The 67,335-nt window shown below is 47.1% G+C and overlaps 2 protein-coding genes across 3 annotated transcripts; both read right to left on the reverse strand.

Annotated features, from left to right (window-relative positions):
* Positions 1-6,939: 6,939 nt before the first annotated feature.
* On the reverse strand, positions 6,940-10,117 carry LOC115644530 (protein mono-ADP-ribosyltransferase TIPARP-like). Its single transcript, XM_030549041.1, has 5 exons — positions 9,822-10,117; positions 9,144-9,318; positions 8,491-8,678; positions 8,135-8,404; positions 6,940-7,384 (listed from the first exon to the last, which is right to left on the reverse strand). The coding sequence occupies exons 1-5, from the start codon at positions 10,115-10,117 to the stop codon at positions 6,940-6,942; spliced, it is 1,374 nt and encodes a 457-aa protein (XP_030404901.1).
* Positions 10,118-28,318: 18,201 nt separating this feature from the next.
* Positions 28,319-60,536, reverse strand: LOC115637225 (TRPM8 channel-associated factor 2-like). Of its 2 annotated transcripts, XM_030538266.1 has the most exons (8): positions 60,399-60,536; positions 49,337-49,970; positions 44,584-45,578; positions 43,212-43,306; positions 41,448-41,661; positions 40,187-40,426; positions 34,257-34,594; positions 28,319-32,600 (listed from the first exon to the last, which is right to left on the reverse strand). In XM_030538266.1, exons 2-8 carry the CDS (start codon positions 49,951-49,953, stop codon positions 32,346-32,348), a joined length of 2,754 nt encoding a protein of 917 aa, XP_030394126.1. In that variant the 5' UTR covers positions 49,954-49,970; positions 60,399-60,536; the 3' UTR covers positions 28,319-32,345. The 2 variants fall into 2 exon arrangements, with proteins under 2 accessions (XP_030394126.1, XP_030394135.1); XM_030538275.1 differs by lacking the exons at positions 41,448-41,661; positions 43,212-43,306.
* Positions 60,537-67,335: the final 6,799 nt, after the last annotated feature.

Here is a 67,335-nt window from a genome sequence, read left to right on the forward strand (position 1 = left end):
AGGCTCCAGTAACGTGAACTGTGTCTCTTCCCTGTATCACTTGCCCTGGGAAGGAGTTTCCCGGTCTCATCCTCATGCGCTGTTAATATCCTATTAGACTACGTGGGGATTTCTTAGCGAGTGGTTGGTGCGGCAGCCACTGAAGGCTCATTTCTTCCTTGAGACCATGTTGTATCTGGAATTGTTGGAAAGATTTGAACTACAGCAGCTAGAAATGCAAAGTTCTAAAAATATCACCCTTTCAGCCAGACCCTGCTGCTCCAGCACTTCTCAGATCTCAGGTCAAGTCTGCTCCTTTCATTTAGGGATTTCCTCAGATTTGGGTGCAAGGAAGCCACTGATTTCCACCCTGCTTTAGTTTGCTTTAAACATGGCAGCAATTCACTAACATTTCAATAGGTGCAGGGGCACAAAATGGCTGAAATCCCCTTCTCCTCCCACCCCCTTTCTTCACCCAAGGGACACTCACCAAGTTCCTTGGTCTGGTTTTCAGCATTGCTCCAAACCCACAGCTCTCAGCAGCATTGAAGGTTGGAACACAACATTCCCCTTCACCTCTTCCCTCTCAATGAGGTGGCCCTTCCCTTGATGCTCATTCTCTATGTGCTCCTCTGTAGGTTACTACAGTCTCTCTGGAGGGCTGTTTCTTAGTGGCCACTTACATGACTTGATGCTGAGTATATTTAAAATATGTAATAAATGTACTCTGTATTCAGACCTAGTGTTTCTCTTGTTGGTTAGCCAGACATCCAGTACAGGATGGAGGGAGTGTGTCCATGACTCATCCCCAGTTGGCACAAGGGTGCTCTAGATATAAACACTACAGACACAGGCAAAGCCCAGAGGGAAGAAACCAGGACAGAACATGGAGTTGCTTGATCTCTTCCAACTGATAAAGCCAAAGCCTGTTGAGTGCTGGAGCTCCATGGATGGAGTTCTGTAGACTGCAAGAATTGGTACAGAGAACTCAGGTGAGACATTCTAGGCTCTGGTTGTTGGGATGGGGTGATGGGAAAGGAGAAGCTAGGTCAGTGTAGAATTTTCTCCTGCTGTCTGTTGTGCTGGGCATTGCCATTGTCTAACGGTAAACAGAGAGACTAGCCACCGTCAGATCTAGCTGCACTGTTAAGGTATTTCTCATTTTGTTCAACTCCAACCCATTTACTCACCCACAATGGCCCCTGAATAACACCTCTCCTTTCCTGGCACTTAACCCTCCTGACACATCTCCTCTTTCTTCTATCCTACAGATGAAAACAATTCTGATGCATTCAGAAACACTCCAGTCCCTGGCCCACCCATGTGCAGTTGCTGGAAACACTGAGGGAGCTGCAGACCTCAGCAGGGAGCCAAATGTGGAACCTCATGCTAGGAAGAGGAATCGGCACCAGTATAACAAGTTGCAGCTGAGCATTTTGACCTTCTCCTTTGAGAGGCAGATGCACCAGCCTACGGTGTGATCATCATGCTGGCCCAGGCCCTGGCCCTCATTGAGAAGCAAGTAAAACCAGCCTTTCCTGGTGGGGAGTCTCCCTCCACTGTCTCAACCTCCCAAAGTCAAGACAAACTGATGCCATAAGAGTTCCTTTAAGGAAGATTAGGGAAGGGAAATGGGGACCAGAAGGGTCATTACCCAGGCTTGCAAATGTGGTAGGTGTCCAGTAACCATTCTCTCAACCCAGAAAGGTACTTTCCTTAAGGAGATTTCTGGCCAGTGGAGGTGTGGGGAACCTTTCCATCTTTCTCTTAGTCTTGTACTTTACTCTTCTGCATATTTGCCTCCTAGTCTAAGACACACCATGCAATATGACACTGTCCCTATGTGGAAGCAGAGGGAGTGTAGTTGGCAGAGGGGAGTAGCTCCCACTTCCATCAGCATCTCCTTCATCCCTTTCCTTCTGCCCCTCCAGGGGACTATGTGGTTCCACAATCAGCCAAAGCAGCACAGAAAGTGCTAATGGAGACAGAGCCTCTAGGGGGTGCTTCTGTATGGGGCAGCTGAGTCTGAGGGCTCTAGACATACAAACTCCCAAGCACAGGCTCACATGCCCACACCTGAAAGCACAGGTGCCTGATCACTTTACAGTACAGGGCTGTGAGAGTAACACATTTCTGATTGTCACTAGGGACTGGATGCCAGTGTCCATAAGTGTCTGATGGACAGAGTCTAGCCTCTGCCCATAACCCCTATGGAGGGAGATCTCTGGAGCAAGGGAGCTGGGCAGTAGACAGCGAATAGGGGCATCCGACTTTGTGTTAGCCTATTAGTGGATATTGACAGAGGAAAAATGGTGAAAGGGCACAAGGGGTGAGAGGGAGCATTTACTATAGCTGTCCCCAGGCAGTTGTTAGTGCTCCTAGAAAGCTGTGGCCCATCTATTCCATATTAACGCTGGGTTTTGAAATGAGCTGAATGACCCTGGGACAATGCCTGGCTTTCACTAAATACCCATTAGTTAGATATGGGCATGAGTGTCTGAGTTAGAGATCAGGCATTGCTTCAGCATCCAGCAGGGTGGTGCTGGGCTGCTGGACACTGCACTGATCCTCAGCAGGTCAGTTCCATGGTACTTTGTACATGAATAAACCCAATGTCTTGCCTAAATGCCTCCTCACAGGTATTTCCATTTTGTCCCTCTGCAGTTCCATCCTTCCCTTCCTATGGCCCTTCACCTCAGTGACACTAGAGCACAGTAGCTGCCATGTCCTGCCCCAGAAGTAGCTGCATTTCAGCAGGTGCCACATTCATCGCTGGGACCTCTTCCTTGTGGGATGAGGCTCAGATCTGCCCAGCTTCTGATTCAGTCTCTTCTTGTCTCACCAGGTTTGATGAAGTTCTAAATGCAAAGCATGATCTCCTCCAGTGCCACACCAGCCCTGCACTTCCAGGCATGATAAGGGATGCAACAGCCTCCCCAGAGAGCAGCAAGCCCCAGGAATACCTGGATGTTGGATTCAGCAATCAGCTTCCTACACTGACTATCCCCAGGGGCAGCTCCTACAATAACACTCAGAGGACTTTCAGTAACCTATGGGCAATTGCCAGAATGAGGTGCAGGGGAGCTGTCACTGCTACTGGATCACTACTGAGCTCTAAAACTGTTACTGTGGCTACTAAATCTCTTTACTTTTACCCTCTTGTTACTCTTTTTCTTCACAGCCTTGTTTAAGGGTCATAGGCTTCTCTCGAGGTTTGTGGTCACAGCCCGTCAGCGAAGTAGACACAGAAAAGACACAGACATTTAAAAAACTCCTGCCTTGGCCAGAGAAAAAATAACAGACCCAGGGCAGCTTCCCCGGGTTACTATATTTGAGAGGGGGTCTTATGCTGTCCCCCTATGGCATACGACTATAAACTCTCTGAGGCTGGGACTGTCTCTTTTTCTGTGCTTGTTCAGAGCACAGCACCATACGGCCTTAGGCATCCACCATAATCTAGCTGTTTAATAATCAACAAAGAGTTTGAGCTGCAACACGCACCAGCTGGCAGCCTGGTTCTATCAGAGATAGTGCTTTAGTGAAGTCGCTACTACACCAACGGGAGAGCATGAATTGTGCTGGGGGCTGAATGTTGTAGGGCCTATGTAGTGTAAGAAACTTATTAGAGTCCCAGAGGGAAGGAATTCCCTGTCTATGCCAGTGAGACCACTTGCACTGGGTGTCAAGCTGCCTGCAGTGGCTCAACAGCCTGAGTACCAACCTCAGGGAAGACTGTTAGGAAGCAGGGCACAAACCCCACACTGCTTGTGAATTTTATACTTAGATTTCCCCAACCAGTTATCAAGTGTAAGCTCCTCAAGCACTATAATGGCCTAATCATGGAGTCACAGACAGTCCCCTTGGGTACTCCGATCTATTTCGCCACCCTGGTGAGCGTACTTTTGTGATAGATCATCCCTTACACCAAGAATCACAGCAATATTCAGGTCACTCCCAGTCTCAAAGGACCAGCACTTTACTCCAGATCAATTGCACCTTAGATCTCACACCGAAGACAGCACTTGTAGCCAGTCCGATAATAAACCATCTCAAGATTCATTAAATAGGAACAGAAAATAGGAGAGTTATTTACAAGGTTAAAGAAGGTAAACATAGATACATAAATTAGTTCTAATCTTGAGTTTCAAAAGGTAATAGGGCCCTAGAGCCCATGCTTCAGCCCAAGCCTGGAAGTATACACAGCTTGAAACAGCCCCACAGCCCAAGCCCTATGAGCCCGAGTCAGGTAGCCTGGGCCAGCCATGGGTATCTAGGTGCTGTGTAGACAGACCCTTAGAATTAAAGACAGTGTACCTGGCTATCAAGTTAACACAAAGTGCTCCTGGCCCTGTATCATCTGCTCCCGCCCCTGTCTCCACTCCTGGCTATCCATTCTCTGTCTTTCATTTATAGTCTCTCTCCATGTTTTCTGCTTGCTATCAGCTGCATCAGATGAATCTACCCCCCTGAAACTGTCTTCCTTACTCCTCCTGGTTCATCTCCTTATCACGCACAGCTGCTCAGCCACTGTGCAAGTGGAAACCCTCAAGGGCACATCTGCAGAAGCTAAAGGAACAGTGGACAGAGGCACTATTGTGAGTGCGCTCACAGCCTTGATCCAGACAAGTTAGATGCATCACTTTCTCACTTTCCCTTGGCAGTCACACAGAACAGCAAAAGCCCTAATCATAGTGGCCTTGGGGTGGAGGGGCAAGATGGAACAAAGGGTGAAGGGGAGGAGTTCCAAGTGGTATCAATACAAGCACGTAGGGCCACTATTCTGAATACTGGCCCTGTTTTCCATGGGCGGGGGTGATAGCAGCTGATATCTCACTTCTGAGAGTAACTGAGGCTGAAAGGGAACAGCTCCTGCATGTGTGTGGCTACAGACTGGTTCCGCATGCTGCATGTTTGTATGCTTCTTTGGTGTCTGCAGAGGTAATTGCCGAATGGCAAGGCAAAGTTTCCTACCACGGGAGAAGAAATAAGGCTGACATCCTAAGGAACCTTCAGCAGAGGATTGGCAAGTACCTCCAGGAAAGTTTCCTGGAGATCTCTATGGAGAATTCCCAGGAAATCCCAATGTGCATCAACAAACTTTTCCTCAGTGCCCCCTCTGCCTAGCTGCATGAGGGAATGAGAAGCAGATGCAAACCGTGCTAGTGTTGGTTATTTCTATCCCTCTCCTATACTGGAACAAACAAACAGAAATAGAGCACTTCCTTGTGTCCCCCTGCAATATCAAAGTACAATGAGTACTTACACCTCCTGGAGGCATCTCAGAGCGACATAAGAAACACAGTGTCCATCATTCTAACTACATCACAGAAAGCTCCATGTCGCTCCTTGAGGAAGTTTTATGATGTCAGTGGAGCAGGAGAGTTAAATCAGCAGGAGAAGCGTTTCAGTGTGTACACCTCCACCATTTCGTTGATGAAAGCTGACTTTTGTCAACAAAACTGTGTAGTATCCTAAGTGTGTTAGCTTTTAGGTACCTGACTTGACACTTTAAGAGGATGCTGACTTTCCAAAAGTGCTTAGCCACTGCTCTGTGAAAATCAGGTCTTTTTTAAAAAAAGTGTCACCTGCAGAGCACCTCAGGTCAGTCCCTTTTGAAAATGTAGGCCTCAAATCCATATTTTGGCACTTAATCATGATGGGAGAATTTTTAGAGGTACCGAGTACCCACAACTTACCTTGAACTCCCAGTCACTAGGTCCTGCTTAGTGTGTGTGGTTGAGGGAGGAACACACTGGGCTGGACTAGATGACTTCTGGAGGTTCCTTCCAGCTATATATTTCTATGATTCTACATAGGGTAACTTCCTAGACTACATTAATTGTGATTGCTCGGGTATTAAATCAAATTAATTGGTCTAATTAACCAAGTGTTAGATAATGTAGATCACACTGACATTGTGCAGTAAACAACATTCTTAGCTCTTTAATTTTAAAGACAAGAAAAATAATGTAAAGTATAAGGCAAGTGATCTCAAATTATGAAGACAAGGAAACTCAGCAAAGAAAGTAACTCAGTAATTATGCTAATAATACAGTGTGAATTAAACAGTTATTGCTTACATGAATAAATGAGTAATCTGCAGGTTCTCAGGTATTGGGACATATTAACTCACTAACAACTGGCCAATTCATAGGTCCCGAAAACTGAGGATCACAGGAGGTTTCCTGCAGGGGCAGGTGACATGTTGTCATTGGGAGCAAGGCCTGAGCAGACAGAAACTTCCCCTGATCCTGGGGTTTCATGCAACAGACTAGACACAGCAGATGCTTACAGCCACTGTGCCTCCATGTCACACACTTAAATGTTAAATAATTACAAGCACAGGAGAGCGCTTTGACCCATGGTGAGGTTCGAACAATACTTCTAAATTAGTTTTACACCAGAAAACTTAGCAAACACGACAGCAAGCCACTGTGCAAGCAACTTTTGCCAAACCAATTACCCCCAGGCTGAAGGCCCCTTTGGAAGGTGGAAGAGAAGGCAAGCCATGAACAAAGTGGCAAGTTTCTGTGAATCACATACTGTAGTCCACAAAAGCAATGAAAGCTCATAGAGGGTGATGGCTCGTATAGTGTAACAGCAACTTCCAGGCCAGAGCTTGGAGCAGTGTCTGACAGCACCGCCTGCAGGGATGTTTGTATTTGGATAGACAGTGAAGGTGAAGTTGAACACAGGGTGGGTAAATCTGGTGGAGACTGAATAGGATGGGGTGGGACAGAGCTCTTTTGAAACTAGCTGGCCTTGTTTTCCACATACACTGGGAGGGTCACAGCTGCTGCTCAGAGTGGGTGCAGAGTGGGCTTTTACAGAGCAAGTTGCATAGGAAGAATGTAGGTGACAACAAAAAGTGATCCCCATCCCCAAAGGGGGAAGTGGAGCCTGATCAGAAAAGCTGCATCAGCAATCTTTCCTAATGAGCAGCTCCTCCCCCTTGCACTATCAGCCATCCACTGCCACGGGGTCAGAGAGCATCTTGTAGCTAATCAGGAAGTAGGGGTAGCACTGGCAGTTGTCAGAGATCACATAGACTTGGGTATTGCTTTTGCTGTTGACCCAGGAGTTGTAGAGCTGCCCACCAGGCACCATGGGCAGAGGGTGTCGGAAAAGTTTATGCCCAACAGCAGTCTTGCCCACCAGCACCTTGGCCAGGAACATGTAGCGTAGCCCGGCCTTGCTCGCCTGGCCGTGGCGGTGTGAATAGATGGCACTCTTGGAGAAATAGCAGCCCCTGCCGTAGATGGGGGCATGCAGCCTTGAGAAGCTGGGATCAAAGTTCTTCTTGCAGATGGGCTCCAGGAAGTCAGCAGCGCTCCCATAGAAGAGGTGCTTCTCCAGCTGCTGTTTCTCCTGCAGTGAACATGCATGGGACATGATGGCTTTCTGCCTGAATGAGACACAAAGGGGAAAAAGAGCAGGCTTAGATCCTGCCCAGAGGGGATGTTTGGGGAAACGTAGAGGCCTAATTCCCCCCAACCAGCTCTATCTCCATTTATTCAATAGATAAAGGCCAAAAGCTTGAATGGCAAAGAGTTAGGGGATCAGTCTTCTCCTCCTTCCCCCTCAGCCCTCAAGGATCCATTCAACAATGACACACTAGTGCATCCAATGTCACTTGAGCACATTAGGATCTGCCCACCACTGCACAAATATTCACATTCAAGTGAACTATCTGTGCACCAGTGCACATGCATGCACCCTGCAAACAAACATATGCAGCCTAGTGCACTAGGAGCCATGCACCCATTCCCAAGGATGCATCCAAATATGCAAACTCCGAATTGCCAGACAAGAAGCAATCACGCTCACACTGGTGTACTAAAATCCCCACCTGAGGAAAAAAGCCTAATATTCACACCCTAGCACACTAGCTCCTTCAGTCATACTCCTGTGAGTGCACACCTTAGTGCACTAGCTCCAGGGCTCATGCTCCTAGGCTTCCAGCACTATGGGTTCTGCACCCTAAAGCACTGACATTAGGTTTTACACTTCCTGCCTGGAGCATGGTGAGCTCCACAAGTGCAGGCGCTAGCTCCAGCATTCCCCCTCTGGCATTCCTGGGCACTAGCGCTGGGATTCTCACACACACACACATACACACACACGCACAATATCCCCACAACATTTCTCTTTATACCTGGTGTATTTTTCCCAGAGATCATCATTCCGGATTCGGTAAATCCCCAGCACCAGTGTCTTTTCCTCTGAGAGAGACTGATGGAAGAGAGCACAAACTCTGTGGTACGCAACTTCTGTTGGTAGCACCTCCATCTTCAGGAAAGCCTGGCCATCTGGTGGCTTCGGGACCCAGGCAGCAGGGTAGGAGCCACAGTAGCCATCCTTCGGATTCTCCCCGAGGACGTCAGAAGTGGAAGGAACTGTTCCCTGGGGTCTTCTCGGGAGCGTCCTAGGGAGATAGTGAGATTAGAATTAATCTCCTCTGAATGCTGCTTACATTCCTTTAGGACCATGGTTGCCAGGAGAGTCACTTACATCAGATGTGGCACCATACTGAGGAGGGGGCGGTAGGAAGGCCGGCGCTGGACCAGGCGGACGTATCCCTTATCCCGGTTCCGTTGCACACGGCGCTTCAGATCCACAATGAAGAAGTGGCCCTGGCATTCAAAGGTGTAGCTGTCTTTGTCTTGCTCATAGGCAGCAAGGAGACCTTGGGAGATGGACTGAGGGGGAAAGGAAGAGAAGGTATACAGTGAGAGTGTTCCAAAAAGGAAAGCCAAGGACCCCCACACACTGCTCCTTAGGCTGCCAGCTTCATCAATAATTCTTTAGATATCTGGGGAAGCCAGAGGCAAAGATCTGCCAGCATCCAGCCTCTCTTCATCTTGACTAACTATGACTTTTCCCTATAGCATTCTTTAGACTTTTCAGCCTGGTTTTCTCTCAGGCCATAGCTGAGAAATGTCTTTCTCTTCCTGCCGATGAAGGCTCCTTCCCCATCCTCAGTATCTCCCCTCCAGACACCTTCTCTCCTCTGTCTGTGCCCCTCAGTGTGTCTCCCTCTTTGTTATTGTTTTTGGTTTAACTACAGTATGTAATTCCTTTGTGTACCTCAGTGAGGCATTCCTGGGGAAAAGCACTGTATGATATACATGACACAGGTTGGACTGCCGTTCCCTTTTCCTCACCTCCTCATACTTCATCCAATTGCCATTGCTCTTCCAATAGGCCGCCCACTCTGTGGGGAAGTGGGGGTTCTCCTTTGGATCAGAGGTGTTGGAAAGTCGCCGCACTTTGTCATAGGGTCCGACGAAGCAAACCAGCTTCATGGAGTGCAGGAAAATGCTCCCGACAGCACCACCTCTGTGAGCAGGAAAAGGATACAGTAAACCATTATTCCTCCATTACCTCCTACCTGGAGTAGTTAGGAGCTTCCCCTGCACCCAGTGCTTCTGCCCAGTTCCCTACAGCACCTCCTGCTGAGAAAGACCAAGAAGCAGTAGGGTGGGAGCTCCTGGCAGCCAGCACTCTGGCCTACACCATAGCTCTCAATTTGGGATCCACACCTCTAGCGCAAATTATCCCTTCTGTAACCTTAGTTCATTGAGTCTCTTTCTGATGTAAAATAATTTTCAACAAGGAAAGTGAGGGCAGTCCCACACGTGTGGAACATAAAGGACTTGGGGAGTGGAATGAATGAAAGTGGGGATATGTGCGAGGTATTCCCTATGCTGATGCTGCATCCCAGATTGGGGCAGGGACTTGAGACTCCATGAGCTCCCTATACCCAGCACTGAACCCACTGTTTTCTACAGCTCCTCCTGCTGGTAGATTCCAGGACTGGAGTTTGGCTTTCCATCACTTACTTGTCCACAAACTTAATCTGCTCTTTTCCAGTGTCGCAGTAAAGTTTCTCTAGGTGCCGCTGAGCTGACTCACTAACACTCTGCCAGGCTTTGCTGTCCCTCCACCTAATCTGCCAATGGTAGGGATAGCAGGTGTGGTGGAGGGGGCAGCTGTCCCCCTGGGTGCAGCCCCCCAGCAGGAAGCAGTCGCAGATCTTAATTTCATCTCTTGGATGAATGTGAAATCTGATCCCATTGTCACCACTCAGATACTTGGAGGCCTCCTCAGGGCTCTGGGAGCTCTCTCCCTTGGCCATGCACCTACGTTTTTGGGGCGGGCTGTTGAGAATGGTACTTTCAGTGGCTGAAGAAGCAGATGTCTGAGGGGAGTCAGAGTGCTCTTCGTGGAAGGAATCCAACTCCTGGGAGAAAGAGTAATTTTGAAATGGAATACTGAGGCCCAGAGTAGCTCAAGGCAGGGCCTCTAGCTTGAACCCCCTACTCCTACTCTGCATGCACTGCTGCCACAATGGGGCCTCTCCTCTGATATATCCCAATAAACTACACACACAGAGTGCTCCCCAGGGATCCCAACTCCTCTTCACACCCCTAACTCCCACACACAGTGCTCTCCAGTGGAACCCGATCCCAATATACATAAAAATAACTTGGCCTGAAATCTTCAGGATGGGACACCCCTATCAGGGACTTTAACCTCTCTCTCAGCACAAACATAGCTCCCTCCCATGGGACCCCCCCAACCCTGCCCCCCAGAGATCTTTTCCTCTCCTGGGGGAACTGATTCCCAGCATGGCACAGCCTCTGCCAGCCACTGTTCCCCATAGAGATTCACATTGACAGACACCTGCTGGGGCTGACTGTGGGAGGCACTTATGGTCCTGAGTGGGCCTGGTAGCCCTGTGGAATTATTCTGCCCCATCCCTCTCCCTGTGGCTCAGGCTGCAGCAACCCCTCCCAAACGCCTGGCTTCTGTCTTGCTGCGTCTCTTTGAATATGAGGATCCCCCACTGTGTAGGAACAAAGGGTTTAGAACATTGGGACATGCTCTGTGCTGATTGGTGGAAATGGGGGGGTCCTCTGCTCTGATTGGTGGGTTTAAATTTAGTGTTTAATAGCTGTAAAAAGAGATAGGAGCAAAACTTGATCCTACTTTTCTTGTGATTGGGCAGGAGGGTGAAGTCCAGCTCTACCTTATGTATATTAAAATGAAGTGTAGAGTCTAAAGAAGCATTAGACGCCTCTCTCTGTTACATATCAAAAGATTTAATACAGTCCCACGTGTATATTAATGACGGGAGGAGCATGAGCAAGCATCTCTCTTCCCCTCTGCCAAGTATTCAGTGGGCTAGTATAATCTACACGTCTCAACTACTACCATCGCCACCAAACATTAAGGAGTCTGGTAAAATACTTTTTCCCACTGGGACATATTGTCTGGGGATTGTATAGTACTCCAGATCCTGAAGAATAACAAGGATGGGTAACCTAAAAGGCACAAGGGAAGGGAGCCGCGGTGGAAATGGGATTTGAGGATTATACTGTCAGTAGTTTCAGCCCCAAAAAGGTAGGTTTTGTAGAGCTAGATTATATTTCGATATAAAAATGGATGTAGGGACTTGTAAAAGGGAGGAAGGAGAAGAGTTTTACAAAAGCCAATATGAATAAAATTAAAACACAAGTAATGAGAAAAGAGAATACTTTCATTTACTTTAAATGTGTGGTTAACGTCAGATGACCAGAGAGTGAAACTGACCCAGAGCAGAAATGAAATTGACCTCATGTAGGGTCATTCTCCAAGATGAGTGAGGGGCAAAGGGTAAACAAACAACATAAAGAGGGAGGAGAGAAATACATTAATTTTTCTTACATTTCTTTCCGCATTAATAGCCTAAGGGGATAGTTATAATATAAGGAAAGAATTATTCGTATCCTGACGCCATCCCTTTAAACAATGCATTGACTGCTAGAGCCTTATTTAACTGCTTCCTGTTTGCTTTTGTAGGCCTCAGCTTTGCTTGTTGTATAAAGTTCGAATAAAATATTCTGTAACTCTCTGCTCATTTGTGTCTTTCTATCACCTTGATGGACTAGCAACATGGAGAGAAGTTGTTTAACTGGTTCTTTTTTTCAAACCAGAGGATTCTGAAAACAGTGATGTTACAATTCAGGGTAGTGACCTCAGGGGGAATTTGTGATGGCATTGGTGCCATAAGGCAACTCAAACTCTTACTCATAGTTTCCCTGGTGCTTGGAGTTTCCAGCAAATTTTGCTGCAACTATCATTTTTATCGTGGAAATGTGAGGAAACAAATCAAAATTACTCTGAGTTTATTGAGGGTTTTGTGCTTTCAAACCAGCGCATTTAAAAGAGGGGGTCATCCAAGGAGGCACATAAAGCACTCTGTGAAAACTGAGTCTGTAGATGCCAATTACCGGTCAGGAGGGCACCAGTTTGAGGTCAGGATGTCTACAGTGGGTACCATGGTGTATGGCAACACATAATATGCTGCAGGGCTCTGTGATCAAGATGGTGAGTGTACTCAGGCTCAAAGAGGGATTTGAAAAGCAGTGCTTCCCAAACTGTGCTGGACACAGGCTCATTCTGTACGCATGCCACCAGCACAATGAGTTAGTTAATAGAAAATCTACTTCTCCATGTGATGCAAGCTGTGGTGGACCACTGCAGACAGTTCTTGAATGTCTGCAAGGGTTGTTAGTAAAGGATATGATGTCAGAACTTTTTAAGCCTGATTTTTTTTAGGCATGGACCTAATGGCACACTCTTCTGTCCTCGCAACATTGACATCTGCAGTGTACCTACCCCTACAGGTATTTTGGGAACTGTTGTGGGGTGGTTACCTGCTCCTGCCCTGAGGGGTTCAAAAACAGCCCTGGGAGAGGGCTGTGGCTGGGGCAAGAAGCCTGGGCTGATTAGGGAAGGTAGGCTCAGCTGTTGCCAAGCCCCAGTCAGGCCCAGCTGGCCCCTGTACGAGGCAGTGAGACTCGAGCCCAGTCAGTCTATCTCTGCCTGTAGAGGGAGAAGGGCCTGTCTGCAAGGTGCTAAGTAAGGAACCTAGATTTAGAGCAGGGCTGGGGAAGAGCCAAAGGAGCTGGGAGCTCTGGCCTAGGAAAGCCCCAGGCTGCAGGCCTGGTAAGGCCTGTTAGGTACTGGGTTGCAGGGGCAGCCCACGGGTAGCCAGAAGCAGCAGGTCCAAACTCCTTTGCCTCTGATGAGTGACTTATACTGCAGTCTGCCCCAGGGAACGGGGGCTAGTTGGTGACTGGCAGTACCCCATGACTGAGGCAAAGTGGGGATAGTGGGTAGGGGGTTCCCCTGGGAAGGGGAGACCCAGAACTGTGGAGGTACTGCCAGGGGGCAGCACCCAGTTAAAGGGGCACCGGGGTCCTGGGAGGGACACAGGGGGGCAGAGTGAGGTAGTGGATCGCAGGCTGACAGAGGGCGCTCCTGGGTTGAAGAGCTAATTCCTGGAGATGACCAGCAGGAGGCACTGAAGGGTGAGTCCCACACCCTTACAGGGACCTTGCATCTTCACTGCTTCCCTGGTAGCAAGCCATACATAGACTCAACAAAGCCAGGTGGACAGAGGTTTAACTACATGCTGGATAATGATGGAGCATAGCTTTCGCCAGCTTAAAATGAACCAGAGAGTCAGAGATTTAAAGGCCAGAAGGGGCCATTCCATCACTTAGTGTGACCTTCTTGTGCCCACCTACACATGGTGATATTGGTGTTACAATAACTGCATGCTGCAGTCTCTACAATCTCTGTGAAGGTGGGGCAATATAGGTGACCACATATGGGTTGAGGTGGCTGCATTCCTTGCTGCAAATGTCCAGCATCTAGACAGACAGACCATGGCACCTGACACTACAAGTTCTGCATTCCAAGCACTCATGGGAGAGTCTTTATGAACAACCCCTTCTGATGGGCTCTCTTCCCCACAACCCTAACTCCTAGAGAAGAACAGCCAGTCAAGGCTGCTGAAGAAGGCAAGCAGAGCTCTCCCTCCACCTCTCAGGAGCCAGAGGAGTTTTCAGGATGGGAGGGAGCAGCTGTCACCGTACTCACAGGTAGGGATGGGGGAGCAGAAAGATCTGAGCAGTGCGGTTCATTGCTGGGCTGGGGCACAGGCCAACGTGGGGCTGGGGGAGCACAGAATTAATTTATTAGAATGTTGGGGTTTTTGGGAAGCTGGAAGCTCTGCACCATCAGGCAGACAGAGAGCTCCTGCAGCAAGGCCAGAATCACCTTCCTGTATGAATCTGGGGGATTTGGCAGCAAGACACCATCACACACACGGGGGAGGGGAATGCAAAAATCAAGAGACCAAAAAAAATTTTTTTTTTCAAAAATCCCATGGTTTTGGGGGCCGGGCATTATTTTTCAACTTGTGCAGTGCGCAGTGCTGGCATCGGGTCACCCTCTTTCCTCTCACTGCCTGTGAAATGTGCCCAGCACAGTTTTTTAAATCAAACAGATTTTTTTTAATTTAACAGACTGTCATTTCTATAACAGGAGAGAAACCTGTTTCAAAATAACAAAACGCAAGAATGTTTGGCCTATATGTTTTACCAGGAAAGTCTTGATTTCTTCTTTGAATTACCATCCTGTTGATAAATTGTAAAGTCAATTGATTGATCACCCTTTGATTCATTATGAAATATATTCAAGTCCCCCAATAACCAATATCAGTCAGGTTTATTGCTCTAAGCCAAAAATAATATAGTGCAGGAAAAAGGTTGAATAAGATATCAGGCTCCAGGAAGCTGTCTCGTGGAGCATTGTTACACTCATCTTGCACAGACGGTGTGCTCCTCAGGTTACACATTTCAGCTAGGACTACTTATAAGATGATTTTACAAGTTACAGAACTTTTTACATGTCGCTGAAATCCAACCCATTAGTTTGTCCCAGTGCTTGTTCTGTGTCTTTTCTCATCTTTGTTTTGGATACTAGCATATTAGCACTTCAGGAACCAGTTCGTGAAGATACCGTCCCCAGCAGCTTGTTCCAAGACATAGAACAAAAGTATCTTGATTTTAACAAGTTTCCTATCAGCTTATGCCAAATGCTGAGTTGTGCTATTGCAGGGAATTGTGGGATGTAGCTTAGCATGAGTGAACGGAACTCTGGGAAAAACAGGCCAGTTCAGCTCTTAGAACTTGCAGGCCTTTGTGTAATGTGATATATATTAACATAACATAAATGTGTTGGCTACCAATCCTTATTCTTAGCACTGTTTTAGCCTTAATTTCACCCTTACAGTTACATTTATGCCTATTTTTATTATTCTTGACATCCTCCTGTTTTTGTATTTATCATCATTTTCTTCCCTGTCTCCATTCTTCATCTGATCATTTTCAGTAACAAGCTCTACTTTTTCCAACCACAAATTAAATGCAGACCCCACAGTCCTTTAGAGACAAAGCCAGAGAGGAAGAGAAGAAGGAAATTGTTGTGGTGTTTGGTTTCCTAAGCACTAAAAAGGGGAATGTCTTTCCCTCTTCCATGGCTAAAGAGAGAGGATTGATGCAGGGCTACAGTTCAAGGTGCGGGGGTGGACAAGCTAAGCAGAGGGTGCCTATATACCCTGTGTGACGCAGAGCCATCACTCAGATTCATTTTAACTCTCTACCATTTAGATGCCAATTAAAACAATTGCAGAATCTTGGATCAGCCACAAAGTGGAATTATAGAATCATAGACTTGTAACAATGTAGGGCTGGAAGGAACCTTAACAGGTCAAATATTACATCCCCCTGCACTGTGCTTATCTTCTTTTCCTTTACATTTGTAACCGATCTCTTACCAGGAAGGATGCCGTTCCGTTGGAGTCTCCGCCCATTTTAGAATGATTTGGCCAGCTGCTGGGAAAGCTCTTCCTTTATAGGCCACCCCCAGGCCTTAAAAAACGGAGCCAAATTCTTCTGCACCTGCTGAGAAAACTTTGCTGCCTATAGATTCATCTTTGAGTCATTGTCTGCTGGGACGTGGCACAATGCCTGGTACTCGGAAAAGTTTTGGATGAAGGATTCCCATCCTAAGGCCTTTTCCAGCTGAAGGTCAGATGAGAACAAACAAAAGAACATAATTTAAAATACAATTTCCTTCCCTAGTATTTTAGGAAATGCTTCCTGTACAATGAGTAGGTCTTTCGCTGCTGGGTGGAGCAGGCCCTGATCTTCACTTTGAATATTTTTCTTTTCTTTTCTACAAATGTGGCTGTCTGAAAAATTCTAAGTACATGTACAAAAATTAGAATAACTCTTTAGCACTATTAAACTAGTTAGCAAACCTTTCTGTGAAGAGCTCTATTTGCTGTTTTAATTCTATATATTCATATAAAAACACACACAAAGATAGCTTGTTTATATAACATCTTTCATCCTGAAGGATCTCACTGTACTTTACAAAATACCTACCCATCCTGCTTTGCACACACACCCATCCCTCTATGCATACACACACACACACAGAGAATCATGGTGAAATCCGTTCTCCTGTCACTGAAATGCAGGCATCTCTGAGATAGAACACATCTCTTTGTACAGCATCACTCCAGTTCATACTTTAGGCCAGAAAAAGATGCAGAAGACTATTTACACTGCAGGGTGAATGACAGCAGAACAGGAAGTTGGCAAGGACAATCAGAGCTAATATAGTCTTGCAAAGACAGCCATGGTAGGCTTAGGGCATGATTTTAAAACCTTCTGACTTTGTGAGTTACTGTTAATGTTTACATATCTGTTGGGTAGACGCAAAGATGATTGATTTTGTATGTAAATTTGATACTATGCACTCACAAGTAAGGACAGGCACAAATGTATGTGATATTGCACCAGTAAAATTGGAGGTCAGGTTTAATTAATTACCCAGGGTCCCAGGCTTGTACTGCATGCACTGAAGACTATGGTGCTGTGGTTTCATTGCTACTGGTACCCACACTAGCTAAATTAAAGCTAGTTCAGGTATGTCTATGTGTGCTGCAATCACACAACCTGATGCAATGTAGACATGCACACTGTTTTAGCCGATGAGCTGTGCTAACTTAGGCTGTAGTCTATAGGTATGTCTACACAGCAACTAGACTGTGGTGGCTGACCCATGCCAGCAGACCTGGGCTCACGAGATTAGGGCTGCAGGACTGTTTCACTGCTGCATAGATGTCTGGGCTTGGGCTGGACCTTGGGCTCTAGGACCCTGCAGGATAGGAGAGTCCCAAAGCTCGGGCTGGAGCCAAGGGCATCAAGTTGTTGTGTAGTCATGCCCTGTACCTCCAAAAAGGACCACCCAAATCAAGTGAAAAGCGCCACCATGCTCAAGGAAAGGAGTTGTGTGTGCGGCTGCATGGAAGGGATGCAAGTTATGGGCAACACATGGGTTATCACTCAAGATAATTCTGCAGTGAAGACAAGCCCTCAGCGTATTTGACCTCTGTCTACCTTTTAGTTAAAGTTGTTTGCTTTCCAAACAAGAGCATCTTTTCAGTCTTTGTTCATATGAGAGAACAGGGATCAACTAGCTTGTTTGAGCGCAGCACTGCAAACAATGAGAGACAATGATCATCTTTCCTCGGGCAACATCTCTTCTGCCTTCAGAGATTGTAGAGATATGGAGACCAGCTTAGCTGAGAATAGCTTAACTGCAAACCCACTGAAAGCAGTTAGAGATCACTGCTATCTTTCATAAGGAAACAAATGGTGAGATTGTAGCAGCTGCTCTTGTGATCAGATTAAAACAGATCCCCATAAACTGGTACAACTATGAGAACTGGCAAGTTTTGCTCTCAGAGGGCTTCTACTACCGATTACCAACACTTCAGTTAGAACATAGAGCCATTAGGACCTACTTTCTAACAGGTATTTCATTAGTGAATTGTCGTAAAGCTGCACTTGTTTTCTAAACAGCTGAAACCAGCATTTTGCTGACACACAGCACATCACTTTTTGTCCTGCTTTAAGAGCTTTTGTGCATGCATATCTCCAGAGCCACATTATCTACCAGACTACCTAAACCTTGATTGAATGCACTAATTTAACAAAGGTCCCACTGGCCCAGCTCTATTATTTCCACCCCCATTCACCATGGTTCACTCCTACAGCAGCAGGTGCAATGATGCATAGGTTACCTGTCATCCTACATCTCCCTGCCAGTCTCTCTCTCTCTAATAATCTGTTGTTTTCTGCAACAGGGCTGGTTTCATTTCAGTATCAGGTGATGTGACATGTATAGTGGAAAATCTGAGTCACACAAGTAATCCTTACATACATGGCTAGTCCTCTGAAGTCAATGAAACGATGCATATAAACAAGAATTTGCAAGATCTGGTTATAACTTTCATGCACTAGGGTCCCTTTAGAAATATTGATCCTAGAGAAAGGTAAAATGTTATGATTACTATTCTTGCCAGTAGCTATTTGAACATCTGCCACAATCCTCTCTGGTCTTGGAAAAGTTGCTTGTTTGGGTGCCAGGTTGGCCATGGCTGGCAAGATCTGCTCCCAGAGGGACAGCAGAGTCTCCAGGTTCTCTACATTGCGCGTGTCATCAGCAGGCACTGTCAGGATGATGTTCCAACTAGCCAGGTCAGCCCAGGGAGCAGGGTAGTGATGGACAGTGTCCTGCCAGGCAGATGTACTGATTTCCCCTAATTCAGCATTAAAAGCAAATGTCATTGATTGAAAAGATTTTTCATACATAAATAAAAGGAGGAGGGCTCCCCCAAACCCACCCAGTAGAATCATCCTAACTTCACAGTCCCTCTGGATTCTATCGCACCAACTGGTAGACTTCATAGGGATGTATTATAAAATATGCTGGGGACTGATTAGCTCCAAGGACACCCTCATGTATGTTGTCACCTTTTGGCTGAAGAGTGTAAACATTTTTCATATCAAGCCACTTCAAATGAGGCCAGGAAGCTCAGATACTTTGGTGCTGGATGTCACAGAGGTAGAGGGTAGACAGACCAATAAGATAGAACTGCAGGCTAGGAAGAGAACATGTTCTGCAATGAGTTTATGTGAAATTCCCTTGGTGCAACATTTATGCCTAGGACTATGCTGAATCCAGCTGCAGACACAATAACATGTGACCATGGAAAATGCAGGAAAATGTGGCCAAGTCAGCAGCATGGAAATATGACTTTTTTCTTTTGTCTTCAGTTAGGGATGGTGCCCACTTACCAAGCCTGAAAAAAGGAGCCCACATAGCCCCTTCTGTAGTTACAGGTATTTGGCCCAGTGTACATTTCTCTGGCACTAGGATGTAGATGTGGCCACCCCACAAATTAGGGAAGTCTATCTTTGCAGTTTCAATGTTAAACCTCTGTTTGACCACAGGAGGGCGCTTCAGCTCCTCTGCATCCCTGAGGTCACCGGAGTGACAGCCAATCTGCACCTGGAGGAGTTAGGGTTCAGCTAAAGGCACCAGAGAGGCAACAGATTGGAATGGTTCATCCCTGAACCAGGGGTGTAGCCAGAGGTGGGCCTGGGTGGGTCACAGCCCACCCCACTTAGCATCCAGGCCCACCCAAATCATGCCCCAATCCCATTCCCCGGAAGTAGCACCAGGGGGACAGAGTGGGGACAAGCCCCCGTTCCTGGACCCCACTCTCCAGAAGGAGTGATGGGGGCAGCGGGGCAAGCCCCCGCGCCCCGACCGCACTTCTCTAGCAGGAGGGGGGACTGCAGATGGAAAGGGTGGGGAGGGACCCCCACTTGTTCTGGGTCAGGACCCCACAAAACCATAATCCCCCTCTGAGAGGGGAGGCGGTCCCCCTATCATTGCCCACCCACCCAAAAGCCAGGGCCCACCCATTTTTCCTATCCTAGCTATGCCACTGCCCTGAACTTAATATATTTATCCAACTCCCATAAGCAACACACTCTTCTTTCAGTTGAGTTCTCATAGCTTTCCTTCTCAGATCTGAACCTTAGAGTTCAGAAAATGAGATACTAGCACCTGAATCCTCTACGCTTAATTACCAGCTTAGATCTGATAGCGCTGCCACCACCCAAAAATATAGTGTTTAGGGGCACTCTGACCTTCCCAGCCTTCCCTGGGGACCCCAAGAACCCAGATCCCTTGGGTTCTTAAAACAAGGAGAAATAAACCATTCCCCCACCTTTCCCCCCCCCCCAGAATTTCCCTCCCTGAGCTATCTTGAGAGATACTGATCCAACCTCTTAAATCACCATACAGAGAAGCATCTCCCTTCCCTTCCACAAAGAGGCAAACAGATTCAAGGAAAACAAAGAGATTCTCTCTCTCCCCCTCCCCTCCTGGTGAGTTATCCCAATCCCCTGGAATAACACAAGGGAAACAAGGGGGAAAAAATCAATCAGGTTCTCTAAAAAAGAAACCTTTTAATAAAAGAAAGGAAAAAGTAAAAGAATTATCTCTGTAACTTCAAGATGTAAATATTACAGGGTCCTGTAGCTTACAGACACCAGAAAGAGACTTTCCCCCCACTACCAATTCAAATCAAAATATTCCCAGCAACTACACATATAAAAGTTAACCAGCCAGATCCACAATTGCAAATAGAGTAAAACAATCAAAAAGCCTAAACCGCCTGTTTTTACTGACTATTTGAAAAGAAACTTAGAGAGCCTGTAGTAATGTCTAGTCTCTCTCAGACCCTCCGAGAGAAGAACCCACAAAGGACAAAGAACACACACAAAAGCTTCCCTCCGCCCAAATTTAAAAGTATCTTGTCTTCTGATTGGTCTTTTGGTCAGGTGACCAGTTCCCTGCTTGTAACCCTTTACAGGTAGAAGAGACATTAACCCTTAACAATCTGACATGGGTAGTGACAGTATTACTCAGCACAGGATCCAGTCGCTCCTTGGGATAGGCAAAGACCCTTCACGTTGGCTCAGATGAGAGCAGCATGGAGGAGTTCAAAGGCAGAATTGAGCCCCAAGCACCTAAACCGAACATTCCAGCTAGATTGCCACAGAAGAAGCAGAATCCTCCTTCTCTGTGCTGATTAAAAGGAGGCTTTTCCCTTTGGGAGGAGCTTGCTGAGCTGGGGAGTGCAGAAGCCAAGGAGCCCATGGAGCTGGGGAGTCTGGAAGCTCAGGTTCCTTAGCAGCCCTCCAGGAGACAGGGAGGCAGGCGGACAAGCTGGCAGGAAACCAGCTAGGCTTCAGATGGAAATCTGCCTGGTTTCATCATAAGTTTAATCAAAATCAGTGTGTGTGCACCCACAGAATGTTTCAGTTTCATCAAATCAGCATCTTCTGACAGACAGGATTCAGTTGGCAAGTTTCCAGCCAGCTCTGGCAACAGACTCATCAACTTTTTATGTTGATCACCCACTAGAGGGGAATAAGGAGCCACACTCTCATAGTGTGAGTTACATTAAGAATTATAGAATATCAGGGTTGGAAGTGACCTCAGGAAGTCATCTAATCCAACCCCCTGCTCAAAGCAGGACTAATCCCCAGGCAGACTTTTACCCCAGATCACTAAATGGCCCCCTCAAGGATTGAACTCACAACCCTGGGTTTAGCAGGCCCATGCTCAAACCACTGAGGTGGGGGACCCTCTACAGAAAAGGACTAAAGTAGAGTGTCCCAGAGGGGTTACAGGAGCATTGGTCCCAGAGAGAGAAAGGGAACAGAGGGGCAAGACACTGTCAAGCAACAGTGCTGTCCATATCTTCCTTGTCCAGCTGCAGAATTTTATTTTAAAGTGCCCATCTTCGCACAAATTACAAAATGGGAGGGAGGGGAGAGGCCTATAGCCCCATTTTCCTGCTTTGGAAGGCAGTCTGTTGTCTGATGAACCCAGAATGCACATACATGGTCACACCTCTTCTAGGAGGAAGACTTGTCTCCTCTTCAATGTTGGCTATAGTTCTGGCGTGAAAAACAAGTCTTGTGTAAGATTATTCCAGCCCCCGCCACCTCCCAGCTCAGAAATATTTCTAGTGTGAGTAGCAAGCAAGTCACAACAGAGGCCCCAGGTCTTTCCAGGCTTAGTGACACATTTTACCTTCGTCTAGCCCTAAGCTCTCCAAGCCCCACTTCTCCCTGTGGGGAAGAGGCTGGGAAAACAAACAGTACATGACAGGTGTAGTCATGTTGCTTAACTAACGCAAGGTTCTTATTCCTGTGCTGGTCCCAATCTAACCCTTATATTTCACTGTGGGCTAGTCTCACAAGGAGGACCTAAACAGCATGCTGCCTAGCAGAATTCACAACTCTGACTTAGGCACCCCAGCTCCTCATACACTCAATGGGGAGAATTAAGCCCATAAAAAACAGATTCACAGAAGCCAGCATATTGAGCAGCCTAAGCTAACCGGAAGTGAAATGCTAAGCTAGGTAGGTGCCTGACTGCACTTGGGATTCACAGCTACAAACACTCTCCAGTAGTTAGGCACCTAAGCCAGATCAGCCCTTTCTCAAGAAAATCCAAAAAGGGAACATCCCCTGTAAACCCATAGTCCATTGGCTAGAGAGCTCACATGGGAGATGGGTCATCTGGGCTTAAGTCCCTGTATTGAACCAGGAAGAGTGAGGATTTGAAGATGGATCTCTAAAATCCTGCAGGAGTTTGCTAACCCATCAGGCTATGGGAATAAAGAAGGGCAAGTCTTCCTCCAGCAGTCTTTTGGGGGTGGGGGTTAGGCATGCTCTGAGACACAGGTGAAAGTAAGCCAGTCCAGTCCAGTAGAGCATACCGGCAAGAGCCGGTACACAGCCAACCGTACTAGCAGGGCCGAAAAAAGGAGCAGCTTCCCCGGGACCCAGGCCTGGGGCTCCCAGCAGCGACCAGAGCCCTGGCCCCTTAAATCACCACCAGAGCCCTTTAAATTGGCCCTGGGCTGCGCTGAAGGGCTGGCTGGGGGAGTTTGGCCTTAGCCCCTTCCCTTCCGCCCAAGGCCTTGTCCCTTCCAGTTGAGCCCCCCTTGCTCAGAAACCTGTAAGTTCGTTATGTTACTTGCACCTCTGCTCTGAGCACACCTGTCTAATTGAGCCCCACAGACAAGATAGGTGGGGAGACACATAGTTTAAAGAACCCGCTAGGACTTAGGTGTGAGTTAGGTGCCAAACAGCTCAGCAGCATCAGGCCTTTGATAGCTTTGCACATACCCACTGGCAGAAACTTAGGCGCTTAGGGGGCTACTGACAAAAACTAGGTGCCTACAGGGTTAGGCAGCAACTGAGTTGCGGGTTGTGAATGCCGGTGACATAGAAATGTTGGAGTTGAGTATCTAAAGTGGGAGTTAGGTGCCTACGTCTATGTGTAAATCTAGCCCTGCTTTGCTAAAACCATTTTCTTCTCCGAGTTAGAATGCAGTGATTCAGCATGTGGCATCTCATCCATATGAGCCACTTTTCTATGATGCGATTGGCTCTTCATTGCTGCTGTACCAGCCACCTCCTCTGCATTACCATCGAGACAGACTCCTTGTACCTCTCTCCTTCATCAGCTCTGCATCTCGTTTCAAATCTCAGCTGAAAATATCCCTCTTCTCCCTTGAGAGCTCCTGGTTAGACTGCCTTTCTCTACCATATGATAAACAAATAAAGTTGTTTTGTATTGTACTATGAGGCTGGGGTGGCCAACCTGAGCCTGAGAAGGAGCCAGAATTTACCATGTACATTGCCAAAGAGCCACAGCAATACATCAGCAGCCCCCCATCAGCTCCCACCCACCGGCAGCCCCATTAATCAGCACCCACCTCCGCACCTCCCAATCAGCTGTTTCAGGGCTTGCAGGAGGCTCTGGGGAGGGTGAGGGAAGGGGTGGAGTGGGGGCAGGGCCTGTTGCAGAGCCTAGGGTTGAGCAGTGAGCATCCCTCAGCACACTGGAAAGGTGGCGCCTGTAGCTCCAGCCCTGGAGTCGGTGCCTATACAAGGAGCCACATATTAACTTCTGAAGAGCCACATGTAGCTCCAGAGCCATAGATTTGCCACCCCTAAGCTAGGCTATCAGTTAACACATGCAGGCCACCTGTCCTTTGTTTGTTTTAGATTCACTATGAGATAAAGGTGCATTAAGTTCCAAGATTAGTGATGTGCACTATATCAATAAAAAATTATTTGGGTGTGCAGACAAATGCTTATCCAGGGAGCAGGGTGAGTCTTCACTTCCGAGGAGATGCCAGAATATAAGGCAACACCTTCTGTCTGACACCATCTAATCACTCAGCAATTCTCCATGGGCCAGTTCTCAGCAATTGGCCTTTGAATGACTGCAGTTTAACAGTTGTTGTAGAGGTGTTGGTCCCAGGAGATGAGAGAGACAAGGTGAGTGAGGTAATATCTTTTATTGCACCAACTTCTGTTGAGGAGAGAGACCAGCGTTCGAGCTTACACATAGCTTTTCTTCAGGTGGGGATGTAGACACAGTGCTGGGATCAGAGTGCCATACCAGAGCTGCAAAATGCACAGACCCTCAGTGCTTACATGTCTGCTGGCTGTCAGTGTCCAGGTGGTGAGCCACAGCAGCAGAGCATTTAAGGCACTCAGGGTTACAGAGCAGGAGGTGTCACAACCCCTTGCTGGTCTGGACTGCAACTCAGAACGTGACATTGGCATAGTAAAACCAGGACTGATGCACAGCCTGCTATTTTAACTGAGGTTTATACCTCAAACTCTGATACAACACTTGTCCATGATTTTCAAGTGTGGAGGCTGGGATCAGTCCAAAGAAAGGTTACAGTTTTATTATTTTCTGATTATTTATTTTGGGAAGGAAATAGAGTAAAGGAAAGTGTAAAGATGAGTAAGCAGCAGAAAAAGCAGAAGGAGCAAATGAAGGAGAGGGCTGGACACTTCAGGGCAGGTGACTTTGGGGAAATTTGGTACTGGGAGTGTGCTGAGGTCACCTTTGCATGTAGTAACCAAGGCTGGTGGAAACCAGAGCGGGGGCTAATGCATTGTAGACACAGCTTGCTGAACCAGGGCTGCATAGCGTACAGACACACAGGATCCTGCATGCTTGTTTTCTGGCTGTTGGCATCCAGGCTGTGAGCCCCAGGCCATAGCCAGCCTGGTCCAGCTGTACTAATCAAAGGCAGAAAAAGGAAGCAATGAACTTGCTACTGAGGCTGGTATCAAAAAACTACTCACACCGCAGGCTCTTAAATGTCCTCTCAGATTGGGACAAAGTAAGCCCTGGTCAAAAAGCATGGGTGGGGATGCCTGATGCTCATTGAAGCATATCACTTTAAAACACTGGAGGAGAGAGAACAATAACTACAGATTATGGCCCCAATCCAGCAAAGCACAACACTAACTTCAAGCACATGACCTTAAATCCCACTGAGGTCTCTTTGTGTTATTTTCCAGTCTTCACTGGGGTTTGCAATTAGCCCACTGTTTACTCCCCACTCCAGATAATTAATGAAGGCTACACCTAATATGGTACTCTATGGTGCTCTGCTAGACACGTCTCCAAACTCAGGGCCTTATCCAAAGCCCAATGAAGTCAAGGTGAGTCCTTCTATTGACTTCAGGAAGAACTGAGTCAGGCCCACAGTAGTTTCCTTGCTTGTGGTTCAATCCTTCAGCTGGGCTTAAATCCACACACCAATATTTATATCCAAGACCATTTGGATTCCTTTAAAGAATGAGATATCATGAGACACCATCAAAAGCTTTCCTAAAATCCATACCCAGGACATCTATCACGTTCCCTTCCTCCACTCACTTTGTAATTCTATCACAAAATGCAAAAAATTGTTTTTCCAGCAAGATCTGTTCACTGTAAATCCATGCTTCCTCCTGAGGTTTAATAACAAGGCATTGAGGGCTACATTCACAAGGGGAACTTAGGTGTTGCAACACCTAACTCCTAGGCAACATGTCACCCAGTGGAATTCACAGCTCAAATGTAGTTAGGCACCTAAGAAACTTCGTGAATCTGCTCTCAAGGCTCCCCCCTGCATTGTATGGCGAGAAAGAGAGACACCTAAGAAAGGGACTCACAGAGCCAGCAAGCTACATTAGCCAATAGGAAATGCTGAGGCCTAAGCTCCACCCCTCAAAGGGAGCTAGGTTCACAGCCATGAACCCTTTCCTGGAGTTAAGTGCCTAAACCAGGTCAACCCAGTCTTGTCAAAAAGAGAAAGAGAGAGACATCCCACAGCCCAGGTCAAATCTTCTTGGAGGCTGGAGAGCTGGGTACAAGCCCTTGCGCCAAATTAGTCAGCGTGGGGATTTGAATGTGGGAGTCGCACATCCCAGGCAAATGCCCACCACGGGGGACAAACAGTCTCCTGCTTTGTGAACCCCACCCAGGCTTAAGCTCGAACAAAGGCACTGAGCAACTTGGTAGCATCAGGAGGAATCAATTTTGCACCTACTGTCAGAAACATAGGTACCAACAGTTAGGTGGCTGCTAAGCAGGGGTTTTGAGGATCTCACCTAATGGGGCACTTAGGTGCCCAAGTCTCTTTATGGATCCAGCTCTGAGAGCCCTTGCAAATTTTCTTTAATTGTTTTGCTTTTAATTGCTTGTCATTCATATTTTAAGAAATACAGTTACAGAAAATGTACTCTTGCCATCGATATTATGTTGTCATGTGTGTGTGTGGCACAGGGGAGATACAAAAATGCTAAAAGATGTTTTTAAAATGTTACTGAGGCAGCAAAGTCAAGAACTCTAAAGATAGGAAATGCCAGATTTATTGGTGCATCTGTCCTGTCCTGAATGAGGTCAGAGCCTGTGGAAAAAATAGTATATGATCATGTAATTAAAGATAGTGTCACAAAGCATTTGAACAAGACGGCTGAAATTAAAGTTGACATTACTTGTAATAAATTATATACTTTTGATTAAGAAATCCTAGATTTAGAACCTAAATAGTGCCTGACAATGCCCCTTTATCACGGTGAGTAAATCAATAAAAAAAACAGAACAGAGCCCTAATACAGATTTTATTTTACTTGTGTTCGCTAACACTTAATACTCTCCAGTTCCCATGTAACTATCTTCTTTCTGTTTTATCTTGAATGCAATAAAAACAATATAAAGAAGTAACACATACACAGAGAGCAGTGACTTTGACATCTGATTGAAGAGGAGACACTGAGTTTAATAAACAACTATGAGGAAATAAAAGGGGAAAACTGAAAAGTTAAATACAAATTGCTGATGTTAACTACAGTAAGCAGAAGGTAACGGGATGAGAATTAATTATACAAAACTGTGACAAAGAGGAGAGGAGAGGGCAAGGGAACAAGAAAGAGGTGCCATGCTTCATGACTGGCTGCCTCTGAATTGTTTCAGCTCCGAGGATCCCATTCAAGTCTATTTCACGGGCTCTGCTGGAATCTTTCCATTGACCTTGGTAGGCCCTGGGTTACTGCTGTTCTAAACACCAGTGTCTTCGCAGCAGTGAACGGCTTAGAGGGCAATCTTGAAAAAATCTCTCTGGGTCTAATTAAAAGTCTGGTCATTGAAAGTGATGCTGTAACTTGTAAACAGTAAATGCAGAAGGGCCTTATTTAAAGTTGCTGGTGATAAGATTTTACAACAGGTGAATCTATCAGGAAATCACACCGCTTCCCCCCACCCACACCTGTTTCCATCCAGAGAGATTACGAAGAGGAGAATCTCTCCTGACTTCGGTCTTAGAGAAAAACTGACTGTGACCCTAAATTAACACCGAGGAGCATTCTTTATTTCTCAAAATGCCATGCAAAGAAATTGCATTTCCTGAAGGAAATAATTTGTTCTCTCTAGCAGAGGACAGTTTCATTTAGGGAATACTATAGTCAATCATTATTCCATCCACGCTGGCATGCCAGCTCTTGCTCTGCTAGATTCTAGTGTACTAGAACAAGGCATTGTTCCCTCTCCTTATCCAAATCAGGCCTCTGTCCTCTCTAGTCCAGCCGTCTGCTATACAGGTTTAAATCACTGATTCATCTAGCTTGTTATCCCATTGCCTGCACCCCAGAAAGGACCACGGGACCATCTAGTATCTCATTTCCCTGTCATATAGGGTCAGACCATAGCTCACTCTCAGCAAATATCCTAACTTCAGCCACAGCCACAACGCACCTGTTCAATCATCTAATTACATCACTTTCATTCCTTTGCTCTCTGCTGCCACTGGGTGGCCATTTCATCCCTATCGTGTATTATTTATTGCTCATTATTTATATTACCAGAGCACGTAGGCCCCCTAGTCCATAGTTCTAGTCAAGGACCAAAACCCCATTTTGCTAAGAGCTGTAGAAACACAGAAGAAAAAGAAAGCCTTAGATTGTAAGCTTTTTGGGCCAGGGACTACGTCTACACTATAGCAGTATGTCGACCTATGCTGCGCAACTCCAACTACGTAAATAATGTAGCTGGAGTCGACGTACCTTAGGTCGAGTTACCGCGGGGTCTACACCACTGGGGGTTGACGTGAGAAAATCTCCTGTTGACTTATCTTACTCTTCTCATTGGGGAAATAGGGTGACCAGAGACAGCAAGTGTGAAAAATCGGGACGGGGGGTAACAGGAGCCTATATAAGAAAAAGCCCCAAATATCGGGACTGTCCCTACAAAATCGGAACATTTGGTCACCCTAGGGGTAAAATACAGGGGTCAACTGTACAGCCATCTGCAGTCGATCTGGCTGTTCTTTACTAGACCCACTAAATCGACCACCGGTGGATCAATCTCAGAGCGTTGATCCCCACTGTAGTGTAGACCTGCCCCAGGTATGAGACAAGAGACAACAGATGGGCACACACAAGCCGATGGGTGAGTACAAGGCAACAGTGAAACAGCATTGGTCAGTATGATAGTGTGTGATCTCAGCACACCACAACATGGGAGAAAGCACAAAGGTGCTTGTTTGAAAATTTAACCAGGGGACGAGGGAGGCTGGAATCATGGGCCAATCAAAGATGGGAGTTGACATTTTGATAGCAAATGAGATGATAGGTATATACCTTGGGGTATGCGAGGAAAGGCCTTGAAAATAAAGACCAGCTGCTTCTGTTTGATGTGATAGGAGCCAAGAGAGGGATGCAAAGAGAAGGTGACATGGTCAGACTGACAGACTAGGGAATGAGTTTGACAGCAGTATTCTGAATGGAGATAAATGGGGCAAGATTGCATTTGTCAGGCCAGAGAGGATATCGCCATAACAGAGACACAAGACAATAGGAGACATTTGTGGATGGCCAGGAAAGACCATATCTTAGACATGCTTTGCAGAAAGAATTGGCAAGATTTAGCCATAGCCTGGATGTGAGGACTTACAGAGAGGATCAAGTTGAAAATGATGCCCAAGTTACAGGCCAGATAGTGTTGTTCACAGTGATTGAGAAAGAAGGTGTGGGTAGGACTTGGGGATAGATCCGGAGCTCTGTTTTAACCATGTTGAGCTTGAACTGAGAGCTAGAGATTCATGAGGAAATGTCAGAGAGACAGGCCTGGAGTAGAGAGGTAGATCTATGTGTCATCAGCACAAAGATGGTAGTTAAGTTTGTATTCGCAGATGAGATGACCCAGAGATAAGGTATAGAGGGAGAAGAGAAGGAGACCAAGGGCAGAGGTCTGTGGGACAGAAAGCTGGAGGGCAGATGAGAATACTCCAAAGGCCATGCTGAAGGAGCAATTAGAGAGAACCAGGAGGGAACAGAGTCACAGAACCCAAGAGAGGATAAAATTTTTAAGAAGAGTGTCAGAGGTAGCTAATTCCTCAAGGGGGATGAGGATGCAATGCTGGATCTCTGCTTTGGCAAGTAAAAAGTCATTTGGGACTTTCATGAGCACAATTTTAGTGGCATGCAAGGGCCAGATGTCAGACTGGAGAGGGTCTAGAGGGAACTGGAGAAGAGAAACACCAAACAGGGGCTGTAAACAGCACATTTGATGAGCTTAGAGATGAATGGGAGTAGGGAGGTGGGGCAGCAGTTGCAGAGGCAAGTTGGTTTAAGGGGTCTATTCAGATTTCACTTTCCCATAATAGTAATAATAAATAATAATAACAATATAAACTATGTAGATTTAGGGATGGGAAGAAACTGCAAATATGTAATATACATATACAAAGTATTAAAATACCTGAAGAGTGGTATGATATATAGATAATGTAATCTGCAGACAGCATAATTTCCCCTCCTTCCACTCTAATCCACCATACCTTAAACTGGTGGATTCCTTTCTATGGCTCTTGCCAGAAGTTCAAGGACTAGAATAATCAACAGGAAAATGGGGCAAACTTGCGTTGTACTTCTTAAGTTAGATTCACTTGAGTGAGAAGAACTGAGGCCATCGCTACCTGTGGCGTATGGTACAGAGCTTGGATTTATTATTAAAACAGTAGTTCATTCAAAGCTATTGAATGCTTTACAACCACTAAGGGGAAAAGCCTTGCTTATGTGCAATTTGCTTCTTGTCAAAAATTGCTAGGAAAAGCCTTGCTTATGTGCAATTTTCTTCTTGTCAAAAATTGCTAGTAAAGAATCTAATAGACGTTCCGGTGGTGTTGGCCTCAAAGATTTTTTGTTTCATACACCGTTTGTTGTTGAAGAATTATTGTACCTATATATTTTGTAGTCTGTCTGCAAGTGTGTTGGCTAGTCTCACAATCATACTGTAGAAATAAAATCAACTTTGATTTGCCAGTATCAGGAGGGTCTTTTTTGCCTTTTCAGAGCAAGGGACAACAGATCAAGAACAGACACTAGCAACCCATCTTTCAACAAAGTCAAAACTGACTGCATGAATGAAGCTAATAAATCTATATTTAATTTGAACAGCTCACAATTGAACTCATTGGTTCTCAAAGGTTATTGGAAGGGTCAATTCTTTAGTCACTGGCTTTATTTAGTCTGAAGTTAATGGAGCCTCCAGCTCAATTTTACTTTTTCCACTTCAATTCCTTAAAGGGCTATTTTCAACACTGTCACAAACTTTTTCTGGACAGCGCATTGAATTGTTTCGATCCTGCTCCCTAAACTAGTGTTTCACAATAGCTATAAAATGTTCATTTATTATTTTGAGATCTGTCGCTACACAACAGTTTCTTGTTTTGTTGCTGCAGTCACCGACTGGGCTCCCTGCTTTCACACCGGAGGCCCAAGCTTGCACTTGGAGCACTTGGCAAAGCACCTTTGAACATCTGAATTCGACTCCTTGATGTGCCAATAGGACTCTGATTTAGCCCCCATTTCACAGTATAGCATATTTTGGCTAAAGAACAGATCTCTCTCTTTTGGTAAAATGAGATTGGTTAGTTTACATTTGGATTTCATTAATGTAGGTCTCCAAGCATTTCAGGTCAGACCCTCAGCTGGTGTAATTTGCCATATGTGGCCTGCTCTTTTTTGGATTTTTAAGTCCATTTTTGGTGAGTAAAAATAAATAATCCCACCTCTTAAGCAAGACAGTCCTATAATAAAATGGACAGGATTTTGAGCAACTCTTTTATATCCATTCATATCTTGTCCTCTGCTTATACACTCACCAAGGGTGAAATTCACCATCTATATAAGGCCAGGACAAAAATCTAAGCACCATGTAAACTGTATTTTGAGCCTTCAAAACAGGGTCAAAGTGGGATTTAAGTGTTGTCCACACCTGTGCTGAACTTCTGCCTGGAGAATGAGGGACAATGGTCTACTGGAAGAATATCTCAAATCAATATGGGAAAAAAAGAATGGAACGTATCTTTGGAATATGATGCAGAAGTCTAAACCAATGCATTTTCACAGATGGTATCCCAGAAAATCAGGAATACATCTGAGACAGAAGAAAAATGAAGATCAGCAATGCACAACTGAAAGAAAGCACCAGTATTTGAAATCTCAGCTAAATGGCAATTGGATAAATGCAGTATGAGATCACTTGGTTTTAAGACTGTGGGTGTGGAACCTTATCCAGTATTAGAGAGATTAAATCTTAATAAGAACTAAGACCAATGAAATGTATATTGAAGGTCTAGCGTTACCTACATTAAAACAATAAACTAGAAGAAACCAATATTGTCTTTGCCATTGTTAGCAATAAGGATATGGATCTCTTTTGTGTAATCCCTGAAATAACCCCGTGACTAGTCCACCCATCTGCATAGAGAGACAGGTTCGGCAGGAAGTAAACCAGCAGGGATGAAATTCCCCCCTAGGCAGAGGGTCAGCACCAAGCCTATGCACTACTTAAGTCCTCAAAACACGGTTTACATGGAATTTGGGTGTCACATAGACCTTTGCTGACCCTCTGCATGGGGCGGGTGGGGATTTCACACAGAGAGCAACAAGCTATGGAATTCAGGGCAAAGATAGGGGAATAGTAAGTCCATATCCCACTGTCCAGTGAAGGACAGAGGTTATGTATATAAAATCAGAATCAGACTGTGTGTTGGCACGATCATAGAAACGTCAGGCTGGAAGGGACCTTGATTGATTATCTAAACCAGGCCCCTGCGCTGAGGCAGCACCAAGTATACCTGCTAGACCAGTGCAAAGTCTGATACAACTTAAAGGAAAGGTAAGTAGCTATTGGATTAGTTCTGGAGACAAAATGCCCACACTTTATTTCTTCCCAGGTCTGTATAGCTTCATTGGGTTCTCCTCCCAGTTTGGTAGAGTAGCCAGTTCCAAGGAGACGTCTTCCTTGATAGGCCAGCCCCAGGCCAGAAAGAAAGGAGCCAGATTCTTGTTCACCTGCCGAGAGAACTTCTCAGCCCACAGGTTCATCTTGGAGGGGTTGTCCTTGGGGATGTTGGACATTTTCTGGTAGTCAGAGAAGAGGAGGATGAAGGGTTCCCAGCCAAAGCCCTCCTGCAGCTGAGGGGCAAGGAGAAGGAGTGTTAAAAACACAATCTCGGTCCCCAAGTATATGAGACACTGTGTTTGATCCCACCTCAGGCAAAGCCTCATGATGCAATCTGCAATAGTAATGACCACCTCATGAATATGGAGACGGAACCCTTCACTGATCTAAATTTAACCTTTGTGCCTCTCACTTCACAGACATTCATTGTTCCTCAGTGGTAGACAGTCTCATTTTAAAATGTTACCTGAAGATACGTTAGACAGGGGGAAAACCTATGAGAGTAATAAATCCTCATGGTTCAGGGCATACGACAACATGCCTAAGGACAGGAAGAAACATCTCCCATAGGCACACGATTATGTAATAGCCCAGAGACACAAGCTGCATTGCTAGCAGCAGCAACCTGGCTTCTTAGCCCCAGGAACTGCCCTGTAGCCCTCTGCTGACAGCTGCTAATATATGCAGCGGAGGGTGATTTGCACAGAGGGAAGGAGAGGACTGTCGGGAGAGGAAGGTGGTACAAAGGCTGGGCGGAGGGGGTGGGGGGAGGAACAGGAGATTGTAGGTGGGGCATACTTTGGCCTGGAATGGGAATTCAGGGGGTTGTTTTCAAAAATAAAAATAACTGAGGAATTAGTTCAAAGCAAAGTGGGGCTGGGCGTGGGCTGGGGATTAGGGTTAATGAGCAAAGTTAGGTTAAATTAAAGGTGACACTGGGGATCATACAGAAAGTGTGTCATATCCTCTTCTCTTCGGTCCATGTGGGATCTATTTAGATTGTAAGGTCTTTGGGGCCCAGACTGGTCTTATCATATATATGTAAGGCAACTCCAGGGCACTATACAAATAATACTAAATGATGGGGGAGGGGTTTAGGGTTTAGCATCTGGTGAGGCCACTGTCAGAGAAAGGACACGCAACTGGTTGGCCCTCAACTCTGATCAGTAAGGCAGTTTCCGGATGGGGAATGCTATGCATAGGCCCTGGCTCCTTCACCTCAGCAGAGAGGCAAGGAGATCCTCAGGGGCTCCGCTGACTAATGGCAGGAACAATACTGGCTTGTTTTCACTGCCCAGCTGTGGAGGGCCTGCCAGCACTGCTCCCCCTCAGTCCAACCAATGGCCCCTCAAAGGATGGTGGGGGAGACGGGGAAAGCAGTTGTACTACAGCTCCCCGACTCTTATCTACAGTACTCACCTGGCCCCCACTACCCTAGTAACTGAGCACTTCAGTTGTTATGTCTGTATTCTCCTCACTGCACCCCTGTGAGGGAGGGCGGAGTTGTTATCCCTGTTTCACAGATGGCACAGAGAAACTAGGACCCAGATCGTCAAAGGCATTTAGGTGGTAACCGCCTATTGAGTTTAACGTACAAAGAACCAGAGCAACAGCTCCTGTTTTCCTACCCAGGAGGGAGATGGACTTTGCACCAAGGCAAAGGAGCCGATGCTGTCTGCCAAAGTCCTGCAGCAGAGAGAGGGCCTGGAGAAACACTGTGGCAGACTGAGCCATCCATGTGCCTGCTTTATAGACCTAGGACAAGTCCAGCTCCTGAGCAGATGTTTATGTGGGTTGCAGACTCCAGCCTGAGGATGTTTATCTGCCAAAGAGATCACTGACCACAATGAAAACACGCCAATCTCCAACCCCGCCTCTCCCATAATTACCTGCAAGTACGTCTCCAGCGCAGTCCACACGCTCCAGTCCTTCAGCTGAGCCCCTTTCTCCAGATAACCTGTGATCCTCTGCTTCCGACACTGTGGCTGGAGAGCCTGGTGGGCCCTGTCCCTGGGGATCCCCAGCACCTTCTCATGCACATAGACAGACCACAGGTTGCAGGTGGCCTCAGTAGTGTGAGGGGGGAATTCCCAGCCTGCCCGCTGCTGGTTGTGTCCCAGCTCATGGATGGGGCCCCATAGGCCAGTGGCTCGCATGTGTTCCACATTCACCATCTCCTTCACCGAATCCAGGTGGCCCATGATGGGGTAGCCAGCGTGCATCCAGCCTAGAGGGAAGACATGGGGAGTGCTCACCCCAACACCAAACTCTCAGACATGCTTATGGTACACTTGATCACTATGGATGCTGTTTTATTAAAATATGATTAAGCAAGTCCCACCCATTTCCATGGGGCCTTTCATCTAGCTGAGGAATAAGGCCCACGGTACCATAGTTACCTGAGCACCTCACCATCGCTAATGTGTTTATCTGTACCACTCCCTTGTGAGGCAAGGCTGAGCTGTTATACCCGTTGTACAGATGGGAACCAAGGCACAGAGGGGTTGAGGGCATGTCTGCACTGCAATCACGGCATGCCGCTGCAACTCGTGTAAGTGGCCCCGAGATAGCTGTCATCTACCTAGCACAGGTACTGGCGCTGTGGGGCTGCACCACCCTGGGCTTCAGTGCAGGCTGCACAAGCCAGCCCTTGGGCCTGGATTATTACTCACACAGGTAATCCATGCTAATGTCTGTGCTGCTGCAGCTACACTGCTCCAGTACCTGAGCTAAGTAGATGAACGATAGCTCGGGTATGTCTGCATGAGCTGCAATCACACCCTGGGGATGCAGTCTCAGTGACTTGCCTAAAGTCACACAGGAAGGCTGTGGCACAGCAGGAAGACCCATGTTCAGCTCCCGAGTGCCCTGGAAAATGCATCTTCCTGAAGCATCCCGAAGCACTTCACAAACCACATACACTATGTATGTCTGCATTTCAGGGATCACTTCACCTTTCACACGGTGTCACCTCCTGGGAGGAGCACAGGAGCTGTTCAACAGCCCCCAGCAACATTTTGCAAGAGCTCAAGACCGGAAAAAGAGACAAAACATTAGTCCATTAGAAACACCTGAGGAATTTTAAGTCCACAGAGTGTGATCACTGTAACTGGTAGCTGCCCAAGGTAACACAAGTTAAAACTAAGGTTTGCAACAAAATATTTCCATGTGACTTAACCAGGGGGTCAGGAGTTCAGCATTTGAGCACAGACCTTATGCTGACTCTCTGCACAGTAAGGAATTTCACCCAAAGTGCTGCTCTGAAAAGTGACACAGTAAAAACAGCCTCCTGAGGCTCCATATTTCACATCTAAGTGACTCTAGATCAGATGTGCTGTTTACAAGTAAAAACGTGCTCTGTTTTTTTCCCAGATGCCAATATTGCAACTCATCCTGGACTCAGAGTCAAGCTGGATTTCTTCCCTCTTTTCCATCATCACCAGCAATAAAGGTTCTACAGTTTAAATTCTTCCCTCAGTGACACCGCTGAACCTTATTTTCAGTAGGTTTGCACAAGTGTAACCACAAGGCCCTATCACTGAAATTTAAGCAACAATTCTATTGCTGAGACAGATGGAGGAACAGAATCCAGATTACTCTCTCCAGGCTGTACTGTAATAAAAGCTATGTAGTTGAGCATTCATGTCAGCAGCTCTGAGTCGGGCCAGGACCAGGGAGCAGAACTGCCAAGTAAGAAGGGTTCGTTTTTATACAGTCACTTGTCAGAGTAGAGCTCCACTTTCATGCATCTGTGTAGTTTACAGAACTCTGCCTCAGCAGATCCAGGTTAAAGGACTACAGACCCACAAGTATCAGCCCTGCGTTGCATCAGAGAAAATGAAGACTTTCTGGATAGGAGTCAGCATTTGGTAATACAGGCACAGCATGCTGAAGAATCAGAGAGGGCAGTGCAGAACAGGGAAGAAAACTGGCAACATGTGACCTCCAGAAGAAGAGAGGGGAGAACTCATGTACCCCCTGTGCAGATATAGGTAAGAAACCGTTTCAAGGCTCTCTGCACAGGTACTGTTACGGAGAATGGTTTGGAAGAGTTGTCTGAGGGAAGGGATCAGAAGGAGACCCCATTGACCGGAAGGCATGGGATGCATTGTCCTAGAGATGGAAGTTCCATGACCACCACTCCCAAGAGGAGGAGACGGGGGTGGTGGTTGGAGACTCCCTCCTAAGGGGGACAGAGTCATCCATCTGCTCTCCACACCGGGAAACTCAAGAAGAGTGCTGCTTGAATGGAGCTAGAATTCAGGTTGTGATGGAGTGTCTGCCGAGACTGATGCAGCCTCAGACTGCTACCCCTTCCTACTTCTCCATGTAGGCACCAATGATACTGCCAAGAATGACCTTTAGCGGGTCACTGCAGACTATGTGGCTCTAGGAAGAAGGATAAAGGAGTTGGAGGAGCAAGTCGTGTTCTCGTCCATCCTCCCTGTTGAAGCAAAAGGCCCAGGTAGGGACCATCGAACTGTGGAAATGAATGTGTGGCTGTGCAGGTGGTGTCGGAGAGGGGGCTTTGGATTCATCAACCATGGGATGTTGTTCCAGGAAGAAGGATTGCTAGGAAGAGATGGGATCCACCTAACGAAGAGAGGGAAGAGCATCTTCACAGGCAGGCTTGCTAACCTAGTGAGGAGGGCTTTAAACTAGGTTCGCTAGGGGACGGAGACCTAAGCCCTGAAGTAAGTGGGGAAATGGGATACCAGGAGGAAACACAAGGAGGGTGCAACAGGGGAGGCCTCCTGATTCATACTGAGAAAGTAGGGCAATCAGCTAGTTATCTTAGGTGCCTGTACATGAATGCAAGAAGCCTAGGAAACAAACAGAAAGAATTGGAAGTCCCGGCACAGTCAAGGAACTATGATGTGATTTGGAATAACAGAGACTTGGTGGGGTAACTCACATGACTGGAGCACTGTCATGGATGGGTATAAACTGTTCAGGAAGGACAGGCTGGGGAGAAAAGATGGAAGAGTTGCACTGTATGTAAGGCAGCACTACGATTGCTCAGAGCTCGAGTATGAAACTGGAGAAAAGCCTTTTGAAAGTCTTTGGGTTAAGTTTAGAGGCAAGATCAACAAGGGTGATGTTGTGGTGGGAGTCTGCTATAGACCACCAGACCAGGAGGATGAAGTAGATGATTCTTTCTATGCACAACTAACAGAAGTTTCCAGTTCCCAGGCCCTGGTTTTCATGTGGGACTTCAATCACCCTGACATCTGCTAGGAGAGCAATACAGCAGTGCACAGACAATCCAGGAAGTTTTTGGTGAGTGTTGAGGACAACTTCCTGGTGCAAGTGCTGGAGGAACCAAGTAGGGGCCGTGCTCCACTTGACCTGCTGCTCACGAATAGGGAAGAATTGGTTGGGGAAGCAGAAGCAGATGGCAACCTTGGCAGCAGTGACCACAAGTTCAAGATCCTGACAAAAGGAAGAAAGGAGAGCAGCAGAATACGGACCCTGGACTTCAGAAAAGCAGATTTTGACTCCCTCAGGGAACCGATGGGCAGGATCCCCTGGGAGGCTAATATGAGGGGGAAAGGAGTCCAGGAGGGCTGGTTATATTTTAAAGAAGCCTTATTGAGGTCGCAAGAACAAACCATCCCGAAGTGCAGAAATAATAGCAAATATGGCAGGCGACCACCTTGGTTTAACAGCGATATCTTCGGTGAACTTAAACTCAAAAAGGAAGCTTACAAGAAGTGGAAACTTGGACAGATGACTAGGGAGGAGTATAAAGATATTGCTCGAGCATGCAGGGGTGTAATCAGGAAGGCCAAAACACAACTGGAGTTGCAGATAGCAAGTAATGTGAAGGGTAACAAGAAGGGTTTTTACAGGTATGTTAGCAACAAGAAGGTGGTCAGGGAAAGTGTGGGGCCCTCAGGGAAAGGGGAAGGCAACCTAATGACAGATGATGTGGAAAAAGCTGAAGTACTCAATGCTTTTTTTGCCTTGGTCTTCACAGACAAGGTCAGCTCCCAGACTGCTGCACTGGGCAGTACAATATTGGGAGGAGGTGAGCAGCCCTCAGTGGTAAAAGAACAGGTTAAGAACTATTCAGAAAAGCTGGACATACACAAGTCCCTGGGTCCGGATTTAATGCATCCAAGGGTGCTAAGGGAGATGGCTGATGTCATTGCAGAGCCATTGGCCGTTATCTATGAAAACTCGTGGCAACTGGGGGAGATCCCAAATGATTGGAAAAAGGAAATATAGAGCCTATCTTTAAAAAAGGGAAGGAGAACCTGGGGAACTACAGACCGGTCAGCCTCACCTCAGTCCCTGGAAAAATCATGGAACAGGTTCTCAAGGAATCCATTTTGAAGCACTTGGAGGAGAAGAAGGTGATCAGGAACAGTCAACATGGATTCAACAAGGGCAAGTCATGCCTAACCAACCTAATTGCCTTCCATAATGAGATAACTTGCTCTGTGGATATGGGAAAAGCAGTGGACGTGTTATTCCTTGACTTTAGCAAAGCTTTTGATACGGTCTCCCACAGTATTCTTACCTGCATGTTAAAGAAGTATGGATTCGATGAATGGACTATAAGAAGGACAGAAAGTTGGCTAGATAGTTGGGCTCAACGGATAGTGATCAGTGGCTCGATGTCTAGTTGGCAGCCAGTATCAAGCAGAGTATCCCAGAGGTCAGTCCTGGGGCCAATTTTGTTCAACATCTTAATTAATTATCTGTATGATGGGATGGACTGCACCCTCAGCAAGTTCGCAGATGCCACCAAACAGGGGGGAGAGGTAGATATGCTGGAGGGTAGGGATAGGGTCCAGAGTGACCTAAACAAATTGGAGGATTGGGCTAAAACAAATCTGATGAGGTTCAACAAGGACAAGTGCAGAGTCCTTCACTTAGGACAGAAGAATCCCATGCACTGCTACAGGCTGGGGACCAACTGGCTAAGCAGCAGTTCTGCAGAAAAGGACCTGGGGATTACAGTGGATGAGAAGCTGGATAAGGGTCAGTGTGCCCTTGTTGCCAAGAAGACTAATGGCATATTGGGCTGCATTAGTAGGAGCATTGCCAGCAGATTGAGGGAAGTGATTCTTCCCCTCTATTCGGCACTGGTGAGGCCACATCTGGAGTACTGTGTCCAGTTTTGGACCCCCCACTACAGAAAGGATGTGGACTAATTGGAGAAAGTCCAGCGGAGGGCAATGAAAATTACTAGGGGACTGGGGCACATGACTTACAAGGAGAGGCTGAGGGAACTGGGCTTATTTAGTCTGAAGAAGAAAAGAGTGAGGAGGGGATTTGATAGCAGCCTTCAACTACCTGAAGGGGGGTTCCAAAGAGAATGGAGCTCGGCTGTTCTCAGTGGTGACAGATAACAGAACAAGGAGTAATGGTCTCAAGTTGCAGTGGGAGAGTTTGAGGTTGGATATTAGGGGGAAACTATTTCAGTAGGACAGTGGTGAAGCACTGGAATGGGTTACCTCGGGAGGTGGTGGAATCTCCATCCTTAGAGGTTTAAGGTCAGGCTTGACAAAGCCCTGGGTGGGATGATTTAGTTCAGGCTGGTCCTGCTTTGAGCAGGGGGTTGGACTAGATGACCTCCTGAGTTCCCCTCCAAACCTGAGATTCTATGATTCTATGGACACCCTTAAGGACACAAAGAAGCACCATGAAGGACTAGAAACATTCAGCTCTATGCGGGTCACATGTTTATTTGACTCATAGCATTTGTCTGGAGTTTCAGTTTAACAAAAAAGCCTTGAATGAATTAAAGTTGCTGCCTAAAGCCACTTCTTTTGGAAACCCTGCTAGAACCATGCAGCCATATACCCACCAGCTGAGATCTGGACGTCTGTAACAATCCTCTCTGGCCTTGGGAACTTCGCTGGTGCTGCTGCCAACTCAGCTATAGCCATCATGATCTGGTCCCAGAGGGTCAGAAGAGGCTCTGGGTTCTCTATATGGCGGATGCTGTCAGCAGACACAGTCAGGATAATGTTCTCAGTAGCTAGTTCGGCCCAGGGTGCAGGGTAGTGCCGGATGCTGGCCAGCCACTGGCATTTACAGGTCTCTCCTGTAGGGACATGGAAAACACATTAAATGTACCCCAGCCTCTCAGCTACACTCCCTGAGTGTTGGCTGCAAATGTGTGACTTCATCATGAATTGCTCTCAGGAATAATAGTATTTGGCATTTATAGAGCACTTCACATTTTTTAAATGCTGGATGGGCATTAATAAGTTAATCCTCACAGCATTCCTAGGAACTATCACTGTACCCCCAGTAGTATCCACCTGGGGAACTGAGATTAAGTGACTTGCCCATGGCTCACAGTAAGGCTGTGGCACAGCCAAGGACAGTACTCAAATCTCCAGCTTCTCAGCTCATTGCCTTAAGCACTAGATCTTTCCTCATTTCACTGCTGAGCATCCTGTCTAGTAATTATCTCCTATCTTTACATGAGTCCCCGCTCTATACAGCCAAACAGTTATGCTGTTTAAGCATGTTATGGGAAAATCAAGGCCACAGCTTGTGAAAAGTGGGTCCCAAACCCACGTCATTCCTCTCCTCCCAAAAAACAAAGTAAAACCAAATCAATATGAGGTGATTCACAGGGGACACCTGAGTCGCTGTCCACATTTCTCTAAGTGACTTCTCTTCCAGTGAGTGAGATCAGAAGGCGTCAAATACCAACACGCTGGTTTGTTTGGAATGATGGAGGAAAAAGAAATTTCATAAACCAATAAAGAGAAGACTGATGGGAAATGCAGCAAACACATCAAAGGGGCGGTTGTGGATTTCTGCAGTAGTGACAGGAAATGGCCACACAGGGGCAGCAGAGGAAAAGGGGGAGGAATAAGGAAAGGGCTGGTGGAAATCTTTCAAAAGGTCAGTAAAAAGTTGATAGTTTTCAGCAAAAAGATTATTTAAAAAAAAAAGACAGAAAACAGTCCCAATTTGTCATTTTTCTACCAATTCTGATTTTAACCATTTGGACTCTGGTTATATTTAATGCTGCACATTTTGGCTTGGGTGCCCCCGCGCGGCACATTGAAACAGGCTTAGGGGAGAGGCCCCAAGGGAAGAACACCTACCCAATCTGAAGTAGGGAGCCTGGACTGCCCCTTCCACAGTTATGGGCACTTTGCCCAGCTGGCTTCCCCCTGGCACGACGATGTAAATGAGGCCGCCCCAGAGGCAGGAGACTGACTGCTTCTGGCAGCTGACCTGGCACTTGCGTATCACCATGGGGGCCCGTTTCAGCTCCTTCGCAGCAGTCAGGTCATCAGAGTGACACCCGATCTGCACCTGGGGAACAGAAGGGCAGGAAGAGCAGGGTCAGGCCCTCCAGGCTCCAGATTGCAGCCCCACCCCCTCTGCCATAGGGCCTGTCTGAGGCAGAGCCCACATAGCTGCAGGGCACTGATTGCCATCCAGCCCTGCGGTGACCAAATTGCTGTCTGACTGCTGCTTGTGAAGCAAGAGTTAATGAAGCTCAGCGCAGCTCCTAAGAGGGAAGCTGTGCCCCTCACAAAGTCATCTACAGCCCTAGCACTAAGGCTCAGGTCCTCAAAGGTATTTAGGTGGCTTGACTGATTTCACTGGGAGTCTGGCACCTTTGAGGACCTAAGCTGGAACGCCTCCCTCATGAGAAGTCTCAGCATTGGGGCCACGGATTGACAGGCAGGGGTAGCTCTATGGTTTTTGCTACCCCAAGCACAGCAGTCAGGCGGTTTTCAGCGGCATGCCTGCGGGTGGCCCACTGGTCCTGCAGATTCGGTGGCATGCCTGCAGGAGGTCCTCCAGTGCAGCGTCATCAGCGTCCCTGCTGCCAAATTGCCGCCGAAGCCGCAGAACCGGCAGACCTCCCGCAGGCGCGCTGCCGAAAGCCGCCTGCCTGTTGCCTTCACAGCGACCAGCAGGCCGCCCCCCACAGCTTGCCGCCCCAGGCACGCACTTGATGTGCTGGTGCCTGAAGCCACCCCTGCTGACAGGGCCACAGTGACTGAACTCCCCGGTACCTTTAGAGGTGTCCCTTGAGAGCAAAGAGGAAGCAAACTGGAGAAAGTACAATGTGCGGGTGAGATGCTGACTTGGCTGTTGCCTCTGGCATCCCTGGTTAGGGAGAAATTCAGTCTCCAGGGCTCATTGCACCAGCATCAGCATCCTGTAAGGCAGGGGTCAGCAACCTTTCAGAAGTGCTGTGCCGAGTCTTCATTTATTCACTCTAATTTAAGGTTTTCCGTGCCAGTAATACATTTTAACATTTTTAGAAGGTCTCTTTCTATAAGTCTATAATATAGAACTAAACTATTGTTGTATGTAAAGTAAATAAGGTTTTTTAAATGTTTAAAAAGCTTCATTTAAAATTAAATTAAAATGCAGAGCCCCCCGGATCGATGGCCAGGCCTGGGCAGTGTGAGTGCCACTGAAAATCAGCTCGCGTGCCGCCTTTGGCACACGTGCCATAGGTTGCCTACCCCTGTTGTAAGGTAACACACGGATGTCTGCAGTTTACTGTGGTAGGACCTTGTTCAGTAATGTCAGCAGCTGCCTGGTCTCCTTCCCACCTTTCCCTGCTTCCCTGCACAGCTACAATTAAGCAGAAATAGCGTGGAGAGCACCAACAAAGCAAAATGGGGAGGCATGTAACAGTCAAGAGAGGGCAGAGGAAATTGTGAGGAATTTTTAAAAATGTAATGGCATGAAACAGCCACAAGGTGGCAGGAAAACATAAGGAATGAAAAAGCAGCCATCCTAGCTATAATACAGACTGATTCTTGAGAACTGTTGCAACTCATCTCTCTGATATGGGTACCTCGCAAATGTATCAGTGTATAAAGGCCAGCAGAAATCACCTGCAGACCAGCACTGGTCGCCATGCAAGGAAATGTTATCATTGCCGTATTCCCATCAGGTAGGTAAAGTCCTGTACTCATCCATGCTGTCCCACCTGCAGGAAATCACAGAAGAGAGGTCTGAATACAGAGCCCTTAGGCTCAGGTCTTCAAAGGCATGCAGGCACCTAATTCCCAGTGAAAATAATGGGAGTTAGGCATCTAAATACCTCGAGGACCTAGGCCTTACTCAGCACTCCTGGCCCCTGCCCATTTCCATGCTTAAAGTAATGCAGTTTTGAGTTGCCAGAGTAAGAAGAAAGAATCTGATTTTTTTCTTGCTCAGAACTCTCAGAATTGGCCTGAGTTTACCAAACCTGTTGACAACATGCTGCTTGGCTGAAAGCATGAGAAGTTTTAGCATAAGGGGCTTTTTTCCCCTAGCCCTAACTAACACATGGGTACCCTGACATTTCACTATAGTGGGACTTGTTTCTAGACGGCCACCCTAGGGAGTTGCAAACATCAGCTGCCCAGCAGAGACTTTAAAACTGTAATAAGCAGCTGAGTTCAGAGCTCTTTATACTGCCCAAGCAGAAACCCTCCCTTAACTTGGAGTTAAGGTTAAACAAGTGTATTGCAGCACAACTACTAAGGGCCAGATTGCCTCCTCCATTGAAGGTCATTGGACTACTTGTGCGAGTAAGTATGCAACAGTGTGAATAAAGATTCCACTTCCAGCCTGAAAGAAAAGTCTATGCAATCACCAACTAAGCCACCATTCACACCCACAGCCAGGGCCGGCTCCAGGCCCCAGCGGGCCAAGCGCGTGCTTGTGGCAGCATGCCGCAGGGGGCGCTCTGCTGGTTGCCGGAAGGGTGGCAGGCGGCTCCGGTGGACCTCCTGCAGGCTTCCCTGCGGAGGACCCGCTGGTCCCGCGGCTCCGGTGGAGCATCTGCAGGCACGCCTGCAGGAGGTCCACCGGAGCCGCGGGACCTGCGAGCGGCAGAGCGCCTCCCGCAGAGTGCCGCTGTGCTTGGGGCGACGAAATTGCTAGAGCTGGCCCTGCCCACAGCAAGCACAACTCACACCCTTTACATCATATACTCACAGACTGCAACTCCACAACACTGTCACTTCTAACACGGAATCGCTCCCAGCGCACACATGTAGTGCCCCACAATCACACGCAAATGTACAAGCTTGACACCAACCCATCTGTTTGGTGGAAATAGCCAGTGTGTTAACGGCACATGGGGAAGTATGAGTTTTGGTGTTAAAGTGAAATCTCAGCAGAGGGGTGTGTGTGTGTGTGAGAGAGAGACACACACACACACACACACGTTTTCCATGTGATTCTACATGGGAAAGGTGAAAAGACCGCTCCTCTCACCTGTATTTGTGCCATCAATTTCCAGGGTGATAAGAGAGCTGGATGGGAGTGTGCAGACCCCATCGGTGGGTTTCTGCACCAGGACAGCACAGTCCGTCATGGTCTGGGACAGCTGTGTTGCCAGGCACAGCAGGGCTGCCTCCTTGGAGTTGCTCTTGATCGGGTTCTTCTTGCTGACCTGCGGGATCCCACCTCTGTGCAGCACTTTGAGCAGGATACGGTGGAGTGAGGAGTATGCGGGGCAGTCTTCAGCTGGGATCCTCAGGAAGGCAGAACAGTCCTGCCCTAGCCTATGCAGCCAGTCTGCCAGGGGGGCTCTGAGTGCCTCCTCCTTGTCCCCCACGTGCCTCTGGAAGAGGGAGAGTGCTTGACGGAAGTGGTAGTGATGGGGAAGCTCCCCTGGTAGCAGTGCTGGGTATTTATCAGCCTTGAGGTTCATGCCCAGGATGCTGATCCCAAAGCGGTTGAGGATTTTGTTGCCAGGGTATCCGGCAACGGCAGCTTGGCCTTGATTTTGGGAGGACCAGTACCAGGCCTGCCCCCCAATCAGCAACCCTCCCCCCTCCGCCACAAAGGCCTGGATCTTCTCTGCCTCTTGGTCGCTGTGAGAAGGGCAGCAGTAGACGCTCATGTTGCTCGTCAGCGCTGATACCTGGTACTTCCAGTCCTCCTGGGACAGCAGGGAACACAGCCCCTTGAGGTGGGCAGCAACCCCAACCAGTCCCTGCCTCCCAGCATCCAACCAGTTTATAGCATTGAGCAGGAACCCTGCCAGCTTTGGGGCACACAGCTGGCCCTCATGAGACGCCACCACCACCCGGCCCCGGCCATAGCGCGCTGCAGCAAGGAAGCAGCGGTGGGAGCTGTCCAGGCCGAGGGGGAAGGCCAGCACCCCATGCACCAGCAGTTGGGAGGGCACCCCGCCGGTCACTATATCCAGTTCCGACACACCCTTGAGGAGAAGCTCTGCATCCTGGCTGAGATTAGCCCCATGCCTGCAAAATCAAGAGGCATCCCTGTTTAGGCCCAATCCCAACACCCTTTATACAATCACAGAATCATGAGGGATGCTAGGGGCACACAACTGGCCATCCCTAGCCCATCTCCTCCCCTGCCCACACTCTTTGGTGCTGCCCCTCACAATTTTATAGTGAGTCTGGTGCCACGAGGAGTTTTTCTGAACTGCAGTCTCAGCCTTCGTTTTTAAAGAGACCGTTTGTAGCCTCAGAGTTGAGCTTGAAAACATGTCCCAGGTGTGAGCTAGACTGAGGCACCGAACCCAGGAGACCAAAGAAAAAGAACCCAACTTTTACTGTGTGTTTTGGGTTGTTTTAACTCTCCTGATTTCTAAGCCAAACTCTACTGGCCTGACTCATGATTTTTGAACCTCTGGGGCTGGCAAAACCATGAGGCCTAGCATGCCTAAGCCACCTCAGAAATGCATCCTCTAGTCAAGACTGAAAGATGTGCCAGTGCCTTTTCCTTAACTATCCAACTGCTACTGCTCAGAAGAGAGGACTGCCTCTGTCCACACATACACATCAGCGACTCAAGCTGAAACAAGTCTCTGATCTCTGTAAAGCATAGCCACCCTTTTCCTAGCCATTAACCTCCGCTTCCCAGTGCTCCTATTTCACTTCATTCACACTTATCATTTTACCCTCTGCTGCCCCTGCATGGCTCTTGCAGTTAAAGCCGTGTCGAGTGCTGTGGTTTTATTTCCCCCTGACTTTGCTATATAATTTTACCAAACTTAATTTTCCCTTTGTCACTTGTGATGAATCTGCTGCTATTTGGAACCTCTGAATTTTCCACTCAAACAAAATAAACAATGGCTTGACAGAGTGTGAGAATAAATAACATTCATGTGTCCAAAGGGCAGGAATTAAAAACTCTGGCCTCCTCATTTGATTTCTTCTCTCAGCTTCTTTGCCACACATGACACCAATCCCTTAAAGCTCAGTTTTATTTACTATGGGTGACATTTACAACTATGCTGGGGGTCAGAACACAGTGAATGCACCATTTAAGCCCCACTTAAACTCTCAAAATAGGGTGAATTCCACCCTAACTAAAAACTCCCAAAGGAAGATAATCTCCATACAATTTTCCTGAGAGGAAAGCCTCCCCCACAACCTTGTTGCCAATGCCCTGCAGGTGAAAACATGACAATCAATCAGCAACTTGCAATAAGTAACTTAATTACATTAATTTGTAGTTGTGTCCCGAGCACCTTTCTGCATCCTACGGCAAAGATTCTCTTTACCTTTGTAAGACAAACCCAGCATCTAGAGAGCAACAAAACCAGTCATCCAGCTGGAAGAGAGAAATGGAGTTTCATAACATAGTGCTAGGGAAAGGGAAGTGACTGAGGAGACAAAAATCTGTGGGGGAAATTTTCTTACAACAGCTGTGGCTTTAACTATAGTGAAATGAAGGGGCCATATTGTGAAAGCAAAGCAACATTTGTGGTCATTAAAGACCCCATTGCACTTTGTGGAAGTCAGAAGCCCAGATTCTGAACTGTGCCAGGCACAGCTTGGGAGTGGGGACAGGAAGATGACTGGGCACGCCCTGGATTCGGGGGCCAGCTGGGAGTTTGTCTGGTTTCTTGTGTAAGCCCAAAGCTGTTCTTGGCCTGATGCAGTCTGCCTGCCAGGCTCCACCCACAAGATGGCTGCATTTCATGTATTATCACAGCACATAAAGGCTCCATTCAACTCCTGCTGGAGCCAATAGGAGATTTTCTGCTGACTTCAGCAGAAGATGATTGGGACTCCGAAAGCATGGTGTATTATCCAAGTAACATAAGGAATACTCTGTGCCTGTTTTCTAAAGCACATTCATTAATTGGAATTTTTAAAATATAGAATCATAGAAATGAAGGGCTGGAAGGGACCTCCAGGGGTCATCTAGAGGCAAGAGCATCTAGACCAGTGATACATAGACCTCAGTGGTTCAGGAGCCAAATCAGTGATTAACATTACCCAAAACAATCACAGTAGCATGAATTCATTATATCATTTACTTTAGGGCTATTCATATGTAAATGCTATGATGGGGAAATATTTGTACATAAATATTATTCTCACAGTGAAGAAGTTAATAACTTTATGCAAGTTTATAACTTAATTGGTTAATAACATTGTAAAAGCATCCTCCCTGGTTAATAACTTAGACTAGTTAATAATTAAATCACAGTGTTGTAATATCATGTGTTGCAAAGAACCTCAGGAGACACATTAAAGAGCCACTTGCGGCTTCCCAGCCGCAGTCTGAGTATCCCTGACAGGTGTTTGTCCAACCTGTTTTTAAAAACCTCCAGTGATGGGGATTCCACAACCTCCCTTGGAAGCCTATTCCAGAGCTTAATTATCCTTAGAATAGGAAAGTTTTTTTCTAACATCTACCTGAAATCCCCTTGCTGCAGATTAAATCCATTAATTCTTGCAACTACGTTTTAAATAGTACAGTATTTCAATGAACCTACTGACTTGGTACTCAGTAGCTTCCCTTCACCTTGGCTGAGCAGCAGGGAAAGAGGCTAACCAGTGAAGGATGCTGGGTTACTCAGTTCAGTACTCAGCCAGTAGAGAACTCCATAATCCCTACGGGACTGAAGAAAGGAAAAAATATGATAGCAGTTTTCAGGTATCTAAAAGGGTGTCATCAGGAGGAGGGAGAAAACTTGTTCACCTTAGCCTCTAAGGATAGAACAAGAGGCAATGGGCTTAAACTGCAGCAAGGGAGATTTAGGTTGGACATTAGGAAAAAGTTCCTAACTGTCAGGGTGGTTGAACACTGGAATAGATTGCCTAGGGAGGTTGTGGAATCTCCATCTCTGGAGATATTTAAGAGTAGGTTAGATAAATGTCTATCAGGGATGGTCTAGACAGTATTTGGTCCTGCTATGAGGGCAGGGGACTGGACTTGATGACCTCTCGAGGTCCCTTCCAATCCTAGAGTCTATGAATCTATGAAAAATGTCCTCAGGGCTGAGAGGGACTGGCTCAGGTGGGATCCAGGGGAACAACCTGGCCCTGAGAGCTGGGCAGGGAAACAGCCAGTTGCCTGTTGTTGGCAAGGGAGCTGCTGCAGCAGCAGGAGCATCCCAAAGCTGAGGGATGCATTGTGTTCCTCCTCAAACAGCTTAGGGCATGATGAATGCCTCATGCATGTCCTTATTGTATAGGGACAATCCCAATATCTGGGACTTTGTCTTATATAGGCACCTATTACCCCCACCCTATGTCCCATTTTTCATATTTGTTATCTGGACACCCTATGGGCCACACTCCCTGTTCTGTCTGAGGTGCCTGCAATGTCACACAACCCTGCAGTACACAGCTGAGAAAAGAGCAAAGGTCCAAGAATGGCTATTACTACTCTCCTCATCCTGTGTGCAGTAGGCTCCCTGGAGCCTACCAGACAGTCAGTGCTCAGTGCCCACAGACATGGCCCCATCCCCGTCACAGCCCTGCCAATATTCTCTCTTGGGTGGGAAGCAGTCCTTCCAGATTCCATAGCTTAACCCAGTGCCAAAAGACTAGCCAGGGCACCTTGCTTTTTTTCATTTAGGGTTTAATTAATTAAAGGACCCTCGCCCTTCCCTGCTTGGATAATGATCTGCACCACCACCACCACCCCAGATATCTGAAATTTGGGTGTTTCCCCCTTTTCTCAGGCATTTATGTAAAACTCTCACTTTATTAGGGCAAAGCCAATAATGGGAAAGGTGGTAAGTGCTACTCACGGGACGATCAAGGGGATCTTTGGGATCTTTCCCGAGACTTTGAAGATCCCTGACCCCACTGTATTGCCAGTGAAGTACACGCCGGCCACGCTGGTCACCTGGTTCCCAGGGAATTCGAACAGCACCTTCTCCGCACTCTGTTGACTAGCCCAGTACCAGGCCTGACCACCCATGAGCAGGCCCCCACCTCCCTTTACAAAGTGGACCAGCTCTTCTGCCTGAGCGTCGTCATAGGCATCTGTACAGTACACGCCTAGAGAGGCACTGAGCCCCACGCCGGGCTGCACTTTAGTGCTGGACCTTAGGAGCAGCTGAGAGAGGGGATCCAGGCTCCTATGGACTCCGACCTGTGCCTCTGGGGAGGGTCTGAGCCAGTCCACAGCATTCCTAAGGAACTGGGAAAAGTTGGGATTCTTCAGGATTTCCTCGTGAGAAACAACCACCATCCGGCCTTTCCCATAGTGAGAAACAGCAATCAGTACCTGCTTCTCAGGGCTCACCAACACTGGGAATGCAGCGTCTCCTGTGAGCAACAGCTCACAAGGAACAAAATTTCCAGTAAAATCCCACTGCCCAATTCCATCCACCAGTAGCTCATAGGTGGCAGCGGGCTTCATCTTCAGTTTCCTTTTATCTGACAGGAAGGAAAAAGATTATTAGGGTGCAGCTCGACTCTGAAAAGTGACTGTCAATGACAATGTTATTGTCCCACGAGTAGCCCCCAGCAAATGGGCTGTGTTTACAAAAGCAGGTGCCAGCCCTGCACACACTGGGGGCTGGCTTACAGCAGAAAATTACATCAACCCTGCTACAGTGCTCAGGGTATGGCTACACTTACAACTTCAAAGCGCTGCCGCAGGAGTGCTCCCATGGCAGCACTTTGAAGTGAGAGTGTGGTCACAGCACCAGCACTGGGAGAGAGCTCTCCCAGCGCTGCAGGTACTCCACCTCCCCGTGGAGATTAGCTTACAGCACTGGGAGCCACGCTCCCAGTGCAGGGGCACTGTTTACACTGGCGCTTTACAGTGCTGTAACTTGCTGCGCTCAGGGGAGTGTTTTTTCACCCCCTTGAGCGAGAAAGTTGCAGCGCTGTAAAGCACCAGTGTAACCAAGGCCTCAGGGGTATGAAAAATCCACATCCCTGACTGACATAGTGAAGCCGACCTAAGGCCCCGTGTAGACAGCACTAGGTTGGGAAGAATTCTTCTGTGAACCTAGCTACTGCCTCTCAGGGACGTGGATTAGCTACAGCAACAGAAAAACCCCTCCCATCAGCATAGGTGACATCTATGCTGAAGTGCTACAGCAGAGCACCTGTGCCGCTGTAGTGTTTCAAGTGTAGACAAGCCCAGGGTATGTGCACACAGCATTTTGGAGCCCACAGCAGCATGGCTCCCAGCCCAGGCTAACAGACTTGGGCTATGGGGGCTCACATTAGTGCTCTAATAATAGTTGTCTAGACAGTGCTTTGAAGTTGCGACTCAGGGCTTGTCTACATCACAAAGTTGCAGCGCTGGTGAGGGAGTTACAGCGCTGCAACTTAGGAGGTGTACACATCTGCAGGGCACCACCAGCGCTGCAACTCCCTGTTTGCAGCGCTGGCCGTACTCCCGTTTTGTCTCGGGTGTAGAGGATCCAGCGCTGGTGATCCAGCGCTGGTAATCAAGTATAGACACTTACCAGCGCTTTTCTTGACCTCCGTGGAATAAGCAGGTATCCCAGCATACCTGAGGAAGCCTCTGGTAATCAAGCTGGTCTCCTTCCCCGGCTTGCTCTCGCGTTCCCCGAACCCCGAGCAAGCAGGTCTCCTTCCCTGAGGTTTGCTGGGTGGTTCCGGGAACGCGAGAGCAAACCGCGGCGAAGCTGGTCTCCTTTCCCGGTTTGCTCTCTCGTTCCCCGAACCCCCAAGCAAGCAGGTCTCCTTCCCTGCGGTTTGCAGGGTGGTTCGGGGAACGCGAGAGCAAACCGCGGCGAAGCTGGTCTCCTTTCCCGGTTTGCTCTCTCGTTCCCCGAACCCCCGAGCAAGCAGGTCTCCTTCCCTGCGGTTTGCAGGGTGGTTCGGGGAACGCGAGAGCAAACCGCGGCGAAGCTGGTCTCCTTTCCCGGTTTGCTCTCGCGTTCCCCGAACCCCCCTTGAAGCCGCCCAACAGCGCTGCAGTGTGGCCACATCTAACACCACTTGCAGCGCTGGTTGCTGTAAGTGTGGCCACTCTGCAGCGCTGGCCCTATACAGCTGTACTAATACAGCTGTAACAACCAGCGCTGCAAAATTTTAGATGTAGACATGGCCTCAGGCTCTGAAGCCTAGGGACGGGGGTGGACGTCAGTGCCTAAAGGCTTGTCTACGCTTGCAAATTTTGTCACCAAAAACTGGCTTTGGCGACAAAACAGCGATAGCGTACACACTGCAGGGTCACTTTTTTTGGAAAAAAAACAAAAGGCCTAGTTTTGGCAACAAAAAACTTCCACCCCTGCGAGAGACTTTTGTCTTTTCCCCTTCCTTTATTGTCAACAAACAGCCCGTGTAGACACCACAGGGTCTTTTTCCATTTTGTATTGACCTCTAGAAAGTATCCCACAATTCCCCTGCTGCTGCTTTGGTCAGTGGTTTGAACTTCACTGCCCTGCGGCCAACCCATCCCTCCGTCATGCAAGCCCCTTGACTTTTAAATCTCATTTCCTGTTTGCTGGCTTCCCAGAGGAACTTTCCAGGTGGCTCCCCAGGTGAGCATGGCTGGCTATCGCACCAGACGGGCTCTCGCTTGGACCACCGCTGAGCTGTTGGATCTGATCAGTATAAGGGAAGAGGCAGGGCCGATACAAGGATATTTTGCGCCCTAGGCAAAACTTCCACCTTGCGCCCCCCCCCCTGCACTTCCCCCAGAACATGGCTTATTATAAACTTTCAAAAATAAATGCTGCATAATGTGGCATTGTTCATTAGAATTAATACAAGGGGGGATGATCACAATGGTCCCTTCTGGCCCGGGGGAACCTATGAGCAAGGAGGAGACTGAGAATGCCCCCAGCTCGCAGGGTTTCTAAACGTTCCCAGACTCTGAGTACTTCGCCCTCCGGTGGGCACCCAGGGGCAAGGAAGGCAGAGCCGGGCTCTCCCAGGGAGCAGGTGAGGATCTCCCTGTGGATCAGGGCCGACTATCCGCATTGGCACAGTGTCACGGGGGGGGGGGTCGGTGTTTGGAAGTGGCACCTGCGCCAGCCCTCTCCTCTCCCTCACGTTGCGGGCTTTAATTTCACTTTCCCTCGCCCCTGGAGGCAGCTGGGCCAGGCCCCAGGCACGGCGCATTGGAGGGCGAAGCTCACCTGAGCTCAGGACCGTGTCCTGCATTCCCCAGCGGCTCCGTCCCTCAGCCGCACTGGTCACTGCACCTGGCCAGCTGTCTCCTCCTTGCTCCGCCACAGGCTCCCACTCACTGTCCTGTGCGGCGCCCCTTACTGCAGGGGCAGGTTTGTTATGGAGGCCTCACTCCCCACTCTGCCCCGCTCAGCTAACTCCCATAATGCTGGGCACTGCTTTTGGCACCCTCAAATCTTGGCACCCTAGGCAGCCGCCTAGTTTGCCTAGTGGCTACACTGGCCCTGGGGAGAGGAGTCTGTTCAGTTGCAGCTGAAAGTGACCCGTAAGAATCGGGACACATATGAGCAAATTTCTCAAGGCTTGTGGGAAAAGGGCTATGATCAGGACACGCAGCAGTGCAGAGCGAAGATAAAGGAGCCGAGGCAGGCGTACCATAAGGCACGGGAGGTGAACCATCGCTCTGATGGTGCACCAAAGACCTGCCACTTCTATAAGGAGCTGAAAGCTATCCTTGGTGGTAATCCCACCTCCATCACCAATACCACCATGGATACTTCGCATGCAGCTGAAAAAGGGGGTAACCCAGAGGCTGAAATTGTTGATGAAGAAGTCGAGCTAGAAGAGGATGCAGTGTTCCCAGCGGGGTCGCCCGGTGGGGCAGGCAGCCAGGAACTTTTCTCCACTCCAGAAGTGCTCAACAGGGAGCAGAAAGCAGATGAGAGTCTGGGTATGTTGCTGTGCCTTGTGTAGGGAATCAAAAAGTGGGAGGCAGGTAGTGTTTTCTGTGAGCTGGACATCGCCCTGTGCAGCTAATCTGCATGGCCAAGCAGGGTATCGATGGTTTCCAAGAGGTACTTCTTAATCCTCTGCTGCAGATTCCAAGGGATTGCAGCCCTGTTAGTTCCCCACTGTAGGAAACTGTACCATGCCATTTAGCAATCACTGGAGCTGGGACCAAAGCGGCATACAGACCGGTTGAAAGTTGCAAGCATTCAGCAGCTGAGCTGTGGTTTCCCTGGTCACCCCCAGAAGCAAGATGCCAGCCAGCAGGTTGGCTGTCTGTGAAAAGTGTGGGATAATTTTAGAATGAATTTCCTGCAAAGCTGCCCTGCAAGCTGTGACCTTTTTGTCTGTAAGCACAATTGCCTTCCCCCCACTCCTGAAACTCACCATGACTGGGGTGCTCACAGAGCTGTGTGCCTGCCTAGAGTCTCAGAGAGAAAGTGATTTCTACTAGAAAAATGCCTTTTTTACTAAAATGTTTCAATCGTTTGCTGGAATGTAACAATCCCTCTTCTGTTCAGCACAGACCTTGAAGAACACATCACATACTCCCGTGGACTGACTGCGGCAGATAAGAAAAAAACCCTCGGCACAGTAAAGAAGACATGTTCCACGAGGTTCTACAGTGTGATGAGAGACAGACCAGGGAACAGAAAGAGTGCTGAGAAGCCGAAAGGGAGGTCAGAAAAGAGAATGCTGCTTTTGCTAGGCAAGTGACAGAGCAGATGATAAAAGTTATGGAAAAGCAGCAAAGAATCCTGTGGCACCTTATAGACTAACAGACGTTTTGGAGCATGAGCTTCCGTGGGTAAATATCATGCATGTAGTGGAAATTTCCAGGGACAGGTACATATATGCAAGCAAGAAGCAAGCTAGAGATAACGAGGTTAGTTCAATCAGGGAGGATGAGGCCCTGTTCTAGCAGTTGAGGTGTGAAAACCAAGGGAGGGGAAACTGGTTTTGTAGTTGGCAAGCCATTCACAGTCTTTGTTTAATCCTGAGCTGATGGTGTCAAATTTGCAGATGAACCGAAGCTCAGCAGTTTCTCTTTGAAGTCTGGTCCTGAAGTTTTTTTGCTGCAGGATAGCCACCTTAAGATCTGCTATTGTGTGGCCAGGGAGGTTGAAGTGTTCTCCTACAGGTTTTTGTATATTGCCATTCCTAATCTCTGATTTGTGTCCATTTATCCTTTTCCATAGAGACTGTCCAGTTTGGCCGATGTACATAGCAGAGGGGCACTGCTGGCATACGATGGCATATATTACATTGGTGGACGTGCAGGTGAATGAACCGGTGATGGTGTGGCTGATCTGGTTAGGTCCTGGGATGGTGTTGCTGGTGTAGATATGTGGGCAGAGCTGGCATCGAGGTTTGTTGCATGGATTGGTTCCTGAGCTAGAGTTACTATGATGCTGTGTGCAGTTACTGGTGAGAATATGCTTCAGGTTGGCAAGTTGTCTGTGGGCAAGGACTGGCCTGCTGTTCATGATGACAATAGCACCTCCTTTATCAGCCTCTTTGATTACAATGTCACTAAGAAATTGCACCATCTACTCAGGACACTCCCTACACTAACACTGGTGGCCATCCTGCAGCAAAAAAACTTCAGGACCAGACTTCAAAGAGAAACTGCTGAGCTTCAGTTCACCTGCAAATTTGACACCATCAGCTCAGGATTAAAAAAAGAGTGTGACTGGCTTGCCAACTACAAAACCAGTTTCTCCTTCCTTGGTTTTCACACCTCAACTGCTAGAACAGGGCCTCATCCTCCCTGATTGAACTAACCTCGTTATCTCTACCTTGCTTCTTGCTTGCATATATATACCTGTCCCTAGAAATTTCCACTACATCCATCTGATGAAGTGGGTATTCACCCACGAAAGCTCATGCTCCAAAACGTCTGTTAGTCTATCAGGTGCCACAGGACTCTTTGCTGCTTTTACAGATCCAGACTAACATGGCTACCCCTCTGATACTTGAAAAGTTATGGAGGATCAGATAGAAATGCTCAGGTCCTTGATACAGCTGCAGACTGAGCAGATCCGAGTTCGAGCACCACTGCAACAGATGCACAATTCTTTGCCAACCCTCCCCCCCATGCCCACACATTCCACAGCACTCCTGAGTTTCCCCATCACTCCACTCCCCCTCACAGCTTGCACAGTGATAGCTGGAGCTACACACAGTTGTGAGGTTTTACCCTTTTTAACAATAAATAAAGGCCAAGATATTTAATGGTACAGTGTTTTTATTCTGTGTTCTACAAAAGCGTATAGCAATCAGTTCGCTCTCGAGAACAGGCTTCTAAAGCATGGATCTTGGGCCCCAAAATTGTACATGGATGCAACAGGGAAGCAACTCCAAATCAGACGTGTTACTGACCCTCATTGTCAAAGTGGTTCCTCAAAGCCTCTTTGATGTTAATAGCAGCCCTCTGGGCTCCTCTGACAGCCCTAGCATCTGGCTGTTCAAACTGTGCAGCCAAGTGCTCAGTGCTCCACACCAGAGTAAACATTTCACCCTTAGATTCACATAGATTATGCAAAGTGCAGCACGCGGCTATGACCACGGGAATATTATCCTCAGTAACGTCTAGCCTGCCATTGAGACATCTCCAGACACCTTTCAAACGGCCAAAGGCACATTCGACTACCATGCGGCACCTGTTCAGCCTGTTGTTAAAACTCTCCTTGCTGCTGTCCAGGTGCTCTGTGTAAGGTTTCATGAGCTAGGGCTGGAAGGGGTAAGTCGTGTTTCCCAGGATTGCTGTGGGCATTTCCACATCCCCCACTATGATCTTGTGGTCTGGAAAGAAAGTCCCCATCTGCAGCTTTCTGTACAGGCCACTGTTCCTGAAGATCCGTACGTCATGCACCTTTCCAGACCAGCCTGCATTGATGTCCATGAAACGCCCCCAGTGATCCACAAGCACCTGCAACACCATGGAGAAGTATCCCTTCCTATTGATGTATTCAGAGGCAAGGTGGTCTGGCACTAAAATTGGAATGTGTGTGCCATCAATCGCTCTGCCAGTTAGGGAAACCCATCTCTGCAAAGCCATCCACTATTTCATGCACATTTCACAGAGTCACAGTCCTATGCAGCAAGATGCAATTTATTGCCCTGCACACTTGGAGTAATACAGCCCCAGCAGGGGACTTTCCTACTCCAAACTGATTTGCAACTGACCGGTAGCAGTCTGGATTCGCCAGCTTCCACACAGCAACTGCAATATGCTTCTCTACCGGAAGTGCAGCCCTCAATCTGTTGTCCTTGTGCTGCAGGTTGGGGGACAGCTCAGCACAAAGCTCCATGAAGGTTGCTTTACACATCCTAAAGTTCTGTACCCACTGGTTGTCATCCCACACCCGCATGACAATGTGATCCCACCAATCAGTCCTTGTTTCCCTAGCCCCAAAACAATGGTCTAGCATATACAGCTGCTCTGTGAATGCACAAAGCATTGATAAGTTGCTACTGTCCATATCACACTCAGGTGCCTGCGATTCATCCTCTGCTAACTTTGTGAGTAACTGTGCTGCCATGCGCAGTGTCCTCATGACAGCTAACAGCACATAGGAGAGAAGTGTGGGATCCATCCTCTCTCACTGCAGATGCAGGCGCACACTACAAAAGCATGACAGTTGGAAGAACGGCACGAAGAAGTCAGAGACCTTTGGACGGGTGGGACACAAAGCGGTGCATGACAGTACATTTTGCAAATCCCAGGATGCGCCACACTCCATTTCTGCATTCTCACAACACCTAGCAACAGATGGTGTCACCAGGGACTGTGGGATATATACCCACAGTCCATTGCTCTCACTGTCAAGAAAGGTCACCTGAATGTGGACACGATCTATCGACAGAGGGAGCAAATGTAGATACACTTTGGCGACTTTGCTTTTGTCGATTTTTCCTTGGCGACATTAGTTTCACTGAAAAAACTTGCCAGTGTAGACAAGCCCTGAGTCACAATTTCAAAGCACTGTCTACACAGCTAATTCTAGAGCACTTGCATGAGCCCTGCTAGCCTGAATCTCTCAGTCCAGGCTGGGACATTTGCTCATGCAGGCTCCAAAATGCTGTGTAGACATATCCTCAGGCTCTCCATCATCTTTGCCTTCTCCCTTTCTGCTTCCCCAGCACTTGGAAGACATATCACCTTTCTCAGCGGGTGGGTGAGGGGATTTTGTCTGTTTGGGGTTTTTTTAAGCATTGTGTGTCATTTAAACACAAAGATATGATAAGAATAGAATCAATTCTCACCAGAGCAAAATATTTAGACATGGAAAAAACTACTGACAACTAATCCCATTACACATCATGAAAGAGAAAAAGCAAAAAATGATAAACCCAACCAGCAATAAAAATTTCCCATTCAGACTTTCAATGTGGCATGGAGATTTGCCAGAGACTGCACTAGAGACTGCTATTGCTCTTGGTTTTACAAGAAAGATGCTCAGATACTATAATGCCAGGGGGCAGTATAAACTCTGAAGATAGACAAAGAGATATAGAGAGAAAGATAGCTCGATCTGCAGTTAAAGAATTAATCCCCGGGAGACATACTGTGTATTACCTACATGCAATTTAACAAATTCTTCTTCTTTATCAGGCAGTAGAGAATTCAGGTAAAATGTTCAAACACAAGGGCCCGAAGATAGGCACCTAAATAACTCCCCCCAATTTTCAGAAGGTGCTGGTCACCCATAAATGCTCCTGAAATCAATAGGAGCTGTGGCTGTGGTCTGCACCTCTGCAAATTGGGACCCTTATTTAAGTGCCTATATTTAGGCCCCCAGCTTTGAAAAGATTGGCCGAAATCTTAATTGAAACAATCTCCATTGCTAAGCCACCACTCCTTCTTACCAGATTGTCCAAACAAGAAAGCTTAGGGGGTAGGGTGTTGGAGTCAGTGCCAATCAGCTTCTGCCACTCAGGAGCCCCCAGTGCTGACTAAGTGCAGGGCAAAGGAATGCCTGTAAATGGATGAAAGCAGCAGGCTTTGGGGCAGGCTGCCCTCTCCACCCTGTGCTGTCCCAAGCAAACACTGAAGCCGCACCTAGCTGACTTTCACAATCAGCTACTAAAGGGTCATGAAATATTTGGCTGCCCTGAAAACAAGTGACTCAGCTTTGGGTGGAGAAACAGGATCTTCCATCCGGATTCATTTATTACCTGCTCCAAGGGGCTCAGAAATCGTGTCCCACCCAATAGTCATGGAACTATTAACACATTGCTTGTCCTTGGACGTGCAAGAAACGTCCCCCATCTTGCCCAAACCTGCTGGAGATTTTGTTGCTGTTCAAAACTTTTCAAAGTGATTTTAGTAATTGTGAGCAGTACTGATTAACCCTAGGGAAACCGTGCCCAATCCAGATAGTTTAACCCTGCTTGCTGGTTTCATTCTGAGCTCTACCTTTGCCACTCTGGGCTTCAGTGGGCCCTAAACAGAAAGGTAAACTCCAGAGTTTGAAAACCACACGATATGAGAAAAGTTTGACACAAGCTGTGAACTGAAACCAGCACGTTTTGCACAACTCTAGTTAAGTGAGTTGCCCAAGGTCACACAATGAGCCAGTGTCAGAGCTAGGGACTGGAAGGCAACTAAGTAGCCGTTATCCTCTGGGCCTGATTCTCTACTCCATCACAGCAGTTTTATACTGGTGTAACTTCAGACAGATTTACATAGGGGTAAGTGAGAGGAGAATCAGGCTCCTGTCATTTACTCTAAAGACTAAATGGTCAGATTATGTATCCTTATTCAAACTGAGAAGTACCCTATGCGACTACTCATGGAGTAAGGTATTCCTCATCTTGGGGTAAGAGTACCAAAATCTGCCCTAAATCCGTAGCATGTACTTCCTCTTATTTTAAGATATACAAACTGACATGAAGGCCCTGCTCCGGCCAAGGGATCTGCACACCCAGACACTTACCCAAAACATTGCATGTCAGTGCAGTGTGGACGAGTTGGGAACTGTTTTAATAGCTCCATTATCCCACTAATCATAACTTAAGATTTCTTGACTTTCATATATGTAAAAATACAATTTTAATATCGCATTTGCCTTCCCCCTACCCCTTCATTTAAAATCTCCACAGGCTCTCAATTGATCTGGCACCTTTTTACCAGCAGTATTACAATTATTAATTATTGTATAGCTCCCAAAGGTGTGCTGAGTGTCTCGCAGAAGACAAAGAAACGCTCTGTCCCGACCCCAAAGAGCTTCCAGGTTACAGCTGAGGTCTGTACAGCACCTAGCACAAAGGGGTTGTGGTCCTTGACTAGAGCTCCTAGGTGCTCCGGTAATAGAAATAATAATTAATAATCATGTGACAGGAGTTGGGGAGTGCATAGAGTAAGGAAGGGCCAGGGTGACAGCAGTATCATCACCCTCCTGGGGCAACCATCACTAAGAATAGGAGGAAGGGATAGCTCAGTGGTTTAAGCATTAGCCTCCTAAACTCAGGCTTGTGAGTTCAATCCTTGAGGGGGCCATTTGGGGCAAAAATCTGTTTGGGGATTGGCCCTGCTTTAAGCAGTGGGTTAGACTAGATGACCCTGATATTCTATGATTAGATTAAACTAAGAATAGAGAATTTTTTTTAATGACATACAAACTCATCCAGGTCAGTTCTGCTCTTGGGAAAGAAGAAAGTCCTTGATAGGTGAAAAACATTTATCTGTCAGCCTGACCATAGGAGTCATTCCAGTGATTGAGAAAAACCACAATCACAGAAATGTGAAAGGTCTGGTTCACTATTAAATCACACTAAGTGCATCCCAGCCAGTGTAGGATTGTATCCTAGAGTATTATCCAGCGCTTTGTGCAGGCCAGTTTTAACACAATCTCTCCCCTTTAGTAGACTAATCCACTAATACATCTTTCCACAGCCCTTTTCTCCCCCGGCCCTTCACATGTATGTAGAAAAACAATCTCAGTTCCTTCTCACCTACTCGGGTCCCAGCGGGTGGAATCACTCACTCACATACAGAAGTCTCTGCTTCCTGCAAGCCAATAGTCAGATTAATGTTTTGGGCTTCAGATCCGTCACAATCAGAATCCTCTTTTAGAGGAAATGAGGGGAACGGAAGAGGAGACAGTGATGGAGCCAAAGGGGAGGAGTCCGGGAAGGGAAATCCCACCCCACACGCGTGTCACTTAAAACAGAGGAGGTTTTGCTTACTTCTCACTCCTCTAGTAAGACGCTGCTACTTCAGATCTTGTCTATTCACTGTGCTGTTTCAGGCTTGCTAATGTCTCCTGATGCAGTCAGCGTCATGTTAAAACCAAGCAGCAAAAGTGCATACTCAAAAAAGGCAGCAGAAAGAGGTTTGAAGAGCTTTGATGCAAACAAGTTGGTTTCCCTTTTCTTGCTGGTTAAAAGCAACAGCCCTGGTGGCTGTAAACTGCTGATTCATTGGACATAGGAGTCCAAGAGCAGTTCTGTGTTGTGCAGATTCACAGATTTTAAGGTCTGACCTCCTGCAGAATACAGGCCACTGAACTACCCAGTAGCTCCTGTATACAGCCCAATAACTTGTAGGACAGAACTTACCTGTTTGGACACTCACAGTGGCATGGCGCAGAGTTAGAATTTCAGTTTAGAGATGTAATCAGGGAGGCAGGGATGAAGGAGCCTTATGCTTTTGATTCAGTGCCGGCAGAAGAACTAGAAATGGTTGAGCTCTCTGAGCAGAGACAGACAGAGAACACATAGTGCAAAGCAGAAACACTACATACATCTGAGGGCTTGGGAGGACAACTTCAGCAGGCAGCAGAGTATCTGGTGTGGAGAAAGCAGCAGAGGGATGCTGTGTATTTGAGTGGAGAGAGGATGGTGGAATAGCAGGAACCCAGGGGTCCTAGCTCCTGGCCTCCTCTGTTATAAATACTAGAGAACTCCCACTGGATGCAGGAATGGAACAAAAGGGTCCTGACTACCAGACCCCTGTTCTAACCACTAGATAATTGTTCCCCACAGCACTCCCCTCGGAACCCAGCAGTCCCTGCTCTATCCCATTCGAACAAATCCCTCCAAATAATGGCAGCAGAATCCAATAGTCCTGATACACTTGCTCCAAACACTATATAGCTCTCCATCACTGTGCTTGGAACAGAATCAAGGAATCCTGACTCCTACTTCCCCCAACACCCCAGGCTCTAACTACTAGATCACAAGGCCCAAGGGCTGGCAATAAAACCTAGGATTGGGCCTAGGTAGGTTTGTAAACTCTGTCAAATGAACAGCTGCACCTAAAAGTTTGTAAGCTCTGCTGGCACGTACAAGAGGCCTTGTATGTGAGCAGCCATCCCATGCCAAGGGTTCACTGTACCACTGATGAGCGCTCACTCTCCTCTCAGCCCAGACACACAGACAGATGGTAATTAGTGTCAGCCCTTTCCATAGGGCTGTTCCTCTGTCCTGGTGTAGATGGTGACAAGATAGAGTATCAGAACCAGTGACACAGTAGCTCCGATCTTCAGGAAAGTCAGAAAGAGGATTAAAAATAATCTGACAGTAGCCCATGGTCTTCCCTTTCATCTGTTCACTTGTCCCAACCACATAATAGTCATTCTAATACATGGTCACTAACAATAAATGAACTAATAAATTATAATACATCAAAAAAAACAGTAAAGATAATAACTAGTCTAGAATAACAAACAAGATTAAAGTGATGGGAAAGATCAGAATGAACAGTAAATCCCTCACTAATATGAAATTGTTGCTAAGAAGTGTAACTGCTAATGGTGAGCAGTAAAAATAATGAGGGTAATTCTCAGAATAATGATAGCTCTTATTTCTACTGGTAATGTCTCCTTAATTCAAAAGTAAAATGTCATTTATAACTACCCTAATAATCCTGATAAATCATTAATGATCACAAAGAGTAAGACAAATCTGGCTAGTTTCCCAGGCAGCGAGGAAGCTCTGGGCCCCGCATGGAGATGAGGCAGCTCTGGCAGACCTAGGAAAGTAACAAAGCAAAACACTGACTCAACAGTTCATGGGAATCTGGGGCCATGGGGTTCATGCACTGAAACCCTGCACTGTAACAGGGACCAGAGAATCTTTATCCCCAGTAACTGTCACACTTGTAGTTACACCAGCTGATGTGGGATAATGGCCCTTTAATGGGTTGTACTCACCACCGTGGCACCTCCTGCTGATTGCTCTGGGGAATTAGCTCTGTCCATCAGCAGGGTGCCTCCTCCTTTGGTGTTTCACTCTCAGGGCTGGTCCACACTAGGGGGGGAAATCGATCTTAGATACGCAACTTCAGCTACGTGAATAACGTAGCTGAAGTCGAATATCTAAGATCGGATTACTCACCCGTCCACACCGCACGGGATCGATGTTCGCGGCTCTCCGTGTCGATTCTGGAACTCCGTTGGGGTTGATGGAGTTCTGGAATCGATATAAGCGCGCTCGGGGATCGATATATCGCGTCTAGATTAGACGCAATTTATCAATCCCCGAGCAATCGATTTTAACCCGCTGATACGGCGGGTAGTCTGGACGTGGCCTCAGTCACTGCTTCTCCACGATCTCCACTGTCGGTGAGGACCAGCTTTGCTCCCAGATAGCATCCTTTTCAGGGCACGGCTCTCGGGCTGCGCCCCAACTCCGTTGTCTCCTCCCCTTCAGGAGAAACCGACAGTCCTTCACCTGGCCTTTCACTGCGGTGGCGAACTGCAGCCCCTAGTCCATCCCTCGCTCAGGGGAAAACTGCAGTCCTTTGGCTGACCACTTCCTTTGGCGGCCAGTGGGGCAAAGAAGGGGGGCAGGCCTACCCACTACTCCGGATCCCACCCTGGGGACTGTCTAGTTGGCAGCTGCTCACTGCCTCTCCTTCCCCTCTGCCGCTACCTGCTTTCACCTTTTTGGTGACAGTAATATTCATCCATTTGGGTACATCCATTTGCAAACAGACCTTTAAGGAGTAAGAAAATTAAATCTGGACACAATAAATCTTCCCAGACAATCTTAATTGCTTTTTAAAAAGTAGAAGTTCAAAATTAGTGGATGAAATAAACGCAGCAGAGATTATGTATTTATATTTTTGAAAGAAAAATTATATTGGATTTCATGAAAACTTAATTAAAATGTCTTAGACAAAAATATTATCCTGTGGTTGGAAGACAAGCTAAAAGACCATAAACAAAAGTAATGATAACCAGTACCTAGTAGGGTACCACAGACATCAGTGTAGAATCTAGTCTTATTTAAAATTTCCATTAATGATCTGGAAAGGGGAGTAAACATCAGGGTAGCAAAACTGGTAGATAAGACTAAATAGAGAATAGCTGCACATGGCAGTGCAGAAAGAGAAAAAACATCAAGGGAGCTAGAAATAAAAACAAGAAGAAAATAATAAAATGAGATTTGGCATATTGTTATCATGTACCACCTATTTATATTTATCTCTTGTAAGTCCTGATTTGGAAAGGTGTTTAAAATTAGGTAGGAGCTTAAGCACCTTGCTGAACCAAGGCCTTAGCCTTTTCTCATAAATCAGTCTCTCCAATCCCTGATATTTTTTCTCTTTTCTGAACTCCCTTCAGCTATAATGTAGTTGTCATGGTATAATTCCGCACTCTGAACCTTAGCGTCCAAAAGATGAGGTACCAGCATGAATTCCTCTAAGCTCAATTACCAGCTTAGTACTTGTAGCGCTACCACCAACCAGGAATTCCAGTGCCTGGTACACTCTGGTCCCCCCAAAACCTTGCCCGGGGACCCCCAAGACCCAGTCCCTCTGGATCTTAACACAAGGAAAGTAAACCCTTTCCCTCACCATTGCCTCTCCCAGACTTCCCCTCCCTGGGTTACCCTGGAAGATCACTGTGATTCAAACTCCTTGAATCTTAAGACAGAGAGGAAAAGTCACCTTCACCCCTCCTTCTCTCTTCCCCTCCCAGACTCTCCCTGAGAGAGAAAGTAATCCTAACACAGAGAGAAAATTAAACTTTCTCTCCCCCTTCGCTCCTTTCTCCCCACCAATTCCCTGGTGGATCCAGACCCAGTCCCCTGGGGTCTCACCAGAATAAAAAAACAATCAGGTTCTTAAACAAGAAAAGCTTTTAATTGAAGAAGAGAAAAACAGTAAAAATTATCTTTGTAAATTTAAGATGGAATATTTTACAGGGTCTTTCAGCTATAGTCACTGGGAATACCCTCCCAGTCTAAGTATACAAGTACAAATTAAAATCCTTTCAGCAAAATACAAATTTGAACTCCTTCCAGCCAAATACACATTTGCAAATAAAGAAAATAAACATAAGCCTAACTCACCTTATCTACCTAGTACTCACTATTCTGGACATATAAGAGACTGTATCAGAGAGATTGGAGAGAAACCTGGTTGCACGTCTGGTCACTCTCAGAACCCAGAGAGAAAAACAACCAAATTCTAACAGCACACACAAAAACTTCCCTCCCTCAAGATTTGAAAGTATCCTGTCCCCTGATTGGTCCTCTGGTCAGGTGACAGCCAGGCTCACTGATCTTGTTAACCCTTTACAGGCAAAAGAGATATGAAGTACTTCTGTTCTATTAACTCTTAACTATCCGTTTATGACAGTAGTGCTCAAAGTTGGATGCAGTATTTCAGGTGTGCTTGAATGACAGCTGTACAGAGGGGAACTCTCTTCTCCATGCCTTTGTTTATGCTGCTCAAAAGTGGCCTTTTTTACTACTATATCACCTTGCAAAGCCGTGTCTAGATTGTTGCTCCCTCTCACCCTACTTCCCATTACATACACCTCTACCCCGATGTAACGCTGTCCTTGAGAGCCAAAAAATCTTACCGTGTTATAGGTGAAACCATGTTATATCGAACTTACTTTGATCCACCAGAGCGCGCAGCCCCACTCCGGAGCACTGCTTTACCACGTTATATCAGAATTCATGTTATATTGGGTTGCGTTATATCAAGGTAGAGGTGTATTTGTTTCAGATATTTTTTTCAAATACATTTGTCATAACATTTTTTCCCAGATCTGGACCTTAGCGTCCAAAATATGGGTGTTAGCATGAAAACCTCCAAGCTTAGTTACCAGCTTGGACCTGGTATCGCTGCCACCAGCTAAGAATTATACAGTGCCTAGCTCACTGTGGTCTCTCCAAAACCTTCCCTGGGGGACCCCCAGACTCAGATGCCTTGAGTCTTACAACAAAGGGAAATAACCCCCTCCCCTTGTTTCCTTGTTACTTCCTCCCAGGCTCCCCTCCCTGGATGATCCTAGGAGTTTCCCTGCTTCCAGTCCTGGAAACACAAGTACCGAGAGATCTAATCTCTCCCCCTCACCCAGAGGGTATGCAAAGTCAGGCTTAGTAAGTCTAACACAAAGAGATTTTCCCCTTGACTTTTTCCTCCCACCAATTCCCTCGTGAGCTGCAGACTCAATTCCCTGGAGTCCCCACTAAAGAAAAACTCCAACAGGTCTTAAAAAGAAAGTTTTATATAAAAATAAGAAAGAAAAAGACATTAAAAATAGTCTCTGTAATAAGATGACAATATACAGGGTCAATTGCTTCAAGGAAAAAAATGAATAAACAGCCTTATTAAAAAAGAATACAATTTAACACATTCCAGCAACTACACACATGTAAATACAAAAGAAAACAATATAAACCTATTGTCTTACTATCCTTGTACTTACAACTTGGAAACAGAAGATTAGAAAGGCAGGAGATAGAAAGCAGCAAAGAATCCTGTGGCACCTTATAGACTAACAGACGTTTTGGAGCATGAGCTTTCGTGGGTGAATACCCACTTCCTCAGATGCATGTAATGGAAATATCCAGGGGCAGGTATATATATGTGTGCTAGCAAGCAAGCTAGAGATAACGAGGTCAGTTCAATCAGGGAGGATGAGGCCCTGTTCTAGCAGTTGAGGTGTGAAAACCAAGAGAGGAGAAACTGGAAAGATCACTCTCAGAGCCGAGAGGGTCAGACCCAAGACAAAGAACAAAGAACTCACACCCAAAACTTCCCTCCACCCAGATTTGAAAAAGTCTTGTTTCCTGATTGGTCCTCTGGTCAGGTGTTTGGTTCCCTGTGTTAACCCTTTACAGGTAAAAGAACATTAACTCTTAGCTATCTGTTTATGACAACATTAGTTTGCATTTTTCCAAGCTGATTCTTATTTGGCTAGTTTACGACCATGATTCCAATCTCTTTAGGTCCCTGCGATAGGTCTTACCCCCCATCACCTGCCAGGCTTCGCAAATGCACCCAATTCGTCAGGTTTGCACCTGTCCTGGGGCTCTCCATGGACCATTGCCATAGGTGTATCTTCACTAAAGTGCTACAGTGGCACCGCTGCAGCTTCTTAAGTGTAGACCTGCCCTCAGTCAGCACCTGTTTAGATCTAAAGTAATTCCATTAACTTTCATGGAGTTATTTTGCATTTACATAAATGTAACTGAGAGCAGAATTTGCCTGTTCTAATGCAAAAAATCATTTTAAAACAGGAGAAATAGTATAGCTATTTCCACCAGTGGTTCTCCACCTATGGAGAGCAGGCTGGGCACATATATATGTGCTAAGTTCTGTGCAGCTCCACATGGAACATTTCTCAACAGTGAGAAAAAGTCACTGATTTCCCCTCCAGGGGTCCCCCAAATAGGGTTACCACCTTTGACATGCAAAAACCCCGGCACCCCTTTGCTCCGGGAAGGCAAGCCAGTCGCAATTCCAACCCCAAACCATAAAGCAACTCTGCAACCCTCCACATCAACAACCATTAGAGAGATCTAGAGACAGTATCTAGGGAGATAACACATATAGATAAGATTGATAACATCATTGTCTTAAACTGTGGCAGTGGGAACACTGCAGCACCTTTAGCTGAACACAGAAACTTTTAACATTAGATAT

The sequence above is a fragment of the Gopherus evgoodei genome, chromosome 1 (genome assembly GCF_007399415.2).
Source record: "Gopherus evgoodei ecotype Sinaloan lineage chromosome 1, rGopEvg1_v1.p, whole genome shotgun sequence".
In the NCBI taxonomy this organism is placed as follows: Eukaryota; Metazoa; Chordata; order Testudines; family Testudinidae; genus Gopherus; species Gopherus evgoodei.

What these genes read in the sequence shown, in the direction of transcription:
- LOC115644530 (XM_030549041.1), bottom strand. Translation starts at nt 10,117, where the DNA reads ATGGCCAAGGGAGAGAGCTCCCAGAGCCCTGAGGAGGCCTCCAAGTAT. An exon ending in CAGATTAAGTTTGTGGACAA is followed by an intron (nt 9,319 to 9,821) that starts GTAAGTGATGGA and finishes TCCTGCTCACAG; the next exon opens with AGGTGGTGCTGTCGGGAGCA. An exon ending in AGTATGGTGCCACATCTGAT is followed by an intron (nt 8,405 to 8,490) that starts GTAAGTGACTCT and finishes CTATCTCCCTAG; the next exon opens with GACGCTCCCGAGAAGACCCC.
- LOC115637225 (XM_030538266.1), bottom strand. Translation starts at nt 49,953, where the DNA reads ATGAAGCCCGCTGCCACCTATGAGCTACTGGTGGATGGAATTGGGCAG. An exon ending in AAGATCCCCTTGATCGTCCC is followed by an intron (nt 45,579 to 49,336) that starts GTGAGTAGCACT and finishes TTGATTTTGCAG; the next exon opens with GCATGGGGCTAATCTCAGCC. An exon ending in CGACCAGTGCTGGTCTGCAG is followed by an intron (nt 41,662 to 43,211) that starts GTGATTTCTGCT and finishes TCTGTTCCCCAG; the next exon opens with GTGCAGATCGGGTGTCACTC.